The 60,948-nt window shown below is 43.5% G+C and overlaps 2 protein-coding genes and 1 pseudogene across 4 annotated transcripts; 2 read left to right on the top strand and 1 right to left on the bottom strand.

Annotated features, from left to right (window-relative positions):
* Positions 1-1,136: 1,136 nt before the first annotated feature.
* Positions 1,137-4,223, top strand: 4930596D02Rikl2 (RIKEN cDNA 4930596D02 gene like 2). The gene is made up of 5 exons (XM_341541.9): positions 1,137-1,893; positions 2,037-2,233; positions 2,790-2,837; positions 3,289-3,491; positions 3,754-4,223. Exons 1-5 carry the CDS (start codon positions 1,717-1,719, stop codon positions 3,891-3,893), a joined length of 765 nt encoding a protein of 254 aa, XP_341542.5. The 5' UTR covers positions 1,137-1,716; the 3' UTR covers positions 3,894-4,223.
* Positions 4,224-19,117: 14,894 nt separating this feature from the next.
* Cul2 (cullin 2) lies at positions 19,118-60,291 on the bottom strand. 3 transcript variants are annotated; one of them, XM_017600628.3, is made up of 21 exons: positions 59,821-59,994; positions 59,288-59,437; positions 46,079-46,219; positions 42,127-42,229; positions 40,749-40,843; positions 37,327-37,432; positions 35,939-36,021; positions 34,776-34,872; positions 34,574-34,684; positions 32,513-32,675; positions 30,688-30,812; positions 29,670-29,777; positions 28,635-28,694; positions 27,781-27,996; positions 27,328-27,480; positions 26,997-27,074; positions 24,351-24,417; positions 22,784-22,986; positions 22,305-22,406; positions 21,345-21,461; positions 20,061-20,631 (listed from the first exon to the last, which is right to left on the bottom strand). In XM_017600628.3, the coding sequence occupies exons 3-21, from the start codon at positions 46,195-46,197 to the stop codon at positions 20,500-20,502; spliced, it is 2,238 nt and encodes a 745-aa protein (XP_017456117.1). In that variant the 5' UTR covers positions 46,198-46,219; positions 59,288-59,437; positions 59,821-59,994; the 3' UTR covers positions 20,061-20,499. The 3 variants fall into 3 exon arrangements, with proteins under 3 accessions (NP_001386142.1, XP_017456117.1, XP_006254135.1); NM_001399213.1 differs by lacking the exon at positions 59,288-59,437 and having other exon boundaries at positions 19,118-20,631; positions 59,821-59,976; XM_006254073.5 differs by lacking the exons at positions 59,288-59,437; positions 59,821-59,994 and adding an exon at positions 60,042-60,291.
* On the top strand, positions 36,336-36,780 carry LOC108348577 (60S ribosomal protein L29 pseudogene; annotated as a pseudogene).
* Positions 60,292-60,948: the final 657 nt, after the last annotated feature.

Below are 60,948 nucleotides of genomic sequence, written 5' to 3' on the forward strand. Positions count from 1 at the left end.
AGGATAGGCCCTGTGTCCACTGGCCTCTGTGAGGGTCTCAGCTAGTGCAGGTATTGGGGTGAGGGTCTCACCTGTGTCCCTGGTTACAGCCAACCTCCTGGGAGACAGGCAGGCTGTGAGTTATAGGAGAGGGACAGGGACGCCAATCTGCCCCTGCAGAGGTACAGACCAGAAGTTTAAAAATAATTTTAATTAGAGTGATGCAGGGATTATGTAAGACCCTTTAAGACAATTCCTTTAATGAATTTGGATTTTTAAGACCTAGTTTTTAATGTAGTTAAAGGTTTGCCAAACTGACAAAAATATTATCTTAAGACATAAAAATCCTTGTGGATTTCTGTTTAATTTTTTTGCAACAGGTCCTCATGTAATTTGGGCTGGCCTGAAACCCTTTCTGTATAACAGCTGCTTTTAGCTTTGAAACTTCTGTTTCTTCCAACTTCACCCATACCACAAGTGCTGGCATGAGAGGTGTAGCCACCAAGCCCAGAATCCTTGTTGTTTGAGGGATTGTTGTTGTTGTTGTTGTGGTGGTGGTGGTGGTGGTGGTGGTGGTGGTGGTGGTGGTTAGAACTGTTAGATAGGCAGTCACTATGTAATCCTAGCTATCCTGAACTCTTTAAACCAGGCTGGCATCATATTCACAAAGATTTGCCTATCCCGGTTTCCTGAGTATTGGAATTAAAAATTCTTACTTTTTAGACTTAGTTTATTGCTGTTCTTTTTTTGTTTTGGGTTTTAGTTTTGTTTTGTTTTGTTTTGTTTGTTGCTGTTTTGATGGTCCGTTTGCAAATTTTACTAAGAGCAGACTAATACCTAAAGAAATTGTTTAAAATAGAGAATTAAACTCTAGTTTTATATTATATTGAAGTTTTGCATTAAGAACTTTAAAAACTGAACAATGTACAGATATTGAGAGACCTTAGAACACTCAATCCTAAATAGGTTTCCTCATCAAATCCCTCCCCTAAGGGGTCAGAGAACTCTGCAGAAAAGGAGGTGAAACATTTGTAAAAAGCCAGAGGGAGGAGACAACAAGGAAATGAGGCCTTCTAAATATAACAGGACTGACACTCATGGTTTCCAGATAGCAGGGCCTCCAGCTGAGGCAGGATAACAGCCCCAGCTCAGGATGACAGAGAAAGCTCAGGATGCAGGGGTCACTCAGCAGGCAGTTCTGTCAGCCTCTCTGTCTGTCTGAGACACCTGAAGGGTTGCATCCGGGGGAACATAGGGGCCTACATGGTGCCTGCAAGGAAGGAGAGTGAAACGGCATCCCTGAACAGCTGCCTCTGGCTCATGTCAGACTCAGTCACACAGGGCACACACAAGGTAGCATGGAAGAAGGCAACATGGCTAGGGTTTAAGGTGGGCCTGGGTGTGCAGGGCTAAGTTTAGGTGTAGGGATAGAGATGTCATTCAAGTGTAAGGACTCAGATTGCAAAGCTGAGGTGTTGCCTGTACCCAGACATCCCTTGGAGCAGTGGAATGGGACACACCTATGTAACTGTGTCTAAGTGTGTACCTGAGGAATGGGAAGGGACCTAGAAACATTTAAGAAAGTCCTGTGTGAAGAGGGGACAGTAAAGGGACCCCCAGGAAATGACCTCACTTCCTTCACTATGACCCAACAATGCAAAATCCTGATGACCAGGCAGCCAACTGCTTACACACAGCCCAGCAGGCTCACTTGTCCAAGAGCTTAGAGAGAGCAGGATGTTCTCTTGTTGTCCTTGGACTACTGAAGGCTCAGGCCTGAAGAAAGATAAAAATGAAGGTCAGGGAGGGACCTTGAAATTCATGATTCTTTCCTGCCTGCAATGTCTCTGGCCATTTGCCCAGAAGGAAACAGACTTGACCCAGGACAACCAGACCCAGGACTACGCAGACGAGGTAACCTCTCTGAACTCTCACAGTTTTTCTAGTTTTGCTCGAGGTGTTATTATTGAAGGAGACTTGTAATGATAATAACCAATGAGAATGTTGCAGAACGAAACTTGTGCTTGTCTGAACCATCCATCATGATGTCTCCTCAGGGTGAGCATGAGTGTGCCCCAAAGGTCGTGACGGAGCCCTGTAGAGAGTCCCCCATCAGTGCAGACATGGTGGAAAACATGGTGAACCAACTGGTACCATCTCTGCAGGGTGGGGACCCCTTGTTTGCCCCTTCCTTCCTGTACGCATACCGACAGTTCACCACCACACAGCATGTGCTGGATCTGCTGTTGAAGCGGTGAGTGCCCACCTCCAAGCCCGGAGATCTCAGGCCCTCTTGTTTGTTCTGGGAAGCACTTTGTTTACTCCTTGACTAGAGTATTGTCAGGCCACAGCAGCATGAATTCAAAAAATGCTTCTCCCAGGCTTGACCCAAGAGAGTGTGCTGGCCAAGCTGAGACCCTAATGGATGTGGCTGTCCACGCCACTTTGAAGAAGCTCTTTATCTTTGGCCCAAAATTGCTGAGGCCTTGGTGGAAGCACTCCTCCCGTTTGTAAAGAATGTTCCAGAATTCCTATAGAAATACCCAATATAGATGTGTCCAAAGTCAAGACCTATGGAGGGAAATCTGAGAGACCTGTGATCACTGAGACGTCAGAATAGAGATGTGTTCCCCCACTGCACAAGCATCTTTGAAGCACCTACTGTATGTAGCTGAACTAATAATTCTGAGAGCAGACAGAACTTCCACATTCTGAATTTTGATTCTTATCTAGGTAGCCCCCTGCCCCTAGATGTCTTTTAGGTGGGGACCTGGGATTTTACAGGTGACATGTGTTCTGGTCTCGTCTAGTTTTGCCTACTTCCGCCTGGATTGTGAAGAGGACGAACAAATAAAGAGGTAAGTGGGCTTTGTAGAAAGAGGAAGGATTTGGGTCTCCAGTGTGGGGCATTTTGGGTTCCTAGGGTAAGAATGGCCAATGTTTTGGTCTGGTTCTTCTCCTGGATTTCTACTACCGTAGTGTAGTCCAGGCAGTGCCTGCAGGATGAGAATTTCATGGGCTTGGTTCTTGCAAGTGGTGAGATGGGGAAGCCTGGAGCCTCGAGTGCTGCTGTGAGAACCTATCCACATACCAGGCCAGGGAAGGAGGCTTGCTCAGCTGTTCTCCACTAGAGGTTGACAATGAGATGTGTGAGGCTCCCTGCTCACTACAACCTCACAATCCTGCCCACCGTTCTCATCTGCATAGGGCTGGATCTCTTCCTTGCAGTCCTTCCTGTAGGCAGACGCCATGGGAGGGTTGAAGAAGGAAAGGCCTGACCATAGCCTGTTGTGCATCCCCTCTCCTCAGCGTTCTCTGTTCTTTCCTGGACTCATGGATAGACATATACCCTGAGGAGTTTTGTCAGACAGGAAACCTGTCCATTCTGAAAAAACTGAAGGCCTACTTGACTGTGAACATGCCCTCCTCCAATCTGAATCTCCGCGTCCATATGCTTCTTGAGGAGTTGCAGGAAGACGCCAGTGAGTCAGAGAGAGATGATGAGGACTCAGGTAGGTGTTTGAGACCCCATGTGTGCGGTTTAGTACCTGATGTGCTGGGGAGGCTTGAGAGCCTTCTGCTTGCAGAAGCTGTCACTTGACCTTGGCACATGACCTTTTGTAGGACATGTCAAGATCCCCAGCAGACATGGTCTCCTCTGTCTTTGGAAAGGCTAAGAGGAGGTCTCATCTTGGGGATCTTATTCCTTCCACGCCGTTGCCACTTCCCCTTCTCCACAAGCCTCACTAACTGCAGATTTGTCTCTATCCTTAGATCTGGGGAGCCATACATCTGAAGATTCAGAGATTGAAGTGTTGTTTCCATCAGTGAAAATGCAGCCAAAACCAACTTGTGCACCAGAGTCTGAGAGCCCAAAACCCAACAGGGAGCTCTGCTCTGGGAACCAGATGTAACATCAGCAGTCCAGCCAGCACAGCCGGTAGCAGCTGTGCTCACCGTTTCAGCAGATACAGTGGCCTTTCACACATCCCCCGTTGTACCTCCTTAGAGAATGACCCTGTCACCCCCATCACCAATAGGGGCCTATTTAGTCAAAGAGCACCAGTCTTTATCCCAAGAGAATCATTCCCCTATTTCAGTTATTACAGATCTCCTTCCCCTGTGATCAGCCCCAACCTTCCCCTTAAAAATAGCCCTTTTACTCCTGTGGGTTTTTTTTTTAATGTTTCATTTTCTTTGAGTATTGGTTTTAATAAATTGTTAGCATTTGTTTATTCCCTAAATTGAGATTATGCTGTTCATTCAGCATGCATGGGGCAGGGCACAGCAGTATACCCTGGTAGATTACACCAGTCTTGTGAGAGGCTACATGAAGACACATTATCCTGGTGGAAAAGAAGCAAAGCCCCTTGTTTGGCAGAGGTTGAGTGAATGCCTGGGAGTGGTGCACAAAACGAGAAAGTTGAGCCAACTCATATTTTGCTGGGGTTCTCCAGTGGCCAAAGTCCAAGATGTGCTTTGAGGTCCAACTGGCCAGGTGTCCATGACCGGGGTTTCTGGTTTAGTTTCAGGAGGGTGGGCAATGGGGAGAGCGGGAAGGGAAAGAAGGGTGAGGAGGTCCGGGAGGGTGGAGAGGGCAAGGTACACTTAAGCAGTTCACACCCCCCTGAGTCAAGAAGCAGAAGCGAATCGGGGAGCTTGGCTGACTTTCTCCTGTGCTTCTGTCCAGACCAATGGGATAGTGCTGTGCACATCCAGTGTGGGCATTCCCTCAGCAGGAAATCCTCCTCGGAAACTCCACCACAGCACACACAGTCAGGTGCACCTCACCAAGCTCTGGGTTTTCTGAATGCACTCAGGTCTACAGCCAACATTGATGTGAGTGCAGAACAATGAGAAGGGTAGAAGAAAGCAGAGGAGGGCAGCGCGTTGGGCGGGCAGAGCAGCTCCAGGCTTTGCAGCTTGATGGAAGTTGGTCTGGAAAGCGTTTGCCTGGGAGGATGCCAGGTAGAATTGTCTCTCAGCCAGCATACACAGACTTCTGTGTTTTAGGGACAAAGTAATGGTACTGGGGTGGAATAGGCTTGGAGCTCATGAGGATTCCAATGGGATCTGTGTCTGTTTCACAGATTTACTCAAGTATCCATATATTGCAAAGGGAATAGCAGTGACCCACTGTGGTGGAATTTGCCCCTAATTAATTGATTGGATAATAAAGACGACAAGAAACCAATCATTGAGTGAAAAGGAGGAGGCGGGTCTTCTGGGTCTGAGGAAGACGGAAAGGGAGAGGAAGCAAAAAGTAGACCAGGAACTGTTAGACCTGGTGGCAGCTCCTGCCACTGGAAGATTTCCAACATAGACTCTGCACCCAGCAGTTGTGTCATCTGTTGACAACTGGCGACTGAGGTTGGGCAGAGGAAAAACATCGCTGGGACAGAATCCGGCTAGGCTATGGAACGGGAAGATAGGGCAAGCTCCAGGGGAGAGGTAACCGCAGTGGAGTGCTGGCTGGCCAGAGCGATCTCAGAGCTCTGGAAAGACAGAGCCAGCCTTTGTGGGAGAGGCATTGGCTTGGAGAAACACATGGTCTCAGTCTTGGTCTTGGTCTTGATCTCAGGCTATGTACTGGGCTAGGAACATACTGAGATGCTGATACCGGTGCATAGCCAGTTTAGTGTGGATTTAAAAAAAAAACTACACGCTACAGCCCAGACTGAAGGGTGGAGAAACTTGGCACACAGTGTAGATCAGGTCCAGACTGCCAGGACTAGAGCAGGGTGTGGAGGTCACATTCTGCAGTGGATTCCAAACAAGAGGATGGACATGTGCTTCAGAGCTGAAGAGTTTGTTTCTCTCCCATAGAGTTGTCTGAGGGGGAGAGTTCGGGACAGCTGCACAGTCTGACTGTGGCTTCCTACAATTGGCTTCATACTGACCCATTCAGTCTCGCTGCCTGCTCCTTTCTCCTTGTCACACATTGAACTGAAACGATCTATTTTGCAGATTCTGGGCTGCAGCATCTACTTCTAGATATCAAGGCTCAAACTTGACAAACCCTGAGGCCTGCTCATCCTGGAGCTTAATAAGAAGCCAGGAACCGGTCCTTTCCTGACTGGTGGGTGATCCTCCCAGTGTCTGTCTGACATTCAGAGCGATAGGCGGCCATACCAGGTTGGTCTCTTCTCACCAAGGCTAGCTCTTTATGGTGCTGTCATTGACCGCTGTGTGGCCTTCTGTAGTTTCTTTCACCAGTCTAGGGCCTGCCAAGCTGCACATGGGTACCTTCTCACTTGGACGCTCAGAGCTGATGCCACAATTGCCACATGGGAGGTAAGTTGTTGGATCTGGCAAGATGTGAAGCCTAGGAGCAGAGGTGGCATGGTGTCACCCAGAGTGACATCAGAGTAGGATGTAGATGGAGGGGTATTAGAACACTAGTGTCAGGAGCCCAGCTGGACATGCTTCATAGAATAACATCTGAGAAAGGAGAAAAGTAGAGTCACATGAAGCGAGGAGGAGGAGCCCTGCCTGGAGCACTCTCCGGCTCCTGTGCTGAGAGTCCGGTCCCTCAGAGCAGCGTTTTCAAAAGTGAGGGCACTGACTTGCCAGGCAAATGCAGGGCTTATGAAATTACCTTATGCCATGATCCAAACTTAATAGAAGAAAACGAAAGTCAAGAGAACATGACCTTCGGGCTCAGGAGACAGGAGACTCAGGATCAGGCACAGCACTTTTGCCAGTGTCTCCTGAGGCTGAGCTTAGTGTTCCCAAAGCCTGAGACAACACCTCTTGTCCTGCATCTCCAGTCACCAGGCTACCTCCAGCTACTGCACACGTGTAGTGATTGGGCATGAGCTAGAGGAAACTTAGGGAGTACAGAGAGGTTTTTCTGGGAATGCGGTGCCCTGGGGTCGTACCTAGGTCAAGCTCTAAGAGCTCCTGAGTGTCCCTGTGAGTTCATGTGACTGATGGGATGTTGCACGGGCACACCACACACTGTCAGTATGGTCTTGACCACCTGTGTGATGATGTACCAAACTCTAGGTTTATCAGTGTTGTGGTCATCAGAGCCAGAACTGGATAGCATACATGCTGGAATTGGTGGTGTGGAGAGACTGTAGTCTGAGTCAAGTAAAATTTTACCTCTAAACTCTTTCACCAAAAAAATTCTTAGGAAGTTGGAATGAAAAGTTAATAGATTAAAAGTGTGTGGATGTGGATGTGTGTGTGCATATGACTGTTTTCAAGGTATGTGCATGTACACATGTTCAAATTTGTCTGTGCACGGATGTGTGTGCAAGATGTGTGTGTGTGTGTGTGTGTGTGTGTGTGTGTGTGTGTGTGTGTGTGTGTGATCATCACAATACTAATGATCCAGAAGACTTCCGTCACCCTCCAAATTTCTATCCTGCTAGGTGGAGGTTGACATAGTGGGAGGTGGTTTTCAAAGGGACTGTACAGTTTTATTTTGAAGTCAGCAATAAACGCAGGTTACTGTTTCTCATTTTTCATGATGCACCAGCTGGGTCTGGTTGATGTTGGCTTTTCTTTTAGACAGGTAATGATGTCTCATCCCACTTGTCAAACTGAGCAAAGTCCTCCTCTCAGGCAACCAAAATTACTTTGTATTCCAATTGCATTTGCCAGCAATAGAGACGTAGGGTGTTTCTGGTATCCGTCAGTTGCTCTTAGACTGGTGTCTTCACACTGCCTTAAAAGTACCTTAGGTGTACTTCAAGCTAGATTTTGCAGGCAGCCGGTCCTCCAGCTGAGGCAGGATCACAGCCCCGGCTCTGAGAAGGAGGCTCAAAGTGCAGATGCACTCAGAGAAGGTAGTTCGGCCAGCCTCCCTGTCCGGGACACCTGAAGGTCTGTGTCCTTAGGAGCATGGGAGCCTGCAGATGGAGAGTGAAGGAAGGCATCAGTGAGGCATCCCTGACTTCATGACTCAACTTCAGACTCAGTCACTGGAAAAGATTATTATGGGATGTGCATAGAGTACAGACATCCATTACCCAGTCACTCTGGATTTTTTTTTCAGAACTAGCTCTTATCCCAGTGAAATCTGGATTTCATGTTATTCTTCATAAAATCATTTCACTGCAGTGAAGGTGACTTTTCTAGTATTCTCATCTGCTATGTCCTATTCTTCCACATGGGGGCAGTGATGAGGAGCTTCTGCCAGCTCTGGGCTTCCTCTCCGGTTCTCTTTCCAATGTCTTTCCCTTTCCTGTTTTTCCTGCCGGCAAACTTTCAGGATAAAGAAGGGGACACCAGAGATCTCTGGGTATGTAGACCTGGAGGAGTCTGTAGCGGCAGAGGAATGACGACAAAACTGTGGAGGGTGCACATAGGTGAAAGACCCGGATTCCTGGCAAGAATGTGGATGCTGTCCTCTGTCCATGGTTCTACAGTACTTGTGCCATCCCAACACATTGGCAGACAATGGTAACCTGTGAGAACACTGGCTCACTAATCATTGGCCAAGAATGGGCCGTCCAAGGGGTCAATAATGAATGACTTTGCAGCAGGAACCACTGGGAACACAGAGTAAAGACGAAAAGATGGGACTCTGGAAAGGAGATAAGGGATTAGAGAAGAGATGGGGGCATCAAACAACGGAGGATGGTGGCATGACTGTGTGACTAGATGATTTACAGGAAAATCTAGGAAGCTTCCAACATCGAAATGACACTCTTAATTACTGGCATGGGCAGCTCTGTGGCAGACCACCTGCCTAGCATGTGTGGAGCACTGCAGGGGACCACTCAGAAGCAAAACATCCTTCATGAAAACCTCATGGTTGTAAGGAGACTATGGGCTGGAACGCATTGCATCACATGGCCACTTTAAACATAGGGAACCTCAGGAGCATCCTGTAGATGCTGCTGGCAGGGCAGCCATGGTGTGGTACTTCCCCATGCTGCTAGCACCAGCTTTACCAACCTCATTTCCAACATGTCAACATTTACTTCTGCCTGCTTTGCACCAGCTCATTTGCCAAGGGAGAAGCCAGTGGCATTTCACCCATACTGGGGGTACTCTAGAGACTGCTTTTACTGGAGTGAGATGCTGAGACCACAGAGGAGTCTCAGTTGTCCTCAGAGCGAGTGAGCCAAACTCCATGAAATCCAGGCTTCACTCCCACAAGTGCTGAGAAAGGTGAGTGCTCATGGTGTCCTATTTTTTAAGCAGAGCCAGGCATTGAAGGCTACACACCTTTAATTCCAGCACTCAGGAGGCAAAGGATGGCAGGCTTCTGAATTTGAGAGCAGCCTGGTCTACAAAAGTAGTTTCAGAGTTCCAGAACAGCCAGAGCCACACAGAGAAATCTTGTTTTGTGGGGGAGGGGGGAGGAGGAAGCTGGCAGGGGCTGGAGAGATGGCTCAGCGGTTAAGAGCACTGACTGCTTTTCCAGAGGTCCTGAGTTCAATTCCCAGCAACCATATAGTGGCTCACAACCATCTTGTAATGGAATCTGATGCCCTCTTCTGGTGTGTCTGAAGACAGCTACAATGTACTCACAAATAAATAAATAAATACATAAATACATAAATAAATCTTGAGAGAGAGGAAGGAGGGGGAGGAGGGGAGAGAGAGAGAGAGAGAGAGAGAGAGAGAGAGAGAGAGAGAGAGAGAGATACTGCTCTTGTAGAGATCCTGAGTTCATTTCCCAACAACCACATGGTGTTTACAACCATGTATAGTGGGCTCTGACGCCCTCTTCTGGTGTGTGGGCATACATGTTAACAGAGCATCCAGGTCCATAAGATGCGTAACCAAATGGCAGAAGCTACATGCTGGACTCTGGCTTAACCTCCGTGTTGCAGCCCGTTTCTGTCATCAGCTGATCACGGTGGACGTTGAGAGCAGATATGTCAGCACACATACCGGTCTGCTGGGGCTGGATATCCAAACCAGCAGACCAGTTTGGAAAGCATGCTGCCAGGACTATCTAGACAGAAACTGACCCAACTGCTTCCGGTGTAAGCCAGCTCTAAAGCAGTGCTGGGGGCCGAGGTTCTCAACCTTCCTAATGCCAAGATCCTGTAACACAGTTATTCACACCATGGTGACCCTCAACCACAAAAGCTTCCACTTGCTAAGCTGATGAGTGGGGTGAGACAGCAACTGCCTTAGTTCAGGTTTTACTGCCGTGAAGAGACACCATGGAGTTTATCATCGCCATGGTGGGAAACATGACAGTGTGCGGGCTGACATGGTCCTAGAGAAGGAGCTCAGAATTCTACATCTCGATTAACAGGAAGGGCTGGTCAAAGCTTGGGTCTCATACACCTGATTTCCACTAGAGTGTTCCAGGTCTGAGGTACTGCCTGCAAGGGGAGAGTTACAAGAGTTGGGGTTCATGCAAGCAGAAAACACAGGGAAATGGGGGGTGGGGGTTAATGGTCAGCTCCTGTGAGACTCTGGACCAGGGGTTCTCAACCTTCCTAATGCCCAGACCCTTTAATACAGTTATTCATATATGATTGGTGACCCTCAATCATAAAGTTACTTTTGTTGCTACTTCATAACTGTAATTTTGCTATTCTTTTGAATCATAATATAAATAGCTGTGTTTTCCAATGTGTCTTCCAATGGTGACCCCTGTTAAAGGGAGGGTTGACCCAAAGGGACCACAGGTTGAGAACCACTGCTGTATACTCATGCCAACCCATACCAGGCAGGTTTTTCCAGCTGTCCCCCATCAGAGCCTGGGCATAAGGTATTTAAAGCCCACTGCTCTCTTGGACCTAACACCTCTGCCCACCATGCCCATGTGCCCACCTATCCCATGGCCTGATCATCCTCTACTTGGCAGTCCTCTGTGAGGACCTAAGGGAGAGCTGAGCCAAGAGAGACCAGGCTCTGAGTCTGCTGTTTCTACTGTGCCCCACGCACATCTGCACCTTCCTGAAGACATAGCTGGACATGTATCCTGAGGATTTTCACCAGTCCTCAGATTGATCCATTCTGACCCAGCTGATGGTCTACTTGCTTCTGAACATGCCCTGCTCAGGTCCTATGGCAGTCTGTGTCTGCTCCTGACCCGGCTGAAGAGCAAAGACGCCAGTGATTTAGAAAGAGAGAATGAGGAAGCCTGGGGTAGGTGAGGAAGGTTCAGGACAGGGTGTTCTGGGGGAAGACTCCATATGCTGCTGACAGATCCTGGTGTGAACAGATGCTCTTTTTAGGACAGGTCTTAGATTCTCCTGCAGATACAGGTCTTTGCTGTCTTTAGAAAAGGATAAGAGAAGACTCCCTTCTGGGAGTCTTACCTCTTTTGGCAACTTCACTGTTACCAACTTCAACTTACCTCTGTTGGCAACTTCTCATCTCAAGCTTCCTCCATCCTTAGGTCTAGAGAGCCACACACCAGCAGGTTGCCAGCACGAGGCGTATTTATCAGGGACAGTGAATCCAGACACTCTGGAGCCAGAAGCCACCTGTGAGCCTGATGCCAGGTGCATCAGCAGCTGAGCCACACACCTGTTATCTGGTGTGAGTGTCCCCGTGCATCAGCCAACACAGCCACCTTTCTCACTTCCTGCCTTTGCTGCCATGGGCCTGCCTACTGAGGAAGTGGCCACACCAGAGCCAATCTTCTACCCACTTTGCAGACCAAGCCTGTTCTGTCATCTCTCTTGGACTCAGCTTATGAATTCCTAAAAAAAGTCTCTATACCATAGCTGGTCTTCATCTCTCCCAAAAATACCTTCTGCTTCTTTAAGGTACTTGCCATACTCTTTCTAATAAAATTTCTATGTTTATCCTACACTGCTTGACTCAAGGGCAAATGCACAAAGCACACTGGCATGCTGCAGTTCCTTGCAGTGTCCTTGTGCTACTGAAGTCCCAAGCAGACCATACGGGTCATGTGGGAGACTATATATAGGCCATCTGGAGGGCAGAGGGAGAAAACTCCTGCTTTGACAACTACAGAAGAGTGTTCACAATCCAGACAGGGGAGGTCTCTTGGCATGTACGCAGGCAGTGGCCCTAATGGTTAAAGACGTGGGCACGGTTCTCAGGTGGACCTACTGTCCCAGAGAGAGGTCTCAGCTTTAGTCTCAAGCTCCTTATCTGTGACCCTGGACAGCAGTCCCATCCCAGGAAAGGACTAAGGTAAACTGCGATGATATGGGGAGCTCTCTGCCACCCTAATTGCAAGGTTGTGCACATGCTCACTTTGTGGCAATGTGCAACGCACAGCTCGAAGAGAGAAGTTTGGAGTGTTGGTTCCTGGGGATTTTCATACAGACTTCCTGAGCTTTCTCACAAGCGTTGGTGAAGTTGAATAGAGAAACTGTGTGAAAAGTACCTTGCTTTAGAGAAGAAAAACAATTTGCACGCTAGCCTGAGATTTTAACCTTAGACCCAAAGGTCTATTTTCTCCCACCTTTTCTTCCTTCTGCTTTTTGTTTCCAGCTGGCCCAAGAGTCTCATCACTGCGCTATGCCCTGATAAAGCTCTGGAGTAGAAACTTCCAAGTTAAGGAGAGATGTTATCAGAAGGGCATTCGGTCTAAAGCTATCGCCCGGCTCTTAGATGTCAGATGTACAGGTTAGTATCTTATCTCCATTCTGGAAGGTGCACTTTCAGCTCCACTGGCAATGTGAGCACCTGTCCACATCCCTGTAGCATCCCTTCATGCTTTGCCTGCCAAGGCCCTCCTCTCATTTAGCTCTGTTTGGTCACAAGGAAGCCCCAGAACATTTTTTAATTCAATATTTGAGGTTTCTTTCTGGGTATTCTGGTGACGTATTCATGAAAATACCTTTGAAGGCAGGCGTGCCACAGCACACATCTAATTGCAGAACTCAGAGAGCCTGTGCCGGGAAGACCTTTTCCTACTAGAATACATGGTGAAAAGGAGGCCAGGCTGGGCCATATACAAGACCTGGAGAAGAGAGAGGAGAGGGGAGGGAAAGAGAAAGGAAAAAGAAATGGATTCAAGAGAAAATCTTATTGGCCTTGAAATCAGTCCTGTGTCAATCCCCCAGTGCCAGATTCACACAAGTACCACTGCACCAGGTAGTATTTTTTTTAATTGTTTTTACTGTTTCCTGTGGCACATGAGCCCACCAAAGGCTCATGCTAGGCACAGAGCTAGGAAACTATGTAGCCTCCCCACAGTGTTGTAGCTTCTGTTCACTGAGAAATGTTAAATCATTTTCTTAGGGTCAGCTTTGCCAGGTACTAAGTGGAGATGAATCGTTCACATGTTGCGTTTATCTCTGCTGTACAGTGGGCTGGATGCAGAATTCCAGCCCTCTTGAGCAAGCCAGGCTCTGTAGCATCTGCTCTTGCAGGCTGATTTCACACTGGTTACTATGACAACCTGATGAAACACAATCATCCTAGTTCATAGCTCTAGTAGAAAATGACTTGCTTGAGTAGCTGAATTGCTCTATTGGCTGCCACAAGAGGGAGACAGATCTCTAGGCTGGCACCTGCTGGCTGAGATGGTGATAGGTTTAGGGACTTGGGTAGTAGTAGTTTGCCCTCCAAATCCAGTTGCTCCCTGAGCCTAGCCTTTGCTGACCCTTCTTCTCCTGGGCACTGACAGTCTCCAACAGTCTTCATCAAACTGAGCATTTCATACACAATTCTAAACTAGCGCTCCAGGCTCAGACCTGATTCAGTGTGGCAGAAACACAACTTACCTTGAGTGGTAGCCTTTCCTACTTACGAGTGCTTGCAGGAAACAGTTTCCACAATAACCAAAAACTGATGCTCCAGATATAAGGGACACTATTTCTAAATTTTGTGTTTCTACCAGGGGCTGGAAGTCAGGCCCTTGCTTTGCCACCGATCTATACCCTGAAATGAGTCCTGAAAGAAAACATAAATTTACTTCACTGATTGATATGTATGCATGTATGTATTTATGCATGTATGTATGCATGTATGTATATACGTACATACATTCGTGTTTTGACTACACATATGCCTGTGTGAGGGCATCAGATCTCTTAGAGCTGAAATTACAAATAGTTATGAGTGCCATGTGGTGTTGGGAATTGAACCAGGGTCCATTGGTGGAACAGCCAGTGCTCTTAACCGCTGAACCATCTCTTCAGCCTTCAAATGATTATTTGTTTGGTTTTTTTTTGTTGTTGTTGTTGTAAAATTTATGTACTTAAAATCAATACTCCACGGAGTAGTTTTGAGTAGTTTTATAGTAAAAGCCTTCGATCCAAATGATTTGATTATTTTGAAAGATTCTCCCTCTCCTCTCTCTCTCTCTCTCTCTCTCTCTCTCTCTCGTGTGTGTGTGTGTGTGTGTGTGTGTGTCTATGCAGGTGAGGATACAGATGCCCTCAGAATTCAGAGAGGGCACTGGATTTCCTAGAGCTGCTACAGGGAGTTATGAGACAGCACGAGTCCTCTGCAAGAACAATATGCATATTCTGAGCTATCTCTGCAGCCCCGGTCTCACACTAGCCCAGACTAGCCTCAAACTCATGGTAATCAATGTCAGCCTCTCAAGTGTTGGGATTACAGATGAACCATTATGCCATGCCGAAAAGAGAGATTTTAGACACTCGTGTAAAATTGATAGTTGGGGGGTGGAGAGATAGCTCAGCAGTTAAGAGCACTGACTGCTCTTCCAGAGGTCCTGAGTTCAATTCCCAGCAACCACATTGTGGCTCACAATCATCTGTAATGGGATCTGATGCCCTCTTCTGGTGTGTCTGAAGATGGCGACAGTGTACTTATTTATTACTTATATATTTATAATTATTTATGTATTTTATATATTTATTTATATATTTATACTTATTTTTAAAGGTGATAGTTGGAAGGAGTTGGTTCTAGATTTTTCTGACCTTTGGCTTCTGAGACACAGAGGCCAAGGTTTCCAGCTGCCTAGACAATGGGAGCCTAGGATAAAGCAAGTAGATGCCCTCAGTCCTCATCCTTCTAGAAAAAGCAGGGTAGCATCTATGGACTTTTACATATTAAATTCCTCTATGAATTCTAGAAACTTCTTTTAAGTGGACTTAGTGAGAAAAGGCTTATAAGAGAGGCAAAAATGATTTGTGTATTTTAGCTACACAAGCTATAACATTCTTTCTCAGGATGATTGAAATATCAATAATTTGATGCTGAAATAGGATTGAAAGTCTGAGGCCAGCCTGGGTCACATCCTGACCCAGGAGAGAGGTGGGAGAAAGGGAGGGCATGGGGAAGATGAAGAACTCCGAGTCAAACTTTTCTGGAATCAGAACCAATGCTGTATCATAAGTCGTAATCTATCAACCATGCTATAGTGGTTAAGAGGTCACTGTCAAAGAGGAACAGTAGTCTGCAGAAAGAGGCCTCAAAGAATCACTGTGCAAGCCAGCAGCAACCACGTGTTCTTTGCAGCTCCTTAGCACCAAAGTGACCTAATGGTCCTCCAAAATGAAACACTAGTGGAGCCAGGCAACAAAGAGGTCTGGGGAACATGTGGTCAGGACTGGAATACTACCAGTGTACCTGGAATCTAACTCCAGCAAGGGATGCAGCCAATTCAGGACCCATGTTAGAGGTCAGAGGAAATCTAGGACTAGTTAGGAAGTCACTGGACTGGGTGTCTAGCATCAAGGGAGCTCAGAAGCTTTCATAAAAACCAACAACAAAAGCACAGTTGATGGTAATTAAGTGTGGAGAGCAGGTGGCCTGAGAAGGCATGGCCCTGTGTGCTGCCATCCACCTCACAAACTGGGTTGTACACTAGGTTCCAGAAACTAGGGAGTGGACTAGAGTCAAGCTGGTGCCGTCCCCTCCTCCCCAACCCGACACAGTGGATAGAAGTGAGGAAACACAATAGAGCTCACTTCATGAAGACCCCAGCACACTGGCTGTGAAAGAGTGTATGTGGTAGGTATGTAGGATAGAAAACAGTGTGCACAACTGTGGTCACTAGAAAGCCAGGAGAGAGATCAAAGTGAGGGCTGACTGAGAGGCAACTTAAGGACATGGTGATTCAAGATTCAGACCAGTTTTGCAGAGTTCAATGTCTGCTGGCTAGGCTGCTAAGTCTTTTTGGTGTAGGAATGGCTGGCCAAACTTATTGTTAGGAAGTATGGTGTGCACGCAGGTGTGCACATGACTGCAAGTCTATGCATGCACAGCCCAGAGGTCAATGCCAAGTGTCTTCCTTATTTGCTTTCTGTATGTTGTGTAGCAAGCTAGCACTCTGACTGAGCTATCTCCCCAGTCTGGAGAGCTTATCTTTAAGATAATTCAGCTCTTTAAGGATCCAAAAGAAAGAAGATTTAGTAGCAGCCTGGCAACTACATAGGCTAAAGGCCTATATCCTCCCTGTGTGAATTCATTGGCTTCCCATGAGTGAGGTAGGGCAAATTCTGTGGCAATTCTCGGCCAGCTTCAGCTGCATCTCAGGCTTTCACACTGAGACCTTCTGCTGGCTCTGATATGTGGCCCAGCTTAGCCCCCAGGACTAACAAATTCATAAACTTAAAGCAAGAGAAACTGGGGCTTGGAGAGTTGGCTCTGTTGTTAAGAGAATTTGTGGTTCTTGTAGAGGACCCAAGGTTCTATTCCCAGCACCCCCATGACAGCTCACAACCAAATGAAACCCTAATCCCAGGAGATCTGACAAGAGTCATGTCTGGCCTTTGTGAACCCTAGGCATGGAGGTGGCACACAAACACACATGTGGGCCAAAATATGCATAAAATAATAACTCAGGGAGAGAGGGAGGGAGAGAGGGAAGAAAGACAAGTTTCACTCACAGTGTGGTATACACATTAGGCTCAAAACAGAGGCATGAGGTGTTGGATCTGAGTTGCAGATCAGCCTATTCTACATACTGAGTTCCAAGCCAATCAAGGCTACATAAATTGTCTTACTGTTCTGGAGAGCGTGTTCTATGAGGTAGACCATGCAGCTGTTTAAGGCTCCAGAAGAAGACCCTGTGTCACTCCTTTCTAGATTCTAGTAGTTGTTGGAACCCTCTGGAATTGGTCCTTGCATTAGGGCCTGCTTTAATCTAGCATGATCTCATTTATACAACCTGCATTTCCAAATGACATTAGAGCTGAAGGTTCTGAAGAGACATTAATTTTGGGCTGACCCACTCCAATCTATGAAAGGAACTAAGAACAAAATTGTAGTCAATGTATATTAAACTTAGGTATAATAAACTTAGGTTATCTTTACATGTCACCTTGAGTGGACCAAGCAATATTAAGCTGCCTGGCCCAGTATTCCTTTTAGAGTCTGAGGGTGCTCTCCATGCATTTAGCATTTTAATCAGCTAGCTGCCCTTCTCCTGGAGCAGTTTCCCCAAAGGAATAATCACCTGAAGGAAAAGGGAAGCTGAATGCAGGATGAACTAAGGAGGTGAAACATTTCATCCTATAAAAACTCGTTTTAGATGCAAAATGTGCTAAAGCAACAGTTCTCAACACATGGGTCACAACTCCTTTGGGGGCCGCATATCAAATGTTTTACACTATGATTCCTAACAGTGGCAACAAAATAACTTTATGGGTGGAGGTTATTACATGAGGAACTGTATTAAAGAGTCAAATCAGTAGAAAGGTTGAGAACTACCTCTCTTAAGGAAGGTAAAATAACTCATGCTAAATTCAAGAAGAAAAGAGCTCTTTGAAATGTAAATAAATAAACATCCAATTAAAAAAAAGAAGCGAACAACTCAACAGCTTTAGTTAAGTCCCTGAAACAGACAAGACTCACAGGAAGACTCCCACCTTCCCCCACACAACACCTCAAGGACTATGAATTGAGACAAGCTGGGCCACTGAGAACACAACCACCTGGAAGATGCAGAGACTAGCAGAGCTGTCTGCAGTGCACTCCATGTCCCAAGCTTACATCCTGGCTATCTGCTTCTGTAACTCCGTAAAACTCACTGGCTCAACAAGGTGTACTTTGGGGTATATTTCCTTTTGTCTGTTACTAGTTCCCTCTCTGCGCTAAGTAGGCATTTGTTTCATTATCTCCCCCAAAACAGTATCATATGCCTAGTTCAATCTTTGGACAACCAAAGAGGACAAAAAGAAATTCTTGGGGCTAGAGGGATGGCTCAGCAGTTAAGAGCACTTGTTCCTCTTACAGAGGACCTAGGCTAGATTCCCAGCACCCACACAGTGGCTCAACTGCCTGTAACTCCAGCTCCAGGGGATCTGATGCTCTCTCTGACCTGTGGTACAAGTACATGTATGGTGCAGACAAAACTCACATAAAACAATTTTAAAAAGCAATTCTTTTTGTTTGGCTGGAGAGCTCAGCAATACACCTGTAGCCCCAATCTTAGGTGCATTCTGACTTGTTTCTCTAGGCACGCAACACGATATACTATTTCATGGGAAAAGTCACCTACTTTGCCCCTCTGGAGACAGCCACTCTCATTACTACTAGTGCCCAGGCCTACTTACTTTCACAGTACCCATTCACTCTGATGTAGGCAATTCATTGGAATTCCTGGAAGACATTCAGCCACAGCTTACAGTGAACATTCTGTAAGGACTCAACTGACCACAACTTCAATGATGGTGGAAACAGATTCTGCGGTCCAGGTCCATGATACCTAGAGCTCTCCATTAGTATCTACTTATATTTAGAGATTTATAACTGCTATCAGACTAACAGCTCCAAAAGAGCAGAAACCATAAAATAAAAATGTAGACCAAAACATTAAGAGTCAAAAATAAGGGTGTGTGTGTGTGTGTGTGTGTGTGTGTGTGTGTATGTGTGTGTGTGTCTCTAAACTGTGATCTTCAGACTTAGCTCCAAGAGTCATTTTATAGTCGGAACTGATTTTTTAAAAAAAGTGTTTGAGAATTTGCTTAATTTTTTTTTTCAATAAAGCATAAAAAAGCCCCTTCTCTCTCCTCCTACCTTTCTGTGGTTGACCCATTCTGCCCCTAAGCAATGGTGTGGCAATGAGCCTGATAGATGACTTCACTGCGCCAGCAAAGCCAAGCTGGAGCTCTTGTCAGGGGTTCCTCAGGGGAGGACGTGGCCTGGACAGCTCAATGAATGCATTTTCACTCTCTCAGTAGGGCCTCGACTTACCTGCACTCCCTTCTTCTTTCTGTTTGTCACTAAATAAGGAAATGTTAAGAAAGCTTGATGAATTTGTCACAAACATTTTTCTTCTACTTTTCAATATAACATTTCTTGACAATTGGTATCAGGTTACGACTTAATTTAATATTTATAAATTTGGAAAACTTATCAACAAGTTATCAAAACAAAGGCCTTGTTCTTTGACCACGAATGTACAATAGTATATGCTCTGCCCTTATCCACACGAGGTAGGAAGGCAAAACCATACATAAAGACAGCGGAAACCATTAGAAGTCCAGGAGATTTTTGAACACTTGAGATACAAAAGATTTGCAATCAAATCAACCAATCATTAAATAAATTTAAATATGAACCACATGAGAATGAAAATGAAGTGCTGTTTATTTGTTCGGAATATTACTGTGGGTTTAAGGCCTTATCTGTTAAGATGTAAATACTCTAGCGATGTGATACAGAGATGGTGGAGAATACGGTACCCAGAGTATTTGAATGCCCCTGTTGTCTACAAGAAACAAACTCATGAAATCTCATGTCCATATACAGGTGCCTGGTGGAATGGCCTAGTGTTATGGGGGCACTGTTATCAACTTGTCATGGAGGAGTCATCTGCACTGGGGAAGGGTGCCAGTGATGGGCAGGGAGAGCTAGAAGGAACTCATTGTAATCAGCCTCCTAAACTCTGGGAAACGAGCCACAGCCATTATGTTAGTATCCATGCATCATGAATAGGTCAAGAGTGAGCAGTTCTTTTCTGCTGGTCCACAAGTCCCTGCACAGTAGCTACTACTCATTTCTGTTGTAACCACACCACCACCAGACACATCCTCCTCAAAATACAAAACCTGCTTACTACACCATTAGCTCAAATTCACAATCTTATGTATTTAAAAAGAGAACCCTGGCAGTTTTAGTTGAAGAATAGATGGGGGCCCAAGTGAATTCATCACCAAGATGAATGAAGGAACGCTGTTTGCTGCTTGGGTGGGCATTTACAACTGTCTTATTTTCTGTCCAACCTGATATTCCATCAACATAGAAAAAAGGCGTTATGTTTATTTTTTTTTATTTGACAAGCAGCAACATCATGTTTGTCATTTTAATGTAGATACAATTATTAGGTTATCTGTCATATTACAATATTTAAGTTTTTATTTTATGTCCTTTAAGATACATTTAAAAAAAAAAAAAAAACACATCAACTGCAAACGTGAAGGGGAGAAAGCATGGTACCCAGCCGAATTCCACATCTCAGCAATACTTCACTCATTCTTTTAATAAAGTTTTAAGAAACGTCATAATGACATGAGCTTGAATATCTCTAGGCATTTTCTCTGACGCTCATGACGTGGCACTGGTGATGTTGTAAACAGCAGAAAAACAGGGGCTGCCAGACGACCAAAGTATGGAGGCACAGGCCTGCTTTCTCCCACAGGAGCTCACCAAATGGGGATGGCAATGACCTCACACCCGCACCAGGAGAAGGCGTCACGCAACGTAACTGTATTCATCTGCAGATGCTTGGCTGCGCTCGATGTACTGCTTGTCTATCAGAACTTCTATGCACTTCTTAATCATGCTGATACTGGGATTGAACCTGGCTCTTGACTGGCTGATTACCTGTGAGACAGACGGGGAGCCAAACTATTCAAGTTAATCAGCAAAAGCATCCCTTTCCAATTAGTTGTAAGGAGCCTCACATTTCGGTTTCAATAGACCTATCTAAGGGAAAAGGGTATATGAATGGTGAACGGGGTTCAGTAATAGACAAACCCCGTGGAGCAGGTAACACAACACATCACCATGTGACACCTATCAGTCCCTCTATGACAGCAGTGAAGTTTGGGTCACAGTAAAAAACAAAACAAAACAAAACAAAAACACCTACTGCTTGCATTGGAGAGGAAATAAAGTGTGGATTAAGATATGGCAGAACAGTAAAGCTTACACATAGGAAATTACCAACAATGCCATCTACCCACACAGTGACACGCTCCTCATCTACTTAGCGCGAACACTGCTTTGATTCTAATTCTTAATTCCACGAACCTTTTTCTCAGTGCACATTGAGCTCTGCACTGCTGAGCAACCCTAGGATGTCCGTCCCACACGAGTGCTTGTGCATAAATGGCACGAAGGAGCACTCACTGAAGGGCTCCTGCTCCACATGGAGAGGCTGTTTAACACCTTGGGAGTCTAGGATCTCCAGCTCAAACATAGTAAAGCCGGCTCTAAACTAAAATCCTGAACATTTCTTCATGCAATTTGGCCAACATTAGTCCTGCCTTACATTAACAAGGTCCAGCCCCAAAGCCCAGAGTCTTCCCTTTTACCTCCTGAATGAGGGCGTTGTGCCGAAGCACTTTCCGTGCTTTCATGATGCGGACAATAGCAGCTTGAAGATACATTTTCCGGTCCTCATCTACAGCACTTCTAGTCTGTTCCAGTTCCTGTTTTTATGAAAACAGGGGTGGGGGGTCCCCCACAAACAGGACACTGTCATTGACGGTTCAACAGCCGAGAGCGCCTGCCGCTTTCACAAAAGACCAGGCTTGGTCTCCAGCCTTCCACTGTGGACAAGCCCCCCTTCCCCTCTGGACTCCTGCCTCAGGTATGAGTAATGTGCACATACCAACTTGCAGGCAACGAAAAACAAAAGAAGTCTTAAAAACAACTTACATACTTGGGGCTAGGGAGTTAGTCTAGCTGGTGAAGTGCTTTCTGTGCTAAATAAGCATGGTAGACCTGTGGGAAACAGCCAGGCACACTGTCATGTGTGCTAGTGCTGCTGTAGGTCACTTAGCATAGACTACTCTGCCTATTGTAAGCCAATGACAAAAAAATGCTACCTCAAAATAAAAAGGGAGGGAAGGGGGAGGAATAGAGGGAGAGTAGCTTCAAGAAACCATACCCAAAATTGACCTTTGACTATCAAACATATACACTGCTCGGCACAAAGGAAAAGCAGCAACAATAAAACATGTATTAGGGCTATGCCAATACCACAACCATCCTCTAACACCTCCAGTGGTTATAGATTTGTGAGGACAACGATCGGTCACGCTGGAGTTTATACTAAGCTATAATGCAATACAGCTAAGCAGTAAAAAGGACTTAAGTTGCACAGGACAGTATTTTAAGAGTGAGCCTCTGGGCCAAGATGCTTTCAGATGGAGCTGTAGCAAGGTGCAGTGGTTAGCACTCAGTGCACAACATCTTGGTATAAAGTAGACTCACTCAATGCACTGCGCCTAGATATTTCTAGGAGAGATGACATTCAAGCCAGTACTTACTTGTGGTGTATCCTTCTGCATTGATGTAGTAATCTTAAATTTTGTTCTCTTACTGCTGAAGCTCATATTTAGTGAAAATGAAGATTCTGCATCGATATCTTCCTATATTTAAAACAAATTTTTTTTTCTGATTTCACATTTACCATAATGTTACTCAGTTTCTATGTAGGAAGTAGCTATTTTAAGGCCCAGACATTATACACATTATCTTCTGCCTGACACTGCTGCAGTAACCACAATACTAACTACAACTTCCAGAGTTGACCCTGGAAGAAATAACTGTTGCTTCCAAGGCTCTGATGGATCCAGTTAACCCCCAATAGCATTTTGTTTATTGTTGGAAAAGTCAAGGCCTTTTCTCCTAGGAAAGTCGCTAAGCTAACTCACAGAGTCATCTGAATATCATACAACCTTAAAACTACCAATATCCCACACAAGATCCTCTATCTGCTAAGGGCTGAAGTCCTTGGGAAGGTTACCTTTTCTGAATCATGGTTAATCATTTTCACATCAAGTAATGATTTGATTGTTTTAGTTAGCTCCTTTTCATTCATCTGGGTGCTGTCTTGAAGCTCTTTGTAGCTGACAGTTTCACTGTTGTTAAAGGCAAGAAGAACTGCCATTTGGTAGGTTGTAACCATAGCTACATATGGTTTCCCCAAATAGTTCATTTTAACTTCACCTACAATTAAAACAAAAATTGACAGTACAGTGATCATCCATTTGACATTCTGATTGTTTTCCTTAAAAAAAGAAAAAACAAAAAACAGGCATCTGAAGGTTAATGCAAAGGTAATCCAAAGCTCTTGACTAGAGAGCAATGGGCTGTCAATGCTGAAGTCGTGAGTATGTATTATAGCAACAGTTGATCTACTGCAGCTTTTGTCAGAACTTAAGCAGTGACTTTAGATGACTACCAACAGGAAAACGGAAGCAGAACTTATTTAGATGACTACCAACAGGAAAACGGAAGCAGAGCTTAAGCAGTGACTTTAGATGACTACCAACAGGAAAACGGAAGCAGAACTGGTTGGAAGGAGAGGCAGCAGAAACAGAACTGAGTGGAAGAAACAGAAGAGACAGCTGGGAACTACCTCTCTAACTTTGTGTCTTATAAGATAGTTTAAGTTCAACCCTGGTAACCACATTGTGGAAGAAGAGAACCAAGTCCTAGTTTTCATGCCAGAAACACCACACACACACACACACACACACACACACTCACAAACACACACACACACACACTCGCGCACACACTTGAAATTAAAGATGAAAACATAAAGATCAACATATTTCACATTAGGAAGAAAATCAGAAGACTCAATTTATTCAATAAGCTTGCACAATAATAAGCCATAATCTAAGATGCAAGCTAGTAACACAAAAGCAAATGGTGCTGGTTCTGAGATCAACCTTTTAAAGGCAAAAGCAGGGCTCCTAATAAAGGTCAAAGAACCAGGACAGACTTCCTTACATCATTTCTTTTTTGTTGTTTATAATTTTATGCGTGGGGGTGTTTTGCTTGCATATATATCTGCAGGACAAGGGTGCCTGGTTCCTGTGGTGGCCTGAAGGGTTTCAGATCCCGTGGAAGTGGAGTTACAGCTGGCTGTGAGCTGGCCCGTGGGTGCTGATCCACAGCCCTTCCTGAAGCCTAAGAAGAATAGCCCTTTGCTTTGGCTGACCATCTCCAGGGAACCGAGAAGAAAGACATTCTTAGAGTATTTGAAATAGAAGTCGGTGACAGGGCTAAGGAAACTCTGGAGAACAGATACTCAAAAATATCTTACCCATCAGTCTGCTTTTCTAGACAAACGCTCTACTATCTATAAAATGACTGGCTGCAAAAATGTACTGTCATTATAAAACTCAAAGAATGTCTTACAATGAACATCAGCAGCATTAGATAGTTCCTTAATGATACCAGAGAAGGAGGCAGAGGAAAGCAGATTAAAAACTAGAATTAGAACACAGGAATTAACACTCTAAAGGAACAGAATCACATAAATAAAGATCATTAAATGAGTAGTAAGTAATTGTTTTTACCTGTACAGAGATAATGTAACCATGTCAGTTTCCTTCCACTGAAATGCTGGCTATAAAACAATTCAAACTGTTGAGAGAGAGAGAGATGTCAAGCTAGATGTCAAGTCAAGGCCCTGGAACTTCTTTATCACGATACTATAAAGGCAAAGGTATCATAACCCACCCAATGATAAACCTTGTCCAGAACGCCCGCTGCAAACCGTGACGAGCCCATGGCTATGTGGGTATGCTGCCATCACTGTGGTGCCTCTGCTGAGGCTGCAGCAACTTGCTGCGTGGTTCTTGCACACAGAGTGCGCTACCCAAGCGTTGTGGTGTGCACCCAGTCCCAGAGACGTGCAAAGCTGACACAAGCTCACTTAACCCGGGAGTCTGAGGCTATGCTGAGAAACAGCACTAAAAGGGGCAGGCAGAGTAACTCAGGCAACCGAATGCCCACGCAGGGCAGACTCGGCCCTGAAACATTTCTCTTCTACAATTTAAGCTGCTATGACGTGTCAGTGTGTTATTTATCCCAGTTTTTGTATGTATGTAAGAGGTAAAGTTAACATGGGCGTGTCTACCTCAAGTATTTTCCATATCACTTTCAGACAGGCTTCGCTGAATCTAGAGCTTGCTCTCTGGGCTGCACTCGCCAGCCAGGAATCCCCCAGTGTCCTTGTTCTCTGTGCACAGCATGGGAGCTGGAATCTAAACTCAGGTCCTCACAGTCCTCTTGTTTGAGCTGCAGTCACCTCACCCTACCTCAGCCCGAGCCTCAGTCCTATCCCGACTCTTACAGCTTGTCGAGATTTCCCAAACCAACACGTGCTAATTTTATAAAATCAGAAATAATATCAATATTAATATATATTAATAATATATAGCAATATTAATCTGTGTTAATATATCAACTATACTTTAATATATTGTTTAAAGACTAAATATACCATCTCGTACGTTTCAACAAATAAAAGACAGGCTGGCCCATGTATGTGTGTGGTTAATACAGAGTGGGGTCTATGATACAGCAGTCATAGGAACGAAGCTGTTCAAGCTGTCTCTGTCTACTGCCTTTTGCTGACGTTTAAGTCTGAAGAGTCAGTGGCTAACGAAGCGCACTCCAGCAGCAAATGACTTTCCGGCTCCCAGAACCCACAGGAAATTGCTCACAACCCCAGATCCGGGGGATCCCACAATCTCATCTGACTTCTGAGATTCAGTCCCCAGCAACCATATGGTGGCTCATAACCATATATAATGAGATCTGGTGCCCTCTTCTGGTCTGCAGGCATACATGTAGGGAGACTGCTGTATACATGATAAATCTTGAAAAAAAAAACCTTTTATCAAAATATTTTAAATATCAAAAATATTTTATCAAAACTTAGGAATTTAAAAAGTTCTTTGCCTGGACTGAATATATAAAAGACAACAGTCCTAAGACACATTTGTGCTGGCGTGGAGCCCAAAGCCCCATGAGCTACAGCCCCAGCTCACACTTTACTATTTCATTTTATTTTTAATTTAAAAACATACTTATGTATTTATTCATTTATGGGCCTATGTGGACCCACAGGCAACCTGTTAGCAGGTCAGTCTTCTAGGATTTCTGTCCCACATGCAGCTTCCATATTATGTTTTGGTGTCTCAGCTTATACAGAACACTTACCTCAATTACAGGAAAACTGAAATATTACCAGGACTAAATGAAGCCTAAACATGGCCTCAAAGTTCAACTGGAAAAGGAAAATGATTTTGAAGCTTTCTCTTTCTTCTATTTATTTACTTGTGTAGGTATGTATTTGGAATGGTGGTGTGTTCTTCATGCTAGGGCCACATGTGAGTATGAGAGGACAACTCGTGGGAGCTAGTTTTCTCCATCAACCACGTAGGCTGTGAAGAGTGACTCCAGCCTGTCAGGCTTCACCAAGCAAGTGCCGTCACCCACTGAGCCATCCACCTTGTTATCCCCAAGCTCTCCTAAAATGTCAGACCTTATACAGGACAGGTGCTTAGTAAGAGCTTGTAGGGTTACTATGTATCACAGATAGACCCCAAGCTGAAATACACACCTCCCACACACAGACATACACACACCACACGCACACAGACATGCACACACCTCCCACACACAGACATACACACACCACCCACACACAGACATACACACACCACCCACACACACAGACATACACACACCACCCACACACACAGACATACACACACCACCCACACACACAGACATACACACACCACCCACACACGGACATACACACACCACCCACACACGGACATACACACACCACCCACACACGGACATACACACACCACCCACACACGGACATACACACACCACCCACACACGGACATACACACACCACCCACACACGGACATACACACACCACCCACACACGGACATACACACACCACCCACACACACAGACATACACACACCACCCACACACATACACACACCACCCACACACACAGACATACACACACCACCCACACACATACACACCACCCACACACATACACACACCACCCACACACAGACATACACACACCACCACACACAGACATACACACACCACCCACACACAGACATACACAAGGAGTCACTGCCAGGCCTTTGTTTACCGTCCTCTTCCCTGCACACTTACCATCTGTACACTTTTCTCTAACTCTTGGGGGATCGCAAATGTGGACGACGGAGCCTGGGTGAGAGGCCACGCACCAGCCTAGAAAGAAACAGTGAGATAAAAATGGTCAACAGATGTCTACCTCAAAAGCTGCGTCAGCTGCTGGGACACCCGTTCTTCCTTGGAATTCTACAGTGCTATGGCTCTCACTAGCAGGACCCATTTTATTCCAAGTCTGTAGGTGTGGTCCTCAATTCAACAGCTAACCAAACATGAGCAAGCATCAGTTGCTAACCTTTTATATCACATTATCAAAATGGTTCATAAATCGAAAAAGAAAGTCCTGTCATACCTGAAGGACATATATTTGGAAACTAATCCCCAAATCGATCACAGTGTCTTGGTTTCTGATGAAATTGTTGAACTTGTTGTTGAGGTCGGCGCTGACACTCATGTCTGTGTACATCCGATGCAGCTTGCTGGTAAACTCATACCCACAGGCTTGCTGGAAAACAAGATGCAGAGCGTATAACATAAACTGAAAACGGTCAGCCAGGGGTGAACTGTTTGGGGTTTTTTTGTTAATTATTATTATTAATACAGAACTTTGAGATCATCCTAAATCATTGTAAGTCTCATACTAACACTGCACACAGTGCACAAATGCGCTCATGTCTGACGACGTATGCAGCCCCGCTCTATGTATACAGCGACCGCACTACTGTGAGGTATGCAGCCATTCCATATAGTGAGCGTATTTGGCTGTCGGTACAATGATTTCTATGACACTAAAGATTTATGTTACCTTTAATTTATTGATCATGGCTTCTTCAGAATCCATAGACATAGACAGCCCGTGAATTAGACGTTTTGCTAGCATTCTTGCATAGAACTTCTGAAAGACGTCCTTGTCATCGATGTACTTGAAAACTGTGATGAAGCTGGTAAGCTTGTCCTCTACTTCATTCTCCGTCATCCCCTTTGCTGACTTCTTTAGCAAGTTGTCACAGTACTTAGCAAGCTCAAAGAGAGAGTGGTAATAAAATTAGAAAGGCCCCTTCGGACAGACCCTTACACAAAGCACCCTAAGTATGTCACTTAGAACAGATGTAAGGGCATAAACATGAAAACAAGCCGGGGAAGTCATCAGCAACAGGACAAAAGCACGGCAAAAGTGTGACAGTTGCTGTAAGCTGTCACACCCTAAGGTTACACTCGAAAACTATGAATATAAAACATGCATGATCAGCTAAGTTTTAAAAACACAAAACACTTTTTCTTAGTTCTAAGAAAAAAAAAGCCTAATCAGCAGTTAGTGGCTATAATGAACAGTACACATGCCTTTTTAACAAGATCATCATCTTTATGAAATATTTTCTCCTTTGGCTAAAAAAGGGCACATGGTCTAATTCTGAACATAAATTTGGAGATACATACATACATATACACACACACATATATGTATATATATATATACACATACACACATGCGTGCATGCGTGTGTGTGTGTGTGTGTGTGTGTGTGTGTGTGTGTGTGCAGACAAATTTCATATTCTGAAAAGAATACACAAAGCAAATTAATTTGGCATTCTAGTAACTTCCCTTTACTGACTTCGCATGCGCATGAAAGTCAGTTACCTTTAAGCAACTCCACTTACCAGTTCAGGTGCTTTGCAAACAGACTTGGGTTCTCTGTAATTTACAACAGACGTAAGGGCCTAAACAAGAGAAGAGCCCAGGGTTAGTTACCAGAAGCAGGCAAAGCACACAGGTGGCTGAGGATCAGCCGTCGGATCTAACACCACAGTTTAGCTATTTCTCTTCCTCTGTCCAGTATGTAATGTGTAAGTGTCCACATAAAGGAGTATACACACTCGTGTACAAATGAAGGCCAGGTCTACCTTAGCTACTGTTCAAGGGTTTCAGAGTCTGTTGTGGGACCTAGGGTGTACGCTAGCTGGACAGCCAGCCCCATGACCCTGTCCCTTTCCAGCACGGATGTCACACCTTCGTTTGTGCACGGGTGCTGCAGGTTGAGCTATGCCCAGCAACTCTGAAGGCTGCATGAAAAGGGAAAGTGGTGCCCTGGGAGGGCTTCCTTTCCTTCTTTCTGTGCTTTTGTTGGTCACCATTAGGTGAACATCTTCATGTACTATGAGAAGCCCAAAGCAACCCAAACAATTTAGGCAGAAACTTGTGAAACCCTGAGTTTAAAAAAAAATTCCTTCTGCTTAGCTAAGTGCTCTGTCATGCTGGCAGAAAGTTGACTACAAAAGTGAATCCTCCTATGTCAAATATCAACACAAATTCCTGGTGTCTTCCAAATAAAGAATGAATACAGCCTAAATGTGGTATAGATTATAAGAAAATACAGTCTAAATGTGGTGTAGGTTATAGGGAAATACAATCCCCACTGCTGGGGCTCTAACAAAGGAACGGTACTAAGAACATTAGGATTATGCACACCAGGTACTAATAACTCAGTAATACTCACATAAAACACTCTATGGGTTCATTGTTACCACTTTAAAAACTTAGATTCTCAAATTTAAACTGGCTATTTAATGTACATTTCGGTGTCTCAAGGATCGCAGACTTGAATGTGTAACAAAGATGCCCAACTGAGAACTATATCACAGGCTAAAGAAAAGCACATGTACGGGTCACATGCACAGAGTGTTTGTTTAAGTTACCTTATCTAAAGCACTCATAAAATGCTGATCACCATTCAAAACAGTGTTGATAAGTTGAACGAATTTACCGTGCACTTCCAAAACTGATTCCACAAATAGTGTTGGCATCTAAAAACATAAAATACAGAGTATAAACCCACATTTAGATTTTCAAGAACAAAAGTTGGGTAAAGAGTAAATGCTTACACACTCAAATTATACTCCTCTGTGCCCCCAACTTGACATCTCTGGTACATTGGTCTTAAAAATTTAAGATTTCCTTTAATTCAACACCAGGCCGAACAGGTCCTCTGCCACATAAACGCACACATGGACCAGCATGCCTTAAGGGTCACAGGGGAATCCCTAAATCCCAGAATGAATTCTGAAAAGAGGACTAGAAAGCATATGCCTGAGAATGAGACCCTGGAGTTAGCTGGGCAGAAATAACCGCAAGAGTGCACATCTTAGAGGGAAGCAATACTTAGTCTGAGATTCTCTCTGAAAGAAAATGAGTGAATTTGAGGGGTTCTGCAAATGTCTATTTTCACATCCCCACCTTGAAATAAGGCTCAGTGTTTGTTCAATATCACTGAATACTTGGAATCTGCAAACCTAGCAATAAACTATGAACATGCCAGCATCAACAGCAACAATACACGGACACTGGGGAGCAAAGGAGCTTCACATAAATGAAGGTTAGGCAGGGTGAGGGTATGTGACTATGGTATTTTGAATAGCAAGCATAGAGGCAGGGGAGGTTTTAAGTCTGCCATGTATGTACAAAGCGACACAGAAACTGTAAACAGTTTCCTGTCAGAAGGTTAACAAAGGCTACCAGTCAGTCAATATTGTGAGGAAGGAGCTGATCAATGGTTTTAGTCCCAGGAAGAGCTCAGTAAATTCAAGATTTCAAATATTAGATGTCTTCGTTTTTCACGACAAAATGCTTTTATAGCCCATCAAGGTTAAAAACACACAAACTCTCTATCCATCCATCCTGCTAAAAGGAAGCCTTCTAACTCCCCTGGGCACTCACATGTTCCTGAGTAAGGTTACTGGTCGCTCGAAGGCCCTCATCGTGGATGTGTCTCTGTAGCTCCTCAATCATATGAGGTAAACCACTGGACACAGCACGAAGTAAGACGTACATATTTGCCATGTCTAAGGGGAAAAAGAGTTTATTAACTTCCCAAACAACCTTACTGTGTAATACATGCTTTAAAATTTGCAACTTATAAGGAATATGTGGATAAAAGCCATCTGCCACTTGAACCCAAACACACAAACTCACTTCCCAGCTGCTGTACCGTCTTCCCCAAAAGAAGGCATATGTTGTTGCCGCTTACTATGTAATGGTAATGGGGAACGCAAGAAATACTCACATTCTTCCCACTCAAGTTCTGTTGTCCATGTGTGTGCTACTGGAAACTACAGAGTACCTTAACGTCCAAGTGTTTTATACTGGTACACAAAGCAACTCCACATACTTCACAACTTTATTAGTTACTTAAAAATTAATGGGAAATTATATTGTAATTAGTAGTATGGGCAAAAATAGCTGTAGTAGAACTATTAAAGATTGTGTCAATCTTGTGGGCATATCCTTCTAAGCAGAGAACCTAGCAGCAAGGTGGGAAGAGACGGCTCAGAGGTGAGGAGCACTGGCTCCCGGTTCAATTCCCAGCACCTGAATGGTGACTCGCACCTCCACACAGTCACACATACATACATGCAGCCAAAACACCAAAGCAAATAAAATTAAAAATACATAAATAAATCTTTTTTTTTAAAAAAGGAGCTCCCATGCCCCTGAACTGTGTACTGTGTGTATCTCACCCGTGCCCCTGAACTGTGTATTGTGTGTACCTCAAAGATCTCACTGAGGTGTAATACACATGCAGACAACTGGACACAGCTTACACACGGCTCGGTGAATTACTACAGATGAACACAAACACCCCCTTATGCACACCCAGACTTAAAATAGCAGACATTACCTATACTTAGAAATGCCTTTCATCCATCTCCCAATACTACTGCTCCTCTGTAAGGTAAAGCAGCCACAGGCTGAACTCCTCTGGCTTGAACTATGAACACAATTACACAACTCTCTCCCTTGGCTCAGTTTTTTTTTTTTTTTTTTTTGTTGTTTTTGTGGAACATAAGGCTCGTCTCTGCTATATTTAGCTTTCATGTACTCACGCCTATTCCTCTGTAATAATTCCTAGTATAAGCACTACTGGACATGTAACTGTTTCTAGTCATTAAAGGGACATTGCTATGAAAACTGCTATATATTTTTGTATGCGGATGCATAGGGGAAGGAGTCCCATACCTGGGAGACTTGCTGGGCCATGAAATATACATTGCTCAGTACTCAGTGTTAGCTTTGCAAAATGGCTTCATCAATTTATCCTGTCATCCCAGGGTACAGGATCCTGGTATCCTACATACTTCCTGATGTGTCTTATATTCTTTCTGACTACACAGCAAGTCACACACAAACACCAAATGGCATCAATGAAGCACCAATGTTTTCACCATTTATTGCTGGTGTCTCAGTGCACTCTTGCTTTAAAGTGAGTTAGGCTAGTTTATTCTTCTCAATTTGATTTTCTACTGTATATAAGGAAAGTAGCCCTCGTGATATATAAAAGCATAAACACATTTCCTAACTCATCATTTTATACTTTAGAAAAGCATTTTCAAGGTACAGTTTAAACAATTAATCAATTGTCCTAATGGAATATGTAAGATACTAACTAGAGGCTATTAAAGTATGCTTTAAATCTAAGGTAAGGAAGAAACAGCAGAAAAGCCGATTGCCATGTGATTTGCACTCAGTCCCTGGGCATGCTTACCGTTCTTCCTCTCGTGCCGAATAATGCTGTGGCACTCTGAGTGTAAGAACTGCAAGTGGTCTGCCACCATCCGCTGCTGACACTCGTGAATCACTTTCGTATATGAACTTGGATGCAAATATTTTCGACATCTAATTTCTTCATCTTTTAATCTACCTAGAACCTACAGAAATACATCCTTACAATCAGAACTACAATGTAATGTTTAACATCAGCCAACTCTTAATGCTTCTAGTGCAGGTAAGGTTATGGAAAAGCTTTACACAACCAGTATCTACTCAAAATTTATTAGTAATTTCAGATCCAAGTAAGCTACTGTCACCTACATGCCCCGACTGCATTCTGACAACCTTCACTCATCAGTGAATCATCTGCAGTGTTGGGAACCCAACACAAAACAGGAGTACAGAGTGAAAGTCAGGACATGAAATGGGGACAAATTACATGAACAATCCTTAACTGTCACATTAATGACTTTTATACTGACCCAAATATGTCAACCAAGACCTGCATGAAAAGGAACCAAATCTGAATAAAATACAGGTCAATAAAAAGTTAGTGAAGATGGGAAGCAAATAATCTGACAAATTTTTTAACACAACAAAATTACAGAATTGTAGCCTTGAAAGACTATGCTAGCAAGACATACATAAGCACAATTGTGTGGACTAGGAAACCACTCTGATATGAAGCACAGAAGTTATGTGTGACCTTTTAAAGATTGCTGGTTGGTCAGTCTGCAAATAAGAAGGGAAATCATTGGTGAATATCTCATTACAACAGGCAATAAGGCTCAAGACTAAAGGAAGAACTACCCATACCTCTATTCTATTGAAATCCAAAAGTTATGGGTAGTTAGAAAAAGATAAAGGTCTCTAGATTTTCACAGAGAGGTGCCTGCCTTGGCTCCCAAATGCTGGGATTAAATACATGTATCATCACTACCCAGCCAGGAAGATAAAGGTCTCTAGATTTTAAAAGGTGCTCGCTGTGTTGTTTTGCTGGTCCTCTTAGAATATTCTATCTTCTCAGTTAAAACAACAAACAGAAATCATCTAATAACAAAATGTTTGAACCTTAACCCCGCAAATCTAAACTGGTTAAGTCAGACACAGTGTCTTTGTAATCTCAGGCCTCAGAGGTGAAAGCCATAGGACTGCAATGACTCAGGGGCCAGTCTAAGCTATAAAGCAAGACTCAGTCTCAAAACATCAAGAAATGAAAACTTACAACATCTAGTAACAATTCTCATGTTTCCTTATAATGGCTCTTTATCACTCTTGAGAACATTAATTAATAAGGTTTACAATTCCATCTGGTGGTCTGACACAACGTTTTAACACTCAGCAGACTAAGAGTTAACCATGACTCAGATTCATTCATTTGTCCTTCACTTTTTCTTTCCCTTTGTTATTTTTATTGTATTTATTTATATTAGAAACAGGGTGGTATGTATCCATGGCTCACCTGAACTTCCTTAAATAGCTGAGGACTTCGGAGTTCCTCTGTGAACTGGGAATAGGCATTCACCGTCATGCCAGCTTATGCAGGGCTGGGGATTGAACCCATGCTTCATAACTGAGTCAAGGCATTTATAGACAAGCCTAGGACCTGAGTTTAATTCTCAGAACTCCCATGATGGAAAGATTGAATCCAACCCACAAGTTGTTTTCTGATCATCACACCTGAACAGCAGTACAATAGTCATTTTATATTAACTATATAAAGACTATTTTTTAAAGGTGTATGTATGTATTTATGTGTGGGTATGTGCATAAGAGTACAGATGCCCATGGAGTCCAGAGAAGAGTATCAGGTCCTCTGGACCTCCCAATAAAAGTAGTTATACTGGGAACTAAACTCAGGTCCTCTATAAGAGGTGTGGGTGCTCTTAGTCACAGAGCCATCTACCTGCCCTATATTATATTAATTTTAAAAATCTAACTAAAATAGCATTTTCCTAGAAGAAACAACATAACGAACTTTGACACTAAAACAATATTAAATATGGACACTTATAAATAAAATACTGTAAAATGTAACAGGTAAAGGTGTTTTTACCTTTTCCATATACTGTGAACAATTTGATTCTTGTAATAAATTTGAAGCTTCTTGCTTGTAATATTCTCCCGTTTCGGTCAGAAAGGGAGACACAAATATTCCCTGATAAAACTGAAAATCAATTAAAACTGTATTAGTAAAAACTGGAACAATTTCAGAAAGTACAGGTCTCATCATGCTTTGCGAGGCACATGCTTTTTACCTTTAAGGGGAATTTTTTCTTATACTGTTCAACATGAACAAAGGAGTTAATAACCCCATGGATTACTTTCTGGTTTGGGTCTTCTCCACCACGATCACTGAAACAAAGTACAACACAAAATATGTTTGAACATTCAGACATATACTCAAGTCCGCCATTACTAACCACTGCTAACTAATCTAACTAGAAGTACAAGGTCAAACATGCAAGCATGAACCAGGTATGATGACACATGCCTTTAGTCCCAGCACTTGGGAGGCAGAGGCAGAGGGATCTCTGTGAGTTCAAGGCTAGCCTGGTCTACAGAGCTAGTTCCAGGACAGCCAGGGCTATACAGAGAAACCCTGTCCTGAACACCTCCCCACCAAAAAGAGTGGACGATGAAGCAGTCTCTCATTAGCATCGCTATGAGAGCTGACGCACATTAGAAATCATCTCAGCAAGCGCAGGCGGAAGGGAATGAAGTGCTGTGACCACCACGGAGGTGGCTCTTCATTCAGCTCTAAACACCATGGCACGTGGGCATGGTCGCATCACACTGTACTCAAAGGGAAGAGAGCAGCCTTCTCTCTAAGGTAAGGAACAAATGAGGATGCAGATTTTCTTTTCCTTAACACAGCTTGACATAATTTTTAAGTTTCAGCTTCAGCAATCATACAGGAGAAAGAAATAGTATTTGAATTGGAAAAAAAAAAGTATTGGTTTATAGTAGCCTTGTGGGTAGAACTATATCCCAAATTTTCCACCACCACCACTACCGACAACAATAACAACAAAAACCCAAAAACCACTATTACAGTGAATGAATTCTTCTGAAGAGTGCAGACTTCACATACAGGGATCAGTAGTGCTGCTGTATGCCAACAGCGAACTACCTAGCTGGAAAGCAAGAAGGCAATCCCATTTTTTTTTTTTTTTTTTTTTTTTGGTTCTTTTTTTCGGAGCTGGGGACCAAACCCAGGGCCTCGTGCTTCCTAGGCAAGCGCTCTACCACTGAGCTAAATCCCCAACCCCGCAATCCCATTTTTGAATTTGCTGTAAGAAATAACCAGAAAAGCCTTAAGTGAAAACCTGATCCAACAAAGTCAGGTGGATGCACACGTGATCGGAACTGACACCACACACACCAGTGGTACTCACTGAGGACATAAAACCAAACTCACTTTTTAATTTCTCGAAGCAGCATCCGGATGAGGATGTTCTGAAGGGGTTCAACCATTAACTTCCTCCACATATCCAATGCTAGCTGCCAGGAAAAACGGAAGTCATCCAGCGTCAATTAGGTAGTTTTTCCCTTAATAACCATTCAAGGACATTTTTTAATAGAAATACCCATCAACAGGAATACTATTGATCTTTTAAAATATCAGCAAAAATTGAAGGAAATTCATACCCTAGGAGTCCTAGTTATGAACCTGGTGGCATCTATGGTCCTGGCCAGTATTTACTAAAATTTGTTTCAAATTTAGCTCAAAAACAAAACCAACAAAAACAGAAGGAAAAAATAACTTTTCCTCTTCCCATCCCAGGCATTGTGAGAGCCGCAGTTACAATGCAGACATGGCCAAGTCCAAGAACCACACCACACACAACCAGTCCTGCAAATGGCACAGAAATGGCATCACGAAACTCCAGTCATGAAGATTCGAATCTCTTAAGGGGTTGACCCCAAGTTCCTGAGGAACATGCGCTTTGCCAAGAAGCACAACAAGAAAGGCCTGAAGAAGATGCAGGCCAACAATGCCAAGGCAGTGGGTACAGGGAGGCCATCAAGGCCCTTGTGAAACCTCAGGCCATCAAGCCCAAGATGCCAGGGCCCCAGCCGCAAAATCTGGTTTTCATGGCTCACCCCGAGCTTGGGAAGAGGATTCAAAGCTACATGGCCAAGGGTCGTAGGCTCTGCCAATCAAAGCCCAAGGCTCAAACCAAGGCAGAGGCCAAAGCTCCAGCTAAGGCCCAGGCTTCAGCTCCAGCTCAGGCTCCCAAGGGTGCCCAGGCCCCTTGAAGGCCCCATAGAAAAGGCTCCTGCCAGTGTGAAGACAGACGACTGCTGTGACACACCCACCTACACACTATGTGCAGATGACAGTGTTCTATGCTGTTTTTACAAATAAACTTGAGACAAGAAAAAAAAACAAAAAAACCCTTTTCATTTAAAGTAGCAGTCATCACATCAGAATTATAATATTAAACACATTATTATTATTATTATTATATAGTTTATATATTACTGTTATTATCATTATTAGTGTGTTTGTGTTCTGGAGTCGATTCTCTCCTTCCACCATGAGGTGTGTTCCGGAGACCGAGCCCAGCTTGTCAGCCTTACACAGTCAGGAGGCAAGTACGTTACCCAGAGCCATCTCCCCTGCACCCATGCTATAAAAATCACTGAAAATTAAGTTTTATAAAATCCTTACTGGCTATCAATATTTAAATAGTAGATAGAGATGGGCCAACCCCTGCAACTCCGACAGGTGGAAGGGGAGACTGAAGTCACACCAAGGGGTAGATACAATCTGTGTGTGCAGTCACTTAAAGAAGTTCTTACCTCTCCTATTTCCATAAGTGGTTCATTCATATCTACTCCACCATAGCCATACTGTAAATCAGCTTCCGTCAATTTATTCTTTTTAATATACTGGGTATTGAGATACCTGAAAGTAAAACCATAGATGTAAAGTCAAAAGCCAGTCAGGAAAGCAAATACTGACTGACAGCTCTAGAACAGTAAGAGTCTTACATTCACAAACTGATTCAGGGAAAACACCAAACGCAAACATACAAGTTAGAAATAAGTGAAAATGGTAAATTATTAGCTCTGACTCTGTAAAGCTTGCTACACCAATAGTAGAACAGCAAGAATAGAACGACCCCCAGCACAGGAAAAGAGGAAGGCCAGCTTGCCCTTGATTCTCACCACAATGCTCCTGGCTTCAAGAAGCATTTCTCACAATGGCTTTCAGCTAAGGAAGGACTAAGACAGGAATACAGGCCAGCATGAGCTTGAGCTCCAGCCTACAATGCCCTAGAGCTGGGATTACAGTGTCTGGCCACTCTCATTCAGATATTGTACCTTTGGGCCTGGCTTGATCTCTTTCTAAACTCTACCTTCCCGTGAGGAACAAAATACTTTACCAAGTACACAGCACTTGCTACCACATGCACAGTCCTTTTCTTTCATTGTTAATAAATCTTTTTATATTCTTGGCTCCTCTCTGGAATATAAGGTGGTGAAGGACCTCTTGTAGCACCAATCAAAAGAGCATCAGACAAATATCAAGTTCTAAAAGGAAATTCCTATTTGATAAATTACTGAATTGTGAAAGAATAATAACCTCTACAAACAGCAGAGTCTCGGATGAGCAGCCCGAGCCAGACTGTAAAAGCCATGAATGGCACAGATAAGCAAGCAAATGCTCAGCTACACACACACACACACACACACACACACACACACACACACACACACACACACACAGAGGGAGGCTGAGGAAGGGGGATTGCAAGTTTAAGAACAGGCTAAGCTAGCAAGATTCTGTCTGAAAACAAACAATAATTCTAAAATCAATTAAATAACTTTACATAATGCTAAAAAATAATCATGCACCTGATAAAGCTAAACAAAGAGTTCCAGAGCAGCTCGGAGAGCGCACTGAGAGAAAGGCACCAAGCAATGTTGGCACAACCTTTAATCCCAGCACTAGGGAGCAGACCAGGTCTGGCCAACAGAGCTAGTTCCAGGACAGTCAAAGCTACACAGAGAAACCCTGTCTCAAAAAAACAAAAACAAAAACAAGCAAACAAAGCAAACAAACAAAAAATAAAAAATAAAACAAAAAAGAGACAAAAACAAAACAAAACAAAACAAAAACCAAGGAAAGGCCTAGAAGACAGGCTCAGTCTACCACCAAAAAAAACACTATAGAGGTATTTTCTTCTAACCTTGTCAACATTGCCCTCTGTGAAAGGATCTCATTACCACTCCCTACCAATACAATTAAACAAACTGACTCCCAGAGCATCAGCTCTATGACTGTGCTATTGACAGGGGAAAGCTACTGATTTTAGACAGTAATCAAGTACCCTAATAAGAGAACATTAACTAGGCATGGTTGCATACTGCTATAATCCTAGCTAGAGCTTAAGAAATAATCAATTACAGACTGAGTTCAAGGTCAGCCTGGCTCATAAGACCTTATCTCAGGAAAAAAAATGCATGTTAGAAAGGCTCTGATACAAGAAAATGAATGAGCCTTGAGCCTAACTGATTAAGTGCACATGCACCCAGTCTTCAAATACCTGTCCACAATACCTAAAATCTAGCTAGGGGTTACCTTAATAAAATCTCACAATGTTGAAATACTATTTCATAAAAGTTAAAGCCACAATAAACCTGTACTTACTTCATAGTAAGCTATTTTTAAATTGTGTTTTTGCTCTTATAAAGGCCACTGTGCCATTGTGAAAGTCCATTCTCTGCAAAGGCAACTTAGAATAAGTAACCTATAATTCTACTGGCCAGCAAGGCAAAGGAGTAGCAACATGCTAGAACTGAGAGCTGCTGTGGTACTATGGTGGGTAACGCCACAGGGCAGGGTGGAACAGCAGACTGTGCCTGGAGAGCTACAAAGTCATCAACTTCTCCACAGTGAGAAATTGAAACCCAGGCCCATTTATGGGTGGGACAAGGTACAAAACATACGGCAAAATTACCACTGCATCCATCTCAAGCCATAAATATACAAGAGTGGACTCTCTAGGTCCTAGAATAAGAGAAAAGCGTTTGGTATGTATTTACTCTGTCAATAAATGTCCACTTTGCTCAGCAATAATAGTCATGGACAGGTATTTTAAATGATGAACTACTTACATAGGGATTCCTAAGACTTAAGGATGATATAGCCACATTGGCTTATGTACGTAGAAGCTTTGCTGTTGGAACAATCAGTGATATTTCCTAAAATGTAAGTTCTATCATTATGCAACAACCAACTGCTCTTCCACAAGACTGAATCAAATAGGATCAGCTCAGAGAACCACAGAAGTATAGTAAGCTGAAGACATGTAGGAAAGAGGAAAATTTAGGAAGGGAAGTAAGAACCTGTCAGAATTAGTTGTCCAGAGAAGAACGTATGGATAAAGAAAGGAAGAAAGGGGAGAGCAGGGCACATGGTGGTGGCTGAATCAGTATGTGCAGGGTGCCTGAGAGAAAACTACCAGGTGCTCTAAGAGGGCTCACAGAGCCTGAGATGCTCGCTTATATTCTGGAAATGTGGCTTAGATTTACCCCAATAAGCGTTTGTTATCCAACCTGAGTTCTTACGCTCATCTGTTGGGGTTTAATGTGTTGTAGACAATTTGAAGAACAGTCAAAACATTTACTTTTTTGTTCTTTTCAAGGGTAACTGTCTACACCTCGCTCTGATGTGGACTTGTCTATCAAAGTCCCTATTAGTAATCCAATGGGAAATAATATAAATCACTCCTTCATAATTAAACTCATTAGAACAATATACATGAATTAAAAACGAATCATTGGGGGTAGAAAGAAGGCCCTGTGCTCTTCTAGGATCATGTGTGAATTCCTAGCATCCACAACCATCTATAACTAGTCTAAAGAGATCTGATGCCATCTTCTGGTTCTGGCCTGAGGAGGCCAGGCACAAAGGTACGGAGACACACACACTCAGGGAAGACACTCACATACATACAAGGATATCTTGTTTGTTTGGGTTTGTGTTTTTGAGACAGAGTTTCTCTGTGTGACCCTCGCTGCCCTGAAATTCATTCTGTAGACCAGGTTGACCTCAAACTTGTTGAGATCTGCCTGCCTCTGCCTCCTGAGAGCTGGGATTGAAGACATAGGCCACGGCCGTTCCCCCCCCCCACCCCCCCCCCCCCGTTGAAAGCAAATCTCACAATGAGCTGTGCATGCACACAGGGTAAATGGTGGGGATTCGAAGCACTTACCTATATAAGCAGTCCATATAGTCAGCACCCTTGCTGTATTCTTCCCAGTACCTATGATACATAACAAGCACTTGTTCTTCAGACTCCAGAACTCTCTAAACAGAAAAGACACGTTTGCTTTGAAAGTACTAATCATTTCCATTACAATGAAATTATAAAACATTGAATCAAACTCCTAAAAATAGTACAATTCAAGCATTATCAAGCCTGCTGGGGGTCATCCTGGTGCCCTCGTTCCGTAAGCGGGCCAGCAGCTTCTTTAAGATAAGATGACCGTGTAGGCAACACTGAACACCTAGGATCACCCCGCACTCAGCAATCTTCCTACCTCAGTCTCCCCATATGGGTTTCTAGGCTTGAGCCATAAGCAACTTCAATTCTATTTCTCTAAGAATTCATGCTGGGTATGGTGGCAGGCCCGCATACTCGTTTAATCCACATCTGTGATTTCTAGGCCATCCAGGGCTACAAAGTGAGACTCTGTCTCTCAAAATAAACAAAACAAACAAAAATCCTACAAAGCCTCGACAGTGCCCTCTTGCCCCCTCAGTGCGGGGGAGGTAGGGCTGATTGGGAACTCAAGGCCAGCCAGTTAGGATACTTAGCAGTCTGATCCATTTTGGATAACATAATCTTCTGTCTCAAAAAAACAGAAACAACCACAGCCTAACTTAGTAAATGGCAACATATCATATGGTTATTAATACGTAAAGCAAAGTTCAATAGCTTATAATAGTCAAACTTTACCTGAAGTAATATATTAAAAACACTGAAATAATTTTAAAGTATTTGCTATCAAAACCACTGCGACGAGTTGAAACATGCACATACCTAAACACTAAAGAATGTATATGCAACAGACAATAAACATGTACTAAGAGCAGTATATTCCTCCTCCACATTGTTCAGCCTTCTGGGTCAATAGAGTACCTCTTCCTAGTTAAGGCAGAGGCTGTGTTGTCTGACCATTGTGATGATGCCACTAACACCAAGGTAGAGTGCTAGATTCCTCCTGGTCCAATGATCTTTAAGGATCATACAGGGGACACAGCAGCTCATTTGAATGAGTGAGCTCTGTGGTGATGGGTCCATTATACAGCAGGTATAAACCCTAAAGAACCAAACTAATGCCCTGTGAACCAAATAATGATGCTTAATTCATAGGTCTTAAATACGACTAGCAATACATTGTTTAGAAATTTAGGTCTGGCTAATTCCATGTGTATTTTTAAAATAAGTATTTTGTTTAATAAAATTTAAAATTAAAAGAACAACCCCCCCCCCCCCCCAGCTTGATGGCTGTTTTCCACTGTAAATCAGTGAGCTGGGCAGACAGCTGCATCTGCAAGCCTAAGTGTGTCACAATATTATCCCTTACCTTATATAAATGCCGAACGTGATTTTCCAAAAAAATCTTTGTTTCCGCATAAAGTCTTTCTCCAAGTGGTTCAGGATAGGCCACACATAAAGCATAGATGTCTCTAGATAGATTATTAAGGTTCTCATAGTCAAAACATGATATTTATACTTGGCATTAGAAAAAGAAAACATCAAGCTAGGTGTCGTGGTTCCCTAGAATACTGGAACTTCTGCCTCTACCTCCCTAGGGCACCATCAAGACCACAGATGCAAAAACAAACTGGAAATATAGGGCTATTCAGGACAGAGCCATGCCATTTATTCTTTAAGTAAATAAAAAAGAGCAGGGCTGCAGAGACATTTGCTTCTGAAAGGTCTTGAGTTTGGTTCCTAGCACCCACATGATGGCTCAGGGCCATCTCTAACTCTAGCTCAGACACTCTTTTCTGGTCACTATGGGCAAACATCTCTGTGTGCCACAAAGATCTCTGTGTAAATCACCTATACACTATTCCTACTATTCAGGAAACTACATTATCTACCTAAAAGAATACAGTATGGGGTACAGGAGAGGGCGCAGCTGCTAACACAGTGCACTGCTCTTGTGGAGAGAGTGCAAAGTGCAAATCACTTTGGGCAGCTCCTAACTGGTTTAAACTTCAGCAATCCAATGTTTCCGCCTCCAAAAGTACTAAACACTGTGTGCAAATCCATATTGTTTTTGTGTGTGTGTGTGTGTGTGTGTGTGTGTGTGTGTGTGTGTGTGTATAAATCTTAAAGAACACAGAATATTGGAGCTACTTACTATCAACAACTTAAAACTATAAAATATTAACCAATATTATATAAAGCAGAAATATAAACACCCATCAGTTAAGAATTTAAAAAAACTTCCACTACGAAAACACTGAACAATAGTTTGATAATGGAGACAGGTGCTTCAAAATATGTTCAGCCTCTGAATATAGCTTGTGATTTAACCATATTTTATTTATGAAATCAGAGTTTATTTTTATTCAGGTCCTGGCTAGTCTAGAACTTGACCTGCCTCGCAACAGGCCAGGAGCTCAGAGACCCACCGGCAGTAGCTCCTTAAGAGTATGAGGACTATTTAAAAGTGTGAACCATAATGCGCAGACACCCCCAAAACATTCAAATCAAGGTAGACAACTTGAAGAATGAAAACTGAGAATTAATTGAGCCCTGGTCTCCACAGGATACACACACCTGTACATACACATGTATATATACATACATAAGAACACATGAATGTATGATCAAATGAAGTAATAGTTACTTAAGGAGGAGTGATTTTCCAGGTAAGCCGTCTACTTCCAAGTGACTTATAAGCCACTTACAAGCCACTCAGCTATTCCATAAAATACAGAACAAAATCTCAAAATCTAATTTTCTTTTTTAGATTCCTGTTCCCAAACAAATCAAATTGCTTCCAGAAAACTAAGACATGATTTCAGCAGAATCTGTATCATACTCTAGATATACTGAGCTGCAAAAAAAAAAGTTGGATATTAAAATTTTTGTGCTCAAGTCTGTGCCCTAATTATCACCACAACCCTGGCAAGTTCATACAGACAGCAATTAGGACGAGAGAGAGCTCCAAAGGTAAGAGTGCCGAATGCTCTTCCAGAGGACCTGAATTCCATCCCCAGAACCCACTGGTAGCTCGCACCTTTTCCAGGTGATGACGCTCTCCTCTGGCTCCCACCAAAACCACACAGCAGATACACACACTACATGCATGCCGATCACCACAGCAACGACACTCTGCTGATGTGATACTGTAAAAGGCTCTTAGAAACAGCATCATCTTATGATCAGTGTCTAGGACACAGGACACCAAACAAATGATTCTCACTAACAGCTACAGGTATAATGAATTAAGTGATGTCCTGTTAGTCTGAAGGCATTCCTCTATTGTACTGATACTCAGCTTAGCAATAACAGTTCTGTCTTTGAAGTCAGAGTCTCTGATGGACAGAAGTCCCACAGACCAAGTGCAGGAAGACTCTGGGCAGCTCTAGTGCAGTTCTGCAAATGCCTAGAACACAGGCCAGAGCTGCATTCATATGTAAAACCCACAATTTTAATTAGCAAATTAATTAGCAAACAACCTAATTAGCAAATGTTTTCACCGTTTGCTATTTACCCTCTACATACCAGCATCTAAACGACACCAGCATCTAAACGCATACTTTCTAAAGTCTTGGCCACCACGATGTTCAGTGAGGAAGTGGCGAAGCCATAGAGGGCTCTGACGGAAGAACTCAGGTGCTAGCTGTGCCCTGGGGACACTGGAACACAAATGCCTTCCTCTTTGCTTCCTGGCCACCATGAGATGAACAGATTCCTGTCATAAGCCTGTGAGCACCTTACCACCAGCCAAGGCAATGGGGACAAGTGACCGTAGTTTACACACCCTAGATTCAGTCTCATGAACTTTGTTAGAGTAACCAAAAGACTAACCCAGAGAAGTTTCACTCCCCTGCAGGCTTTTCTTGACTCATATACCCAGGGCCACATGACACCTCTTCTCCACTCCATCTTTCTCCACAACATCTACTAAATCTTACTAGAAACACTGGCACTCGATTGTTGATAAAGCCTCCCTGTGAGTTTGAAAACTGCAAAGGCCAGACTGCCTTGATGATACTGGACTGAACCTCTAAACCTGTAAGCCAGCCCCAATTAAATGTTGTCCTAATGAGAGTTGCCTTGGTCATGGTGTCTGTTCACATCAGTAAAACCCTAAGACAAAATTGGTACTGGGAGTGGGGTATTGCTGAGATAGGCCTGACCCTGCTTTTGTTGGGAAGAATGTGGATTTGAGGACTTTGGATTTAGAAAGCAGAGGAATGCTTTAAGTGGGGCTTAATGGGATATCCTAGTAGAAACTTTGTTACTGAGAATGATTTGAATTGTGTAGACCTGGCCCAAGATATTTCAGACACAGAAACGCAGAGTTTGGAGAATACACAGCTGGTTTCCTCTTTTGTTTTGGGGATTACAGTTAAGTTATTGGATGAATCTCAGAAAAGACTTTGAACTTCAGACTTTTAACATTGTGGAGACTGCTATAGACTGTGGGGACTTTTGAAGTGGCACAAAATGTATTTTGCATTATGCTAGGTTTAGGTATGGCCCTCATAGACTCATGCTTGAACAAGCCTATGGGGACCAGGGAATGGAAAATGATGGTTTGTATAAGCTCAGCCCAGGGAGTGGCACTATTAGGTGTGGCCCTGTTCAAGTAGATATAGCCTTGTTAGAATAGATGTGTCACTGTGAATGTGGGTTTAATACCCTAATCCTAGCTGCCTGTAAGCCAGTGTATATTATTCGAACGCCTTCAGGTGAAGATGTAGAACTCACAGTTCCTCCTGCACCATGCTTGCCTGGGTGCTACCATGTTCCCGCCTTGATGATACTGGGACTGAACTACTGAACCTATGAGCCAGCATCAGTTAAATATCTTCCTTCTAAGAGTTGCCTTGGTCATGGTGTCTGTCCATAGCAGTAAAATCCTAACTAAGACACTATGTTACGGGGCTGGAGAGATGGCTCAGCAGTTAAGAGCACCCAACTGCTCTTTCAGAGGTCATGAGTTCAATTCCCAGCAACCACATGGTGGCTCACAACCATCTGTAAAGAGATCCGATGCCCTCTTCTGGTATATCTGAAGACAGCTACAGTGTACTTATATATATAATAAATAAATAAATCTTTTTAAAAAAAAAAAAAAAGACACTATGTTACTAGACTTCTTATGACCACAGTAGGGCCAGACACACACTCAGCCCTGGGGACTTGTTGAATGGATGGTTGTGAAAAACTGATCGCTACAAAATTGACAGAAATATACCCTAAGACAGCTATACCAAAGGTTCTAATCTTGTTTTCTTTCTTTAACAAGCTTTGATCTAGTGTTTCTTATGGCTTCCACCAAAGGATACGAGAAGCGGTCGTTCCATGTTGCTCTCTCTACATATTCCAACATAACGACAGCCTTGATTGTAGTTAGCAGCTTGTTCCACGTCTCATCAAAATCCACTACTCTTGGTTTTAAAGACATTGTGCAAGTTTAGTGTTAAAACCTGTTAATTAAAAATAACAAGGTTAGCATGAGTCTCACAGGGATAGTTAGGCTTTAAAAATACCACTTTACTGGGACTGGGGAGGTGGATCTGAGGTTAAGGGTATGTACTACTCTTCCAGAAGACCAGAGTTGGATTCTCAGCACCCACATCAGGTGGTTTACACCCCCCGCCTCTGTCCTCCATGGGCCATGTGGGCCTACCCATGTGCACATACTCAAACAAATACACACAAATAATAAAAATAAAGCACTACATAACCTGATACATAAAAGGAGTAGAAGCACAAATGAGCATAGGAACATGTTAAATTTTAGCTATCACCCTTTTACAGTCATTCAAGCACATTGTTGATGAACAGTATATGGTTTGAAAGATTGGCAAGCTTCATTAAATATGTTGCAGAAAAATTAGGTAAACAACTATCATAAAAAGTATGCAAAGACATTGAACAAAAAGATTTTGATCATTAATTCTCTATTTGTATTTTTCATCTGGGGAATGATTAATATACAATATCAGAAAGTAAAATACTCCTAGAATAAATGTTTTAGAAAAAGATTTATGGGCTGGAGAGATGGCTCAGTGGTTAAGAGCACTGACTGCTTTTCTAGAGGTCCTGAGTTCAAATCCCAGCAACCACATGATGGCTCACAACCATCTGTAATGAGATCTGATGCCCTCTTCTGGTGTGTCTAAGACAGCTACAGTGTACTTATATATAATAAATAACTTTTGAAAAAAACGGAAAAGATTTACATAAACAAGCAGGAGAGGTTAGAGAGATGGCTCACCAGTTAAGAGCGCTGGCTCTTCTTGCAGAGGACTCTGGGGTATAGTCCCTACACGACTGCCTACAAACACATGTAACTCATTTCAAGAGGTTGTGATACCCTCTTCTGGTATCCATGGGCAGCTGGCACTCTAGCGGTATGCACATATATATCCAGGCACACACATAATAAAAATGTAAAGGATAAAAAAAATATGCCAGGAAGAGTTTTTGGAGTAGAATAAAAAGTTCACATGAACTTAAAATATTAGGAATATTAGGTTTGCTCAACAGAAAGCTTGAACCACCCCAGACTCTCAGGTTGTATGAGTAATATTAGAAAAAATGTGGCTTCAGTATATTGAATCACGTGGGGCTAGAAGATGCTCTAGGACTGGCAAATAGGCTGCATTTATGAGTTATTTGCTTTCTAGAGCTAAAAGACTACCAATGTTGTAGAAAATTGGCACAAGCTAAAATTTTTTAAAAAAACAAAACAAACAAACAAAAAACTCTACCAATAAACCAAGTAGGTCCTATTGTTCTTGCCAGTTCTGAGTAAGAAAGAGTTACAGGACGATGGAGAAACATCAGTTGGCATCAGGAGTCAAAGCTTTTTGAGAATACTTCCTCCTTCCCAATCTAGGCTGTGAGAATGTATTTGGCCTACCATTATTAATGGATCAAAATGAAGACTGTGATAGTTTGTATATGCTTGGCCCAGGGAGTGGCACTATTAGGAGGTATGGCCTTCTTGGAGGTATGTCACTATGGGCGTGAGCTTAGGACCCTCATCCTAGCTGCCTGGAAGTCAGTATTCTAGCAGCTTTCAGATGAAGAACTCTCAGCTCCACCTGCACCATGCCTGCCTGGTCGGTGCCATGCCCCTACCTTGATAATGAACTGAACCTCTCAACCAGTAAGCCAGCCCCAACTTAATGTTGTTCTTTTTTTTTTTTCTTTCTTTTTTTCTTCTTCTTTTTTCTTTTTTTTTGGAGCTGGGGACCAAACCCAGGACCTTGAGCTTGCTAGGCAAGCACTCTAACACTGAGCTAAATCCCAACCCCTAAATGTTGTTCTTCTAAAGTTGCTTTGGTTATGGTGTCTGTTCACAGTAAGTAGTAAAACCCTAAGTCGATGATGATGATGAAGATGACGACGACGACGACGACGACGACGACGACGACGACGACAAAAACAGATGAGTAGAAAATTCTTAACCATAGAATTTCAGGCCTTGGATAATGAAGAGTCTCAGGGGTACTGGTACTGCTTGTATTCAAATGCTAAATTCTGTGCCCCAAGATCTGGCTGCTTGAAGACAAAAATGTATCCTCATGTATTCCAGCTTTTTGCTGTGTGAACCTTGCTCCCCAAGTTAACTAGTCAATAAAAGGCTAAAGCCTGTGACTGGACAATAGATAGAGGGGAGGTTTACAGTTCCCTGGCTGGGAGTCGCAGGTAAAGAGAGGAAGGGAAGGACAGTAAAAGAAGCCACCATGAGAGATGGACCGTGAGCCTGTGGCCAGGAGAACAGTTAGTAAGAGACATCTGGCACGGCTGTCTTAGAATAGCTCCAAACCTGCTCAACACAGGCTTACAGCCTGTGAATACGTTTGGACCGCGGGTCTTTATATGGGGCTTTATATGGAGCTGGAATTTTTAGTTCATGTTACAGAAGAGTTCAGTAGTTTAGAATGGATACTGCTCTTGAAAAGGACCCATGTTCAGCTCCCCTGAGCTTTATGTGCAGTTTACAACAACTCCTAACTCAGTGCACTTTTCCAAACTGTAAGCGGCAGCACTTATATGTGTACTACTGCACACATGTACACGTGTACACATAAGTTGTTCTTGAAAGAATCTCAGAGGCTAATCAAAGGTAGGATAACCTAAGCAAGAAGTTAACCATGCCACTCTGGTCCTGTGAGCCATCTGATGTGTCCCACTCCTGGCAGCAGCTCACACTCACTTACAACCTAAGCCCAGCTTCCAGGAAGAGGCCTTAGCTAGCTTCACAGCTTCCTCTGATGAAGCTCTCTCCTGGCACAGTACTAGTCACTTTTCTGCTCAGAGGTCACTGACTCAGAGTCACAAGTTCTGCCTTCATCCTTCTTGCTTCTCTACCTACCATCCCACCTCACTACTCCTCCTCTGCAGTGCCTGGCTCCTGTGTGACACAGCCTGCATCCACATCCACCTGCTGACGATACTTTCTGGGGTAACTCCACTGAGTAAACTCTCACGTGGAGTGCTACATTCTTCTTACCATCACCTTTCTTTTAATCTTCCTGCTTAAGCTTATATGAAAATGCTTAACAACTCTGCTTCTTAAAAAGCTTTCTTGGGGGGCTGGAGAGATGGCTCAGCGGTTAAGAGCACTGATTGCTCTTCCAGCGATCCTGAGTTCAAATCCCAGCAACCACATGGTGGCTCATTACCATCTGTCATGGGATCCAATGCCCTCTTCTGGTGTGTCTGAAAACAGCTACAGTGTACTCACACACATAAAATAAATAAATAAATCTTTAAAAAAAAAAAAGCTTTCTTGGTAAGTGATGTACACCATGCAGATAAACTGCTAGTGTGTGGTGTTAATGGCTGTAGGCCGTCTTCGTCTGTACAGAGTCAGACTGACACTTCCCTGCTGACACTAGTGATGAGAACAGGTATGAGTGTGAGATGGTGATAATCCATGCTCAAGGGGATAACAACTGTGGAAGCTGTTGTGGTAAAAATTCAAAAGGAACATTTTTTCAGTTCCCAGGAGCCAGATCCACTCACTCCAGCAGCTACTCTGCGACAGGGTCCGCCCACTCCCGGCTGCCTCCCTTTTAGCAGCACTCTCTGCGAGGTCCACGCCTGACACACATATCTCGTTCTGCAGGCCCTGAGCGTTCTCACTCCGCACAGGCTGCACAGGCACAGAACCAGATCCGCATGCTCCAGATGCCTCTCAGCCTGGTAAAATCAAAGTTCTGGAAACTTGTAATTTAGCAATTAGATTTATATGTTAAAATCTTAATCCGCAATTTATCCACACAATATATTCACCACCGATTGATAAAGATATAAACCTACACAAGATAAAATCCATCTAGTTCACCTAAATCTGAACCATCCTCCTCCATAGACTCCATCTTGATTACTCTTCTTCCTCCTCAGAGAACATGGAGGCGGATGTTAAGATTCCTCTCTGCACATTACGGGTTGTTATGACTATTCTTATGTACAGGATTTTGTGTGGTCTAGATAGGCAAATTATATCTTATGAATTGGATCAGAGGATATTGTGTGATGTGTTCTTTCATGTGGCGATTTAATTGAGTTCAAGAGAGTGTATGGTGGCCCGCCATGGATTTGGGACTTGGTGGAAACACAGCCAAGCTGTGAGTGAGGGTGGGGCAGCCTGACAGGATGCAGTGTTGGAATGGCTCGAGGACAACAAGTCAGAAAGTAGATGAGGGCAGCGTGGAGCTACTGAGATAAATTAGCGCTAGTCCCAATGGCCCGCTGGAGCCAGAACTAGTAAAAGAGCACTTACCAGGGGACACATAGGAACCGTTCTGCCTTTTTTTCTTTCTTTTTTTTTTTTTTTTTTTTTTTTGGTTCTTTTTTTCGGAGCTGGGGACCGAACCCAGGGCCTTGCGCTTCCTAGGCAAGCGCTCTACCACTGAGCTAAATCCCCAACCCCCTTTTTTTATTTTCTACTGCAACAACAAGCAAAGGCAAGAAGAGAACCTCCATGTTTTCACCAACCTAGTGAAACACCAAACACTAAACCAATAGAGAATATACAAAATTGTCTGTTAGACTATCTGTTCGCCCTATGAAAACCTCAAAGAACACCTTTTTAAGTTACTTAATTTTCTCCAAATCATCGAAATACTTATTCATGTAAAAGTCACACAAGGATGAAAAGACAGGACAAAGGCACAATGCATAAACACCACCTCAGTATCATTTCCCACCTCAGAGGCTACTGAACAGCTCTCAAATATATGGGCTTTGCACTTGCCTTGCACATGAAAGACCCTGGGTCACTCTCCAAAGATGATATACCACCATGCATCACTTAACAGGGATAGACTTCCAAGTACTTATTAGACTGTTCCATAGAGTGGACGGACATCACAGTGTACACTCACACAAACTAAGAGGGCTATGATGTCATAGGGCAATATAATCTCCAAGGGCCCACCATGGCACATCAATCTATCACTGGCTGAAACATAGTTTAAGTACATTTCGGTACGATTTCTCCATCCTTGTTCTTTTATAGAGACCACAATTCATTTCCCATTTTCAATCTGATTGTGTCCCATTGAATGCCTGCAAAATTCAATTTTTTTAGCTTTCTTCTGAGTTTCATTCTCAATTTGGTGAGTTTTTTTTTTTTTTAACACAAATAACCTAGGCCCTGTGAACACCATAGGCCCTAAAACAATCCAATCCCTAGAGCCAGATGTGGTGGCACTGCAATCCCAGCACCTGAGAGGGTGAACTGTGACAGATCTAGACTACATGATGAGTTTCAAGCCAGTGTCTTCATTACGGTGTGAGACCCATCCTTTTAAAATGTTCATTGATATTTTGCCTGCATGAATGTCTGTGTGAGGGTGTCAGAAGCCCTGGAACTGGAGTTACAGACAGGTGTGAGCTACCATGTGGGTGCTGGGAATTAAACCATGGTCCTCTGGAAGAGCAACCAATGGTCTTAACCTCTGAGCCATCTCTCCAGCCTCCTTGAGACCTATCTTAAAAAATAAAATCATGGGCCCCAAATATTTACAAATTATTAAGTCAGGTGTGATAGTCTATGTCTGGGGTTCATCCATAACCACAGCACTGAAAGTAAAAGGGGGCACTGTGAGCTCTAAGCCAGCCTTGGTCACATAACACACACCTCAGAAAAAGAAAAAAAAAGTTACAAAATAAAGTTAAAAAAGCTAATCCTAAATATGAAATTTTTATTTTACATTTGAAAATACTTCTAGACCAAATTTCCATTTGTAGCACTATTTAAAATTATAATATTCAAAAGTAGATCACATAAACATGGTTATCACTTGACCTGTCTAATCCTTTGTACATAGTCAAAAAATATAAAAACATGTCTATAAAATAAGGGCACAAAATTCTTAGCCAAGAAAACCATTCGCTGGAGAGCAGGAAGATGCTGTCCACACTTCCATACACCAGACCAAGCAAAGAGAATAAAGAACTGATGCTCACGACCGTGAGGGTGAATCCCAGCACCGTTCTGGCTGAGGGGAGCCCCCGATCAGTCAGATACCAGCTAAAATCACAGTACGTGATGACTGTGTTGTTGTCAAGGGGTCTCATTTCTATGGAATAAAGCAATTAGATCGATCCACAGACACACACCACACAGATATCAGAAGTCACAATTTGAGCATTACTACAGCTATTGGGTGGAGAAAGAGTTACATTAGCACATCGTATAACACATAATTCTGAAATCCATCTCCTTTGTCTTTCCACGCTCCAGTCAGGTAATCCACCACCCTCTCTGGCCTCTGTAGACACAAGGAATACACACGGTACACATATATGCTCATACACAAACATAAATAAATCTCAAAACACAAAACTTTCCATTAGAGCTCCCAGAATGCCTGAAATCACAGCAACAGAGGCTAACAGAGGATGCTTGACTCTAACGTAGGCTACAAAATGAGGTTCTCTCTCACACACAAAAACCAGGGGAAGGTACTAGAGAAACATTTCACCATTATCTGTTCTTCCCGGGCTGCAGTTCAGTCCCCACTGCCCAGGTCAGGCAACTCACAACCACCTATAATTGCAGATCCAGGGAATTGGATGCCTCCACAGCACCTACACTCACACACATAGTCCCAACACACATCTACACACATTATAAACAATAAACACACAGGCTGGAGAGAAAGACCAGCTCAGCAGTTACTGGCTGTTCTTTAGGGGGTATGAGTTCAATTCCCAGAACCCACTTGTGGCTGACCAAACAGCTGTAAATTCAGTTTAAGGGGCTCCAACACCTTCTGGCCTCCGTGGGCACCACATGCACATGGTGCAGACATACCTGGAGGCAAAACACCCATACACATTGTACTGACTGGTTTTGTGTGTCAACTTGATACAAGCTGGAGTTATCACAAAGGAGCCTCCCTTGAGGAAATGCCTCCATGAGACCCAGCTTAAGCTTTTTCGATTAGTGATCAACAGTAGGATGGCCATTGTGGGTGATGCCATCCCTGAACTGGTAGTCCTGGGTTCTACAAGAAAGCAAGCTGAGCAAGTCAGGGGAAGCAAACCAGTAAGCAGCATCCTTCCATGGCCTCTGCATTAGCTCCTGCTTCCTGACCTGCTTGAGTTCCAGTCCTGACTTCCTTTGGTGATGAACAGCAATATGGAAGTGTAAGCTGAATAAACCCTTTCCTCCCCAACTTCATGATGTTTTGTGTAGGAATAGAAACCTTGACTAAGACACACATTATCTTTTTTAAAAATTAAAACCAACCGAGCATAGTGCCTTTAAGCCCAGGCCATGAGAGATAGAGGGAGGTGATCGATCTGTGAGTTGAAGGTCAGCCTGGTCTACATAGAGAGTTCCAGGAGAGTCAGGGCTATATAGTGAGACACTGTCTTGATAAACAAAAAAAAAAAACAACAACAATAACAAACCAGAAAATAATAAGTGACTCTTAAAATTTTCCAGTAGAAATAATAAAAGCAACCTAACATACCAAGCTATAAAAAGAAATTTGACTAAGGATTTAACTCTATGGTAGAATACTTCCCTCCCAAATCCAAGGTCCTTTGTGCCATCCTCAGTAACAGATACAGAGATACTGATTTTCATCCAGAGGGACACTCAGCAGCTTAACAGCTTCCATTATAGAACTATTCATTGTGATAGTAACAAACTTATCAACCACATCTAGTTCAGAAATTGTTACTATATGCATACATGTGTATTCATGTGTGTACATTTACACACACATACATATGTGTATATATATATATGTACATATATATATATAATAGCTCTTAGTATATATCATCTCTTAATTCATGTAAGATACCATTATACTCTCCATTTTAAAGAATAAAATTCTGGCTTGGTCAGTCAGCCTGCAATCTTGGCACTTGGAAGGTGGACGCAGAAGTTTTAGGAATTCACCACCATCTTTAGCTACAGTGTGACTTTGGAAAGCCTAGCCTCTGTGAGTCAATGTCTTCAAATACTAGAAATAATTCCTCTGAGCCCCATACTATCCACACTAGGGAATTCTTTCTCACTTCTTTAAAAAGTTTACATGTGCTATGCTAAAGAACCAATAAATACTAATAAATAAAAATAAACAGACTTGGCTGGGCATGTAATTCTGTTAGCAGTAACACATTTGTCTGGCATAGGCGGCCCTGCTGAATTCAAGACTGTCTACAAAAAAGAAGATAAAGAACCTACCATTTACACATATTAGCAAACAAAATTTGAATCTACAGGTATCTGGCTTCCACTGGGGTCTTATGCTTTCACAGCCCTCTCCATTTGCCACTTACAGAACTGGAAACAGTGGTACAGCATGCCTGAGATCTTCCCTAAGTTGAGAGGCAGAGGGAGGTGGCCTGCCAAGAGTTCGAGGCCAGTCTGCTCTACATAGTGAATCCCAGACAGGCTAGAGTAAAACGTCTTGAGAGAAAGAGATAAAGGATCTCTCTCTCTCTCTCTCTCTCTCTCTCTCTCTCTCTCTCTCTCTCTCTCTCTCTCCCTCCCTCCCTCCCTCCCTCCCTCCCTCCCTCCCAGATAATAGAGAGAATCTTAGCCTGGCCAGGAAAGGGTCAATTAGACATGAGAGACATGAGATATAAGAAAAGCAGGTTTTGAACTGGTGAGTTGGGTCAGGGGGCAAAGAGACTTGTCTCCAAGCCTAACAGTGTGAGTTCACTCCCTGGATTGCCATACCACATGCTGGAAAGAATTGACTCAAGGTGTCCTCTTACTGCCTCCACAAAGGCAGTCCGACACGTACACACAGATGAATACACATAAGCAAATGTAGTTGCTAAAAAAAGAAAAGCATTGGTGTCAGAAATGAACTAAGTGGTGACTTATAAGCAATACTCTCAGGAGGCTGCTGGGCCCACTGTAACCTCCAGTGCAGCCCCCACATAGCTGATCTGCATTCTCTCCATCTAAAAGCATAAAATACAAAAGGCAATGTTTAGAAGTCCATATCAAATGGACTAGACAGAGCTAGAGTGGTCTCTGGTCTTCTCTGAAATCTTATTTCCCCATCCTTGCATTCATCTTTTAAAAAGACAAAACCATACAACTGCTGAAATCATTGTGCCTTCTAACTACTTCTTACTTTACGCCCATATTTACTACTTAAATTTTACTGGGTCTGGAAATATGCTTCAGCAATTGAGGACACATGTTGCTCTCGTAAAGGGCATGAGTTCAATTCCCAGCATCCACAGGGTTGGCTCATGGCTGTAAACCTAGTTCCAGGGGCTCCAACAGGCATGCAGGTAGCACACATACATGCATACAGGTAAACCATTCATATACATAAAGAACTAACAAGTAAATCAAAGGAAAAGGAGCAGGACTTCAGACCAGTTCCCAGCCCCCCTAGATTGAGTGGCTGACACTGCCTGAGACTACCTAGCTCAGCAGACACACTGAGAATAAGACTCTTTTCCTATATGGAAATAGAAAACGCTCAAACTCAAACTGGAAGAGTTCTATGAAATAACTGACTGCATTTATCACACACGAGCTTGAGGGTTAAAAAAGAAAAACTCTCACTAAGAAGACTCAACCAAACATAATGCTTGATTTGGATAGAATCTTGAAATAAGAGTAAGGGTATAGGTGGAAAGCTGAAAATTCAAAATGTGTGTGTATTTACTAGTATTGCACCAATGTATCTCCTAGTCTTGACCGTGCTGGGAAATCTAATCCAGAAATTAACACAGGTAGAAAATAGTGTACCACTGGGTAATATTCCCAGTCCTGACTTCCTCTGTGTGTGAGTGTCTAGCTATGTGGCCTAGGAACAGTCATTTGAACTTGAGATGATTCTCCAGTCTTGACTCCCTAGTGTAGAACATCACACCAATTGTTGGACCTGGGTCAGGTAAGTTGTTGAGTAATAGAAAATGCAACTTGATGACAATACTTGAGCCTCTTATTTTCCAAGTGTTCTGTGTATCTAAAATTGTTCTAAAATTTCTAAAAATGTTAAGTAGCCTATAATACTTTCTTTCTAACAAAATTTATAAATATAAATTGAGCATTCCTTCCTTGAAATGCAACATATATTAAATTAATAAATGCAAAAATAATGGGTTATTAAGCTGCTGGTCCATTCAGAGAGTCAGGTCTTACCAAGCACTCCCCAACACATACCCAGACTCTTTAAAAAAGCTTACATTAGAACAAAGACTTTACTGAGTTAATAGATACTTATTAAACATTTAGTATATTCTAGAGTGCCAAAGGATGCTGGAGATGTAGCTAAACTTAAGTTTATAGCAAATTACAGAAATAAAACAATAATAAGCTGTAAATCTGTTTTTATGAAAACTTCTAACTTTTTTCTTTTAAAGATTATATCTAAGTACACTGTAGCTGTCTTCAGACACACCAGAAGAGGGCATCAGATCCCACTACAGATGGTTGTGAGCCACCATGTGGTTGCTGGGATTTGAACTCAGGACCTCTAGAAGAGCAGTCAGTGCTCTTAACCACTGAGCCATCTCTCCAGCCCAAATTCTGACAAGTTATAATGAGGCTATAATTTAATGACTAACGATGGTTAACACTAAATGTTTAAGTCTATAAAAGAAAAGACTTTGATTAATTGAAACCTTCAAACTGAACATTTAACGTCTACACATTTTAGAATTTTAAACAAAAAGAGACAAAGAAGTCCACGTGCACTAGTTTTTAGTCAAGAACCATCTTGTGGGATGAAGCTTAGTTGGTAAGACTGCCTGCCTGGCCACTCATCCTAAAACCATGTGTGGTGGCACTTAGGATGCTGAGTTTTCAAAGAACATGCATCTGAGCCCACAACGCATGCGTACCAATAATGCCAGTACTTTCAGGATAGGGTGTAAGAGAAAAGGCTAGCCTGAGCTACACAGCACATGTAACAGGCCTGGGTTAACTAAGCACACAGTCGAAGAGGGCAAAGATCAGATCAGAAGCTTTGCTCTTCCCTGTAGGCTTCTCCATCTCCCTGTTTTTCTTTAGGTGTCCTTATCCCTGTTTGTAACATTTACTATACTATCAGAGTGTCCACTCGTAAGGTGTGCTACCGTTTTTCAGACCCAGTTAAAGGCACAAAAACAAACCTTTGGAAATGGTCCACCAGTTAGCAAGACTGATAAGACTCCCTCGATCCACATTTCTCTCCCCATGTTTCATGAAGACATAGATCTGTCTAACTTTTCACTATTCCAGTTGTCGGGACCAGAGCTGCTGCTGCTGCTGCTGCTGCTGTGTGAAACCCACTTCAAATTAAGGAGCAAACTGAATGACTCCTCCACCTTGGTACTAAATGTTGCGCTTGGACTGAATCAACTCAAGACACCTAGTCCAACTCTATCCTCAACTCTGTATGTACTGTCACCCTCCCGTTGAACCCCAAAACCCAAGAGATGCCCACCTCGAACAATTCCACTTTATCATGTTCAACAAGTACCTTCAACACATCTGGAAACCTTGCTACTTGTCCTTTAAGGTTCCAAGGCGGTGACCCCAGGGGCGGTGTCTTCTGACATCAGCAGAACGTACACCAGACTGTTACTATCTACTTCTCAAGATCTAAAACTTGAAATGTTTCTAAGAAACTAAATTCTGGCCCAATTGAGCTAGAGCTTTAAACCTAAGCCTCAGCCTCCCTCACAGGGCTTTCTCTTGCTGAGCTGCTCCTGGTGAGCTGGACTCTCTCTCTCCCTGGAGCTTTTTGTTTGCATTTCCTCCAGAGTTTCTTCAGAACTTCCACAGACCTGTGCTTTCTGGCCTTTTCAAATATGTCAAAGGTCACCTAAGCGAAGCCTTTTTAAACCACAGTATCCGAAACGATTTTTTTTTTTTAACCAATCATTAGAATTCCTTATTTCCTTCAGAGTGTTTCTAATCTATGTCTCTCCATCTCAGCCAGAAGGAAGCTTTAAGAAAGCAGACATTTAGACAGACAGTGCTGGCCACTGATCTATCTCTTGAATTCCAGGATAGTCTAGTCTACAGAGTGAGTTCCAGGACAGCCAGGGTTGTTATACAGAGAAGCCCCGTCTTGAAAACCAAAACCACAAAAAGGAAAGAAGTTAGGAAGGAAAAGAAAAGAAAGCAGAGATTTCACATTCGGTGCTCAATTATATATGATGAAAAGCTAAAAGACACTAACAAACAATATAAATACAGAAAATTAACGAAAGCGGGGCCTGGTGGCACCCACTTGTAACCCCCGCACCTACTGAGGTGGGACTCCCAAGAATGTGAGGTTAGGGGGCTACACAGTGAGTACTACACCAACTAAGGCTATACAGCACAACAAGAGAGTTGGGAGTGATGCCACATGCTTTTAATCCCAGCACTAGGGAGGCAGAGGCAGATGGAGCTCTTGGGAGTTTGAGGCCACCCTGGTGTACATGGTGAATCCCATACAGCCAGGGCTACATAATAAAGACCCTGTCTGAAGAAAAATCACCACCCCCCAAAAAAATTACCACACCTTCCCACAAGTCACAAATAGCAAGAGAGGGATAATAACTAAAAACTGTACCCCACTGTTAATTCATTTGCAACTCTCTGGGAAGGTACGTCCAAATACTGTATATGGGCAAAAGAGTCAAAGTTAAGCTAGTTAGATCACTTTTGTGTCTTGGAATGACACATGGGATAAGAGAAATAAAGTGATCTCCCATATTGTGTTATAAATATGGGTTTGGGGTAAGTTCTAGGGCAAGAATATTTTCTATTGAAAACTCAATAAGGAATACACACACAGACACACACAGGCACAGACACACACACACACACACCTTTTTTTTTTTTTTTTTTTTTTGAGAAGGCGATGGGGTTGAACCCAGGGCTCCTTGCATGCTAGTCTAAGTGTTGTAGCACTGAGCTACATCTGCAACTCAGTAGTTTGTGTCTTATCTGCAAATTGAAACTTAGAGGCTACTGCCATCTGCCAATAATAGTAACCAAGGAGGACGGGAATAACTTATAATAACAATGCAAATTCAAAAGATGTTCTACATGCACTCACGGTAATGGTAAGGAAGGGTTTAAGAGTCTAGTATGTAAACAAATGCTGGAGAGAATCTAAGGCTCTTATTTCACCAGCCCATAAGTGTTGAGGCAAGAGGTGTAGCATGCACGTAGAATACTCCTCCCCAAAGCTATCAATCTTCACTGTCTGCGGAAACAAAAGTGAAAATACTCGTGGCTAGGATGTATGAGATTGATGCTACCCCCTTCTACAGAGACTTTGGTCTCCGTGTGAGCATGTAAATGTAATCAGGAAAGCACACTCTCACCTTCCCTCCTTAGGAGGAAAATGAGGCCGAGGGAGGGGCGGCCGGCAATGGGTCGGGGAGGCCCCGGATCTGGTCCAGGGTCAGCTTGGCTTAAGGGTCAGCAGTCTGGGGAGCCGAGGTCACTCACAGGACACCATCTTGCCGGGCCTCCGGCTCTCAGCCCGCTCCCCTCCGCCAGGTCGCCCCATCCCCGCCACCCATTCGCCGGGAAGGGAAGTTTCCCTGCATCCGCAGCCCAGCTCCCAGCTTTCAACCGGTTTACCTTCTGCAAAAGCAGGGCGAGGGCAGGAGCCCGGGGAGGGAGGCAACCCGCAGGCGTGAAGGACGAAGCCCCCGGCTCCGAGGGTGGGCGGCGGCGGCTGTCAGCTCGCGTTCCCCGGCTCACAGCGCTGCCATTACTGTGCGCCGAGGCCGCCTCCCCGGCCGGCCACCGCCACCGCCCCAGGGCCACGGGGGTGCCCGGAGCAAGGCGCCGCCACTCACCTGCTCCCGAGGGAGCCTTGCAGACAAGGCCGCTGCGGCGAGGCGCGACGAGGTCAAGGGAGGAGGGCGGGCTGGTGGCGGGCTCCAGGAGGCAGTCGTCCTCCGGGGCTCCGGGCTTTGCCCGACACACGCCCTCCGCTCCGCTCTTTCAGCCTCTTGCACTCACACACCCGCAGGATGCAATGGTCCAGTCCAGGTTACGGCAAGCGCAGGGAGCCAGCCTTCCTGAATCGCGAAGCTCTTGCAATCAATTGACAAAGTATTTCATCTTCCAGCATACTTGTCAATGAGGCAATCGCAGTTCCCTGAGCTCAAAGGGGTGCAGTACCCAAATTTGGAAACGATTTCTATCGAAATCACACTGGAGGGTGGAGTCTCTGCTTTATTTGTATGTGATTTTGTGATTTGTAATTTTGAGACAGTGTGTCTAGCTTAGGCGACTCTTGAAAGCCTGACTTTTTATAGCCCGGGCTGGTACTGAACTAGCAATCCTCCTGCCTCAGCCTACTCAGTAAGCCACCAAGCCTGCCTCCTATTTTTGCATTCAGTCAAATTCAAAGACCTAAACATCTCTTGACAACAATAATAGGTAGGCCCTCCCCACCCCCAAGGACAGTGTTGACAAAAGCAGGTGGCAGTTACATATCACTGCTACATGCAGAAACACAAGAGAAAGGCAAGCAAGCAAACAAACACACGCCTTTGTTATTTAATTACTTTTCCAATAGAGAAGACATCAGTTTTACCTCTTAGGCTTCGTTCAATTAGTGCCAATCCTTTAAAGTCCACTTAAAACCCTATCTTCTTGCCCGGTATGTGGCTTTAACCTTGTAATCCCAATATTTACAAGGTCAAGACCTTAGGATAGAAGTCCAGCACCTCCTCCTCTACGGTGATTCCCTGTCTC

Source organism: Rattus norvegicus, chromosome 17 (genome assembly GCF_036323735.1).
Source record: "Rattus norvegicus strain BN/NHsdMcwi chromosome 17, GRCr8, whole genome shotgun sequence".
Lineage (NCBI taxonomy): Eukaryota > Metazoa > Chordata > Mammalia > Rodentia > Muridae > Rattus > Rattus norvegicus.

What these genes read in the sequence shown, in the direction of transcription:
- 4930596D02Rikl2 (XM_341541.9), top strand. Translation starts at nt 1,717, where the DNA reads ATGTTCTCTTGTTGTCCTTGGACTACTGAAGGCTCAGGCCTGAAGAAA. An exon ending in CCCAGGACTACGCAGACGAG is followed by an intron (nt 1,894 to 2,036) that starts GTAACCTCTCTG and finishes ATGTCTCCTCAG; the next exon opens with GGTGAGCATGAGTGTGCCCC. An exon ending in CTGGATCTGCTGTTGAAGCG is followed by an intron (nt 2,234 to 2,789) that starts GTGAGTGCCCAC and finishes GGTCTCGTCTAG; the next exon opens with TTTTGCCTACTTCCGCCTGG.
- Cul2 (NM_001399213.1), bottom strand. Translation starts at nt 46,197, where the DNA reads ATGTCTTTAAAACCAAGAGTAGTGGATTTTGATGAGACGTGGAACAAG. An exon ending in AGAAAAAATTCCCCTTAAAG is followed by an intron (nt 34,685 to 34,775) that starts GTAAAAAGCATG and finishes ATTGATTTTCAG; the next exon opens with TTTTATCAGGGAATATTTGT. An exon ending in TCCAAATATATGTCCTTCAG is followed by an intron (nt 27,075 to 27,327) that starts GTATGACAGGAC and finishes GTTTCTTTCTAG; the next exon opens with GCTGGTGCGTGGCCTCTCAC.